Source organism: Lepidochelys olivacea (assembly GCF_965140295.1).
Source record: "Lepidochelys olivacea isolate rLepOli2 genome assembly, chromosome: 5".
In the NCBI taxonomy this organism is placed as follows: Eukaryota; Metazoa; Chordata; order Testudines; family Cheloniidae; genus Lepidochelys; species Lepidochelys olivacea.
Genome location: NC_140415.1, coordinates 44,597,541 through 44,648,586, shown reverse-complemented (window position 1 = coordinate 44,648,586; position 51,046 = coordinate 44,597,541). Strand labels below are relative to the sequence as shown.

Genomic DNA, 51,046 nt, shown 5'->3' with positions numbered 1-51,046 from the left:
GCATCTCGCTGCGCAGGGCGGGGTGCGGAGGCTGCGGGCACCACGCTACCGCCCCTAGAGCCGAGCCGGGGAGGTTGCCTGAAGCCCCAGCCGGGCAGGCTAGGCCGGATACAGTCCGACCACACCAGGCAGGTAGCAAGGGGCTGGGCCCATTCCCGCGTGAGAGGCACTGGCAGGGCCACCAAACTTTGGGAAGATGGGAGCTCGAGCCTGAATGCGAGGCAGCGCCTTAAACTCCTCCCTGACATCCACCAACGCTCGCTGCAGCTCACCCAGAACCGCTGACAGGTTGCCGCTGAGCCACAGCTGCAGCAGGCTGCTGCAAAATGCACTCCCTTCAATTTCTAGAGAGGTGAGCCCTTTGAAAAGTGCATTGCAGTGATATGGGCTGGACGCAACAAGCACGGATCACAGTGGTAAGGTCTCAGAGTAGCAGCCGTGTTAGTCTGTATTCGCAAAAAGAAAAGGAGGACTTGTGGCACCTTAGAGACTAACCAATTTATTAGAGCATAAGCTTTCGTGAGCTACAGCTCACTTCCTCAGATGCATATCGTGGAAACTGCAGCAGGCTTTATATATACACAGAGAATATGAAACAATACCTATTCCCACCCCACTGTCCTGCTGGTAATAGCTTATCTAAAGTGATTTCCAGCACAAATCCAGGTTTTCTCACCCTCCACCCCCCCACACAAATTCACTCTCCTGCTGGTGATAGCCCATCCAAAGTGACAACTCTTTACACAATGTGCATGACAATCAAGCTGGGCTATTTCCTGCATAAATCCAGGTTCTCACATCCCCCCACCCCCATACACACAGAAACTCACTCTCCTGCTGGTAATAGCTCATCCAAACTGACCACTCTTCAAGTTAAAATCCAAGTTAAACCAGAACATCTGGGGGGGGGGGGGTAGGAAAAAACAAGAGGAAACAGGCTACCTTGCATAATGACTTAGCCACTCCAAGTCTCTATTTAAGCCTAAATTAATAGTATCCAATTTGCAAATGAATTCCAATTCAGCAGTTTCTCGCTGGAGTCTGGATTTGAAGTTTTTTTGTTTTAAGATAGCGACCTTCATGTCATGAAGGTCGCTATCTTAAAACAAAAAAACTTCAAATCCAGACTCCAGCGAGAAACTGCTGAATTGGAATTCATTTGCAAATTGGATACTATTAATTTAGGCTTAAATAGAGACTTGGAGTGGCTAAGTCATTATGCAAGGTAGCCTGTTTCCTCTTGTTTTTTCCTACCCCCCCCCCCCCAGATGTTCTGGTTTAACTTGGATTTTAACTTGAAGAGTGGTCAGTTTGGATGAGCTATTACCAGCAGGAGAGTGAGTTTCTGTGTGTATGGGGGTGGGGGGATGTGAGAACCTGGATTTATGCAGGAAATAGCCCAGCTTGATTGTCATGCACATTGTGTAAAGAGTTGTCACTTTGGATGGGCTATCACCAGCAGGAGAGTGAATTTGTGTGGGGGGGTGGAGGGTGAGAAAACCTGGATTTGTGCTGGAAATCACTTTAGATAAGCTATTACCAGCAGGACAGTGGGGTGGGAATAGGTATTGTTTCATATTCTCTGTGTATATATAAAGCCTGCTGCAGTTTCCACGATATGCATCTGAGGAAGTGAGCTGTAGCTCACGAAAGCTTATGCTCTAATAAATTGGTTAGTCTCTAAGGTGCCACAAGTCCTCCTTTTCTTTTAGTGGTAAGGTCTGCATCTGACACAGTCACAATCTCTTGCTCAAGGCTAGATGGAGATAAAAGCATTCCTCAAGAGCACAGAATCAGAGAAGATTAGGGTTGGAAGAGACCTCAGGAGGTCATCTTCTCCAACCCCCTGCTCAAAGCAGGACCAATCCCCAACTAAATCATCCCAGCCAGGGCTTTGTAAAGCCAGGTCTTAAAAACCTAAGGATGGGGCTTCCACCACCTCCCTAGGTAACCCCTTCCAGTGCTTCACCTAGTGAAGTAGTGTTTCCTAATATCCAACCTAGACCTCCCCCACTGCAACTTGAAACAATTGCTCCTTGTTCTGTCATCTGCCACCACTGAGAACAGCCAAGGTCCATCCTCTTTAGAACCCCCCTTCAGGTAGTTGAAGGCTGCTATCAAATCCCCCCCTCACTCTTCTGCAGACTAAATAAGACCAGTTCCCTCAGCCTTTCTTCATAAGTCATGTGCTCCAGCCCCCTAATCATTTTTGTTGCTCTCCGTTGGACTCCCTCCAATTTGTCCACATCCTTTCTGTAGTGGGGGGGCCCAAAACTGGAAACAGTACGCCTGAAGCGGCCTCACCAGTGCCGAATAGAGGGAAATAATCACTTCCCTCGATCTGCTGGCAATGCTCCTACTAATGCAGCCCAATATGCCGTTAGCCTTCTTGGCAACTGTTGACTCATATCCAACTTCTCATCCACTGTAATCCCCAGGTCCTTTTCTGCTGAACTTCCGCTTAGTCAGTCGGTCCCCAGCCTGTAGCAGTGCATGGGATTCTTCCATCCTAAGTGCAGGACTCTGCACTTGTCGTTGTTGACCTGCATCAGATTTCTTTTGGCCCAATCTTCCAATTTGTCTAGGTCACCTGGACCCTCTCCCCCCATCTTAGTGTCATTCACAAACTTGCTGAGGGTGCAATCCAGATCATTAATGAAGATGTTGAACAAAACCAGACCTAGGACCAACCCCTGAGGCACTCTGCTTGATACCAGATGCCAACTAGGCTGACCAGTCTGTAGTTCCCCAAATTCTCCTTCTTTCCTTTTTTAATGATGGACACTATATTTGCCTTTTTCCAGTTGCTCCCCCGATCGTCCTGAGCTTTCAAAGATAATGGCCAATGGCTCTGCAGTCACATCAGCCAACTCCGTCAGCACCCTCGGATGCATTGCATCCGGCCCCATGGATAGTCCTTAACCTATTCTTTCACCACTGAGGACTGCTCACCTTCTCCCCATACTGTGCTGCCCAGTGCAGCAGTCTGGGAGCTGACCTTGTCTGTGAAGACCGAGGCAAAAAAAGAAGCATTGAGTACTTCAGCTTTTTCCACATCATCTGTCACTAGATTACCTCCCCCATTCAGTAAGGGTCCCACACTTTCCCTGACCTTTTTGTTGCTAACATACCTGTAGAAACCCTTCTTGTTACCCTTCGCATCCCTTGCTAGTTGCAACTTCAGTTGTGCTTTGGCCTTCCTGATTACATCCCTGCGTGGTTTAGCAATATTTTTTATACTCCTTCCTAGTCATCTGTCCAAGTTTCCACTTCTTGTAAACTACCTTTTTGTGTTTAAGCTCACCGAAGATTTCTGTTAAGCCAAGTCAAGCCTGCCATATCTGCTATTCTTTCTTCACATGGGGAAGGTTTGTTCCTGCACCCTCTATAAGGCTTCTTTAATATACAGCCAGCTCTCCTGGACTCCTTTCCTCCTCATATTAGCCTCCCAGGGGATCCTGCCCATCAGTTCCCTGAGGGAATCAAAGTCTACTTTTCTGAAGTCCAGGGTCCTGCTATAGGATTACCCAGCAGCAGTGGAAGTAGAGGGATAAAATTGACTTTGAATATGCAAAGTGATTTTTTTTTTTTGGCTTTATTTTCAGAACTTTGGAGGAAGATGGTGTTTTGGAAGGCAGAAGACAGGGTTTTTTTTTGTTTTTTCCCCCCTAAATCCATTCACTTCATTGTGTGCTTTTGGGCCTTCAAACTGGTTTGTAGAACAGAACTTTATGGATAATATTCCAGCTCTCAAGTGGAATAATTTTCAGGAAAATTTGGACACATTTTATAGTATACTCCTTAGACTCAGACCTGTAGTTCTCTTCTTGAGGCCAAACCCATCAGCCCCATGATGTACCTGATCCCTAAAGCTCAGGAAAGCAACAATCAGTTCAGAATGGTAGTTTTCTGTAAAACCGTAGGCAGGTGAGTTTAAGTCTGTTCCAAACACAATTTTAATTACTAAAATTAGTCCAAGAATAAGTTGATCACCTCTATCTTAATTCTGTTCCCACCCCAAGAAGCTTTTAATCTGTCAGGGCAAGCAGCCATCATGCAGCTGGATGCCAGAATCAAAGCTTGTTTTTAGATAAAATCTGTCTGAAGTTGAAAAATAAGAACATTAAGATTGCAGAGTTCCTATAATAAAAAGTAGCAATGCTCATCTTATGGGCCTGAGAGATTTTGCACTAGATCTGGACCTTTGTTTGTGGATCAACAACTAGATATTCTTGACAATTTTATTGCTTAAGTTACTTTTTAATAGTGTAGGTTTATAAAGTGGATTCAGACAATTACCGTAATCAGCCTTTAACAGAAAAACTGGCCCAGAAACATAAATTAGAAGACAAGTATCTAAAGTCTCATCTTTCTCACCCCTTTATACAGGGTCTTTATTAAAGCTATTAAACTGTTTATAACATTCATAGAGTGAGGAAGGCCTTTAATGTGAGTACAATAATTCATTCAACAGTAGTGAACAAGTATCTTCTGTAATTATTCTGGACCTCCACGCTGTAAAAGAGAAACAGACAATTACGTGTCTTCTACTAAAGGAAAGGGAAGCTGACAAGCTGGTTTGCACTTTGTTACTGAGTAGGGAAGTACTGTTTTCAATACAGGGTCATTGCACAGTTAAGAATTCTACCTTTTATTTATTACTTTCATGAAGGGACACAACATTTCTACTTGTCTTAGATGTTGTAAAAAATCTCACAAAATCTGAGGAATGTTTATGTAACTTTTTGTATAGGTCCATGTAAAAATGAACACTGCAGCATTACACTGGTAAATAAAAGCCTGCAAAAAGAAACTGACTAGTTATTTTCTTTGTCCAAGTTCAAAAGTGCAAAAAAGGCAGTAAAAAGCAAGTTACCAGTTTAAACATTCTTTGTTTTAATAATCTAAGGTGTCCAGCAGATGATGTTTCCACTGTTTCCCCACTAGATTTTTACAGTTTAATACCTCTCATTTTTGGGTAACTTTTAGGCTGAACATCAGAAAGTTTCACACCTTCTTTAATTCCATTACTCCTAGTTATATCCCCTCTTTCCACCCTATATAAAAATTCCTCTCGGTCACCAATGTTCATATCCTTTGAATACTTGTGGACTTAATCACCACCTAACCAAGCTAACAGATTTAGTTTTTAGTCTTGCCTCAAACCCATCCCCCCAGCTCTTTAATATTTTTAATATTCTCTAATCTCCCAATTTGTCACCATCTGGTGATGAAGTGCTCAAAACTAAACGAATTACAGGTACAATGCCATTTTGTAGTCAATAAAATTTTCTGCCTCCCATGCACTTGCACAATGCTGCAATATTAGTTTGCAAACACTATAAGGGAGCATTTAAACTCAGTTTGTTTTCAGTGAAATAAATCATGAATATTTGTTTCTGTAATTTTTATTTTTAAACACACAACCTATATTTTGGGCATAAACTACCTCTGAATAAACTCCTAATTGAAAGGATCAACCCTTTGTACATTGTATTTCTATTAAAATTAGTATATTTATTTATTGCACATTCTACAATTGTAAATACAATAGGCAATGACATTGAAACAACATGGTTTAATGGATTAATCGTAGTCTTGAATTTCAAAACAAATTCTAATCCTGATTGTCACTGGCTTTCTGTGTGACCTTGGGCAAGTCACAGCCTCTCTGTGTCAGTATCCCGAACTGCCAAATAGGGATACCTTATCTACCCAACTTGTGTATTGAGGAATACTTAGTTTGCATTTACTGCAAACTAAGTTGTAATGCTTGATGTAAGTGTAAAGTTAACAAGAGTTTAAAAGCAAGGATATTTATCATGTTGTCCAGAAGTTGTTTTGCAAAGTTTTCAACATAGTGAATAACTAAAGAGGACATATGTAGTAACAAATATAACAAAACTTACTTGAATGTATTCCATCTCCTCATCTGATATCAGCTTTCTCCTGTACTTTTGAGGTAATATTTTTACTAATTCTGTTGTGTCTGGTGCGCCTTGTACTCTATTAATGGATGAAATGTTTTGAAGGGCTTGTGGTCTGTCTCCTACAGACATATGTGCTGCTGAAGCATGGAGTGGTGGTACCCTTGCTTGTAGAGATTCCTGCACTGAAACCCAGATTTCAAAACCATGTATAGAAGTACAGAGAATATTTTAATACCTTAAAGAGCTTGAATATAGTTATTCATTAGTGCAGTCAGTAAAAGTTAGAAAGTACTGGTCATACAGTTGAATTTTTCACTATAAAGCTACTTGCATGAATTAAAAACCCTTCCTTCTCACCATATACCTTTATTTTCAATTTTAGGGACTAATACAGCAATGAGAACACTGATACAGTCAAATTTTGAGAGTTGGAGGAGGCACAGATTGAAAGGGATAGTTACTGATGTCGCAACGGTAGCTAAATCAGTACATAGTGTTGCAAATACTTACACGGGGAAGCTGTAACCGCAGATTAAGAATATGCAGTGCCCCACAGTGTATTTGTATTTACACAAAGCCATACGCGTGTGGGATTCTTTAAGGCTTGGTCATTATATTTCCACTCACGTAGTTTACAATACAAGTTGTCCACAGACAAAGGACAGGTCTACTGGATGAAGGTTGCAATTGTGAAATATTACAAAATGTGGTTTGTATTATACCCATTTTTTATGTTTTGTTTGTATTTTTAATTAATTCACATACTATAGTTTGTAGGTAACATCCAAAATGAAGGTCACAGGGAGGCTAAACAGGGGGTAGAGGTCAGTTGCTGAACATGGACCAAAATGGGTGAGTTTTGAGGAATTTGAGATGCACAGGATCAGGAAAGATGTTCCAGGCATAGGAGACTGAGAGAAGGCATGGAATAACTTGTGGAAAAGTAAAAAAAACAGCATCAAGTCTAAATAAGCACTTGGGTCATGAGCTGAGGAGTAGGAAACTAGGTGTCAGAAAGACCTTGAAGCTGCAAGGATGGAAGATTCTGAATGTGATATAAGTCAGCACTGCACAGCAATACAAGGACTCGATGGGGGCTAGATGGTCAAAACAGATAATGAATTATTCTACTGGCAATGTGTTTATATTTATAAAGCATTCATCCCTCTGGGCAAAAAAACAGAACTAGAAGCATAAATGATTTAGACTTGACAACACAGTAGACTACACAATTATACTATCCTATGGAAGTAAAGATTCCTAACTGAAGTCCCAAGGGAGCAGTATTTCCCATCCTACTACATCCCAGCCTCAATTTGTGGACTAGAGTAAGCGTAATGCAAAAGTCAAGGAAGCCAGAGATGAGGAGGCTGCAGTTGCCCAGGTGAGAAATGATCAGACCTAAGACCAACATTTAAGCAGCAGTGACAAGATAGTTGCAGAATAAGCAGTAACAGGATTTAGCAATCTTAAATGAGTCAAAATGTACAAGGAGTCAAATGCGACACTATGCTTGCCAACCCAGGCGACCAGATGGATGATGAAGTTGCTGATAAGGTCAGAGAAAGAAGTAGAGGAAGATGAGTTTTTCTATTTTAGCCATGTGGACTTTCATCTAATTCAAGGATATTGAGGAAGAGATGTGGGACTGAACACTGCGGGTGATAGCAGCAGAGAGATATATTTAGGAGTTGACAGTGAAGAAACTATACTTGATACCTGCAGTATAGGTAAGGCTTCCCAGAGACTGAGGAGGGAACCCGGAACAGAGCCCTAAAGGCCAACCAGTCAAGTAGACAGCCAACCACAAAAGCATCATGTCATGGTAAAATACAGGCCGTCATATTCTAAATCACTGCAGGATGAATTGATTGAAAGTGTACAGAGCAGTTTTGAGGTGACAAAGGCATGGATCAAGGTAAGAAGGTCTATATCTACACACACACGAAACAGTCACAACTAAAGCTAGTCCAAAATTTTCCAGGGAAGCTAAAGAGTCATGCTGGACCACAGACCCTGGGAATTCCAGCAGGGGCTCAATTAAACTGACATTCAGTAAATAGCATTCTGATTAGTTTCCCATATTTCATTCCACAAACACCATGTTTCAGTGTCTCCAAATTGAAATCCTGGATTTGTTTGCTGAATATTTCAGCAAATTTGGTTTTGTTGTGATGAGAACAAATCCAACTTCTGAAAAGCTGAAATTTCTGATGAATCAAAAATTGAGAGTTTCAGCCAGCTCTAATCAGAACTTGCATATCAGATTTAGAAGAATAAGAGACGAGAAATTAGTTGTTTATTCCATCATTGAAAAAGATTTTCAACAGAGTAAAGAGTGTTGAAACTGGATACAAATTAGATGGTGTGGGCAAAAACTGACCAAGACATTGCACAGAATTCTGTCAATACACGTCATTTTTTAACAAAAGTATTCAATGGGAATTCAAACTCAGGTCAAAATCAAGCCAACCAATAGATATTTTGTGGCATTAACAGGAAAACTTAAACTCTCAATTCTCAATTGTGATTTAACTGGTATTCGAACTCAAGAGAAAGGGTAGTTTATTAGCAACTATGTAGTGCAACTACTCAAGTGAAAAATGTAAATCAGTTCAAAGTAATACAGGTGACAAAAAAATGCAGCTGCATAATTAAAGTGGCTTCCAACTATATTTTGCAGGAAGGTCATAAACTGAAGATCAATCTCTCGTACAGTCATCAGATTTAAAAAAGGTTTTTATGGAGTGCTTCCAACACTAGGGTTGAAGGCATTAGATTCCAAAAATTAAAGTTCTCATTTTTCAAAATTCTATAGTATTGTAATGTTCATTATATCTACCTCTACCACCACCAGTGAAAAACCTTAAAATGAGTAGGTAAGCTCTGGGGACATCAACAGGAAGGGATCCTTTAATTTTAGGTGTGCTGAACAGGTTTGACTCCAATATTTAAGAAGTTCTCACAGGTACTGAATTAAAAGAGGAATGAACCAGGAATTATCACAGCCTCCAAACAAAAAGTGAAGCATTAGGCTAGAATTTCATAAAAACAGCTCCTATTTTTGTTTCAAATACTTTATTGAGTCGAGAGGAATGTTAGTCATAACAATACACAAAATCCCATTTCAATGGAGCAAAATGACAACTTTGATGTCTACATATGATAGATAGTGACTGGTATCCTGTAAGCATCAATGTAGTAATATACACATATTCAGTAAAGTCAGATCAAGTACTGTTTTTCAAAATATAAACTTTTTACCCTTATGCATAGTGGGAGTAAACTGCCCTCACAGGTACCACCAGGATTTAAATATTGCAGACAAAGCAAGGAAAAAAAAAGACTGTCTTTTTGCAGCAAACTTCACTGAAAACCCATGCTGCTCAAAAGTGAGTTTAGCACAGCCTCTCTTAAATGGAGATTAGTGTTTGCAAAATGAGCTCATGGTATAAGATTAAAGTAGGATAAAAATGGAGATCCTCAAAACTCTGCCTGGGCAACAGAGGAAATAAGGTAATCTCAGTTTTATGCATTAAACGTAAAATCAGGCAGCTGCCACCAAACTAGGTCAATGCTCAGAAATAACTGAGTCATATAAGCCAAAAAGAAACAATGTGTCATGGTCCTTATGTAAACATTAAGGCAAATAAGTATGATATGGTATAAGTTTTATTTACAAATGAAATACTTACTTTTAGGTTTGGGGCTATTTTTTCTGTCCGGGAACTTGATTAAGGGTGTATGTGGCTTGACTACCTAAAACAAGACATAGCAGTGGAAGGAGGCAGGGAAAAAAATATAAATTTGGGTAAATAAAATGTAAAAGTTCATGAGATTTTCATGGCAAGAATGCTACACACTAAGCAATTATTTTTACAACTGTTGCGTTGTGCTTTCATTAACACCAGATTTGGGAGATTTACAATAATTTATATTTTATTTTTAATCAAGGCAACAACTGTCCAAGTGACATTTCAGATTCAGAGTTGTACTAGACTATAAAGCAAATGCAATGCTTTTTCAGTTTCCAAACAACTAACTATAGCTTATAGAGGAGTAACTATAACTGCAGTATAAATTGGATTCTAAGGTTTTTGTGCTATGATCATGGGACCTTTGGTTCCTTTCTGCCTTTTCACATTAGCTCAGATGGAGAGACAGAGTTAATTAGTCTCAAGCCATTCATTAGCAGGTATGGAGTTCAACCCCCATCTGCATTAAGATATTTTTTCATTCAAAGTGTATTTCTTAAAAAAAAAAAGAGAAGGTTTTCCCTCATTCCCAAGAACAGCAATTTATGAGTTGCAAATAAGCATTTCTGGGAAGGTGTCATTTTGAGGCTGCATAATTCTCATGAGGTCATTTTGAGGCTGCATAATTCTCATGAGGGCTACTGCAAGTTATGCAATTTGCTGGCATCCCTATACCAGTAGGAATAATACCACAAGAGAAGCAGGCAATGGAGCACTAGGTCCAACAGACCAGGTGACTGGTCAACAGGGGTAGGGAAGAAAGGGATGTGAGGACATCAGGATTCTGTAGAGCCACTGTTTGCTTGGTCCAGGAAGCAGAAAAGAAAATTCTACTACACACAAAATGCTGTCAAAGGCACAAAGGAAACAAGACTAGAAAAAACAGAAAAGAAGAATTTTCTCAAATTCCTTTCATGTATCTTAACGGTTACTTGTACTAATAGCTGGTGCATATTTCTGACAGAGGTGTGATTTGCAAAATGGTGCCCCTTTAAGCAGAAGCTGAAGACAATCAGAGCAGGCTGTTGCCCACATGGCTAAACCAGAATGGAAAGGACTGGAATAAAAACAACAAGGAGTCCTTGTGGCACCTTAGAGACTAAAAAATGTATTTGGGAATAAGCTTTTGTGGGCTATAACCCACTTCATCAGATACATGGACTGGAAAATACAGTAAGCAGGCAAAAAGAAAAGGAGGACTTGTGGCACCGTAGAGACTAACAAATTTATTTGAGCATAAGCTTTTGTGAGCTACAGTTCACGTCATCAGATAATAAATTTGTTAGTCTCTACGGTGCCACAAGTACTCCTTTTCTTTTTGCGAATACAGACCAACACGGCTGCTGCTCTGAAACCTGTCAGTGAGCAGGCAGGTATAAATATACAGCACATGAAAAGATGTAAGTTGCCTTATCAAGTGGGGACTCAGTGCTAATGAGGCCAATTCAACTAGGGTGGATGTGGCCCATTCCCAACAATTAAACTGGCCTCAAAACCACGGGTCGTGGGAGCAGAGCCTCGGCACTTGCACCTTCATGCAGAGCCAAGCTGTGGTCACAGGACAAAGCCAGTGCGGGATGGTGGCAGCAGCTCTGAAGGGAGCCTGGTTGTAGGTACTGCATGGCAAGTGAGGATCACCCCTGGACTCCAAGATAGGCCCGACAGGGCCCCCGGGCTGCGGCAGTCCGGGCTCCGCCCCCGGACAGATGAGGCACCCACTGCTGTCACTGACCCCCAGCGCCCTCGCAATCCCGCCCCGCAGCTCAGACCCGCTCGCCCCCTCGCCGAACTCGGGCCCAGAAACACATCGGCCCGCCGCTGCCCAGAGCCCTCCCCCGGCGTCCCGGCTCCCTAACGGCACCTCCAGGTCAAGGGCATCAGCCCCGGCCGCTCCCGCTCTGCGGCCGCTCCAGCGCCGCCAGCCGCCGACAGAGGCGGGCAGATCCCACCAGCCTCCCCCTAGGCGGCCGAACGCAGAGCGCCGGGCCGGGCCCGCCCCCTTCGCGGGGAAACAACTCTCGTTACCTGAACGACCCTGCTGGCGGCCGCCATCTTGCTGCCCATAGTGACCCGCAGCCAGTTACTGCAACCTCCTGCCCGCGCGCACGGCGCCCACCGCGAGAGGCGGGGACGCGGCAGGGGGCGGGGCTGAAGCCAGGATCTCTGCGAGGGGCGGGGACACGGCAGGGGGCGTGGCCGGGCCAGAACCGCCTGGAGGGCGGGGCTGGAGTCGGGTTCTGTGGGCGGGGCTCTGCTGCCTCGTGAGTATTGGTTGCTCTCCAAGGCCAGCCTGTCCGGGCTTTCTTCGACAGTTGTGGCAGCTATGGCTGCAATAGTTCAGTTCGCAAAGTGCTACGCTGAGTACAATCCTATGCTGCACACAGAGATGCTGGAACAATTTGTACAGTGCGGGTGCCGAGAGCCATTGAACCAAACTAAACCCTGTAGATGATGGAAACCACTTCAAACCAGGGAGTGCTGCAGCACCCCCCACACCCTTAGTTCCAGCACCTTTGGCTGTACATTCACTATTAGACCCGACCTAGGTGTTTTAAATACACTGCTCCAAAGAGTTGTGAACCTTCCATCCCAGCAAGCCTGGCTTCCTTGTCAGAAGTATTATTAGAAGGTTAAGAGGGAACCTTATCATGTGCCTACTCAGGGAGAGGCTATCTGGTAGTAGAATGCTTATTAGTCTAGCAGAGTTAGGGTGACCATATTTTCCCAAAGGGAAAAAGTGAAACACCGTGGGGCAGGCCCACAGCCCCGCTCTACCCCCCGTACACAGGGCCAGCCTAAGACTCCCCCTCTCCATGTGCGACTGGAACGGCACCTGAGCCATTCACCCTAGCCCTCCCTTCTGCGCAGGGCTGGCATTGCAACTTGTCCATCATGCCTCCCCCACGCATTCCTCCACACCACACAAGGGGTTGCACCCCACTTTTTTTTAGCATTTGTCCAGTTTGTTCTTGCCGGACAGCTGGGACGGGGCTTAAAAAATGGACTGTCCCGGCCAAAACAGACATATGGTCACCCTAAACAGAGTAGTCTAGCAGCGAGAGGCTACCAAAGATCCATTATGTGGAAGTTGAAAATTCAGACTAGAAATAAGGCACTTTTTAAAAAAATGATTTAACCAACTAAGGAATGTGGTGGATTCTCCATCACTTGAGATTTTGAAATCAAGAGTGGATGCCTTTCTAAAAGATGTGTACTAGTACAATCATAAATTTTTGGCTTGATATAGGAATCACTAGATGAAGTTCTACAGCCTGTCTTAATACAGGTGGGCAGATTACATGATCATAATGGTCTCTTCTGGTTTTAAATCTACTAGGTGAGGATGATAGGAAAGAGCTCCAATGACTGGGAGTTGAAGAAAAGGGGAAGTTCTGTGGAGTTTTAAGGTAACATATGCACCAATGTTGTTCAGCTCCAAAGACTATTACATATTTTTATTACTATTTATTTATTTGGGAAATATTAACAGGTTCACAAATCCTTGCCATATAAATATCAGAAACAAAAAAATCATTGTAACAGTGAGCTTTTAAGGAGACATTATACAGGAATGTACTAATCTCTCTATTCAAAAGGATGTTACCGTATTAGAGTGGGCATAATTACAACAGGCATGGCATGTCATTTCTAGTTATTTTATTAAACTGAATGAAATCTATGATTACACATTTAACAGACTAGGCATGTCTATCAAAAATGTTAATATACAAAAATTGGACTGGTGTGCTGGTGTTTTTGCAGGTGAATGTATTTGGAATATTGAATACAAAGTAATCAAATACCTAAGTATCTATTTGTCCTCTATTTTCCTGGGTACATAATTGGCATGTTAATATTTGCATAACCACAATCTCCCATATTTTTGAACCATTCCTCTTTAGTTGGACTATTTTTATTTTTCAAATGAGATGCTATCAATAGCTGAGCAGCTATTAGCAGACAAAAGATCAATTCTTCATTTCCTTTTGTGTGATCATGTCCAGTAGGAAGCCCTAGGAAGTTTACCAAAGGATCGTTGGGTAATATATCCACCAAATTGTGATAGTTGGTTACAGATTGCATCCTATTGTTCTTTAATGACTGGACAAGTCCACCATACATGCATAAAATCTCCTCTTTCACCACAATTTCTCCAACATTTATCCCTATTCAATCTTTCTCTACATTTTAACCTGACTGGTGAGAGGTACCATTGAACAAGTATCTTAAATAAAGTGTATTTTATTGTGCTACAAACAAAGGTTGCTGGCCCTCTTTTCCATGCCTCCGGAGTAATTTATCTCTACAGGTCCTTTTCCCCGTATGTCGTACATGGACTTTTGTTAGAAAAGTTGTAAATATTATCAATTCAGTACATAAATAATTGATAAGAATGCTGTAGCTTGGCTTGAGCAGACTATACGCCAAATAAGTTATAATGCCATCACTTCTGTTAAAGTTCTCTCTCTGTAAAAAACAATTTTTTGCTAGAAAGATGAGAGACATACTGTCTGATTCAAAAGTACTGGTGCTACACAAGAGTGGGCCAGTTAATTTTGATCTCTAACTAAGTTAGAAAAGTTTCTTTACTGAAGAGCTGGACAACCATATATATTCTATGGCTCTTTGAATCTTTAAAATGCTCTCGTTTGTCACTTGGTTAAGATCTGGATTATTTGTAATAAGTGTCATTGGGAAAGAAAAAAAAAAAGAGACAAGATGTTGTATATCAAAACCATAGAGTCTTTGCTAAAAGATATGTATACATTTATGGAGGGTGGTGTTTTTTGTTTTAATTAATCCAGGGTAGTTTAGTGAGGTTTATGCTGGCAATAACTTTTTTGTTCAATAAAGACCCAGTGTTTGGCGGTGTCAGGGTGCTACCACTCCACTACTGCTTTGGGCTGGCTGATTTTCACAGTACCATAGAATATTTTGAACAGCAAGTCCATCCTGTTTAATAGGATAGTACAAAATGTCTGCACTTACTCTTGGTCTTCTCTTATTCCATATACATTCTAACAACATGCTCTGTATTGCTGCTAGGGTTTTACCTGGAATGATTACAGGAATATTTTGAAACAAGAAAGATACTAGCAAAATGTTCATTTTGACTGCAGCAATTCTTTCCGACCAAGAAATTGGCAGACTTCCCCCAACCCTACAGATCTTTTTTCATTTGCTGAAGTCATGGTTTGATATTTAAATCATAGAGCTCTTAGAGTTTGTTTGAGATTTGAATTCCCAGGTATCTTATAAAGTTGGTTACCTCTTTGTACCCAGATATTTTCTGGAAGAGTGACTTTTCAAAGTCTGGAAAACTTATAGCTAGCATTTCAGATTTGGTATAATTCATTTTAAATCCAGACATTTCCCCAAGATCCTGGATTTCTTTAAAAACTAATTTTTGGGAAAATTAGATAAACAATATTACATCATCTGCATATAAACCTATTTTCTGATGTGTTCCTGCAAGTTTTATTCTTATGACACATTAACTGTTCCTTCGCACCAGTGCAAAAAGTAAAGGAGACAGCGCGCCTAGTCCTTCTGTGTAATTCAAACAGGGGAGACTTAACCCCATTAACTCTCAGCTGCTTTTGGAGTGGTGTAAAGAGCAGTTATCCATTTAAGGAACTGAGACCAATATCCATATAGGACAGGACTTGAAACAAAGTTCCACTCCAGTCAATCAAAGGCTTTCTCTGCATCAAGTCATAACAAAAGATTTATTTTTGTTCTGGCATTATGGATGATTGCAAGTACTTTCTAAATGTTGTCTTACATTTGTTTATCCTTAATAAATCCAGTCTGATCTAGATTTATATAAGGTGAGAACACTGACTGCAATTGGCTAACTAGTAATTTTCCTAAAATCTTTGTCATGATGCAACAGTGATATGGGGTCAACAGGAGCTGCATAAAGATGTAGTTCTCCCTAAAGCTGGCAAAGACCCTCACAGTAGCTTCTTTCATAGGCTGTGGAAGTTCCTCCCCTAATAGAATGGTATTGAAGTTTCCTCTCAAGGGACCCACTAATACCTCCTAAAATTCAGCTGGAAATGGAGGTCCTGGAGCTTTACCACTTTTCACACCTGTTACTATTAAAGGGAGGTGATAATCAGTGCAATTCTCATTAGGGTAAAAAAACGCTAATTTAAATTTTAATTTTAGCCATGTACCTTAGTAACATGAACATAAATTTATCTTAAGCTTGACAGATTTAATTTAGCTAACACTTCCCTCTTATGACAAGGCCTGTGCATTTTTTTTCCCCAGAGGAGCCTATGGCCAGAGGGTTGATGGCTTCTTCTGTGAAGCAGGTGTTTCCAGAGGGCTGAGAGAAGTGAAGCTTTATTACTACGAGCATTGGGCCAGTTTCCTTTCACAGGCCCCAGCCCACAGCGGGGGTACTAAACTTTCTTTCAAAGAAGGGTGTTCTGTTGCCAAAAATGGTGACAGCTGCATTTTCTCTCTGATTTAAGGAGGCTATTACCACTGACAACAGTGTTTTCACTGAGGGGTCCTTGCTCTTGCAGGGTGAGAATATTACTGCTGTCCCTACTCTACAATAGTGCTCTTTGAAGGGGCTGAATCAGAGGAGGCAGATACCAATTTAGAGTGCACAGGTGTGGGGACAGAGAGGAGAAAGACTGGAGGTGATAGGAGAATAAAGAACCATAAGCCAGAGCCTTTTCTCTCAACAAAAACAAGGTTGGTGACTGAGGTAATATTTTTTTACTGGACCAGCTTCTGTTGGTGGAAGGTACAGGCTTTCAAGCTACACTGAGCTCTTTTTCAGGTCTGGTATCTTTCACCAGAAGACAGTGGTCTAAGAACAGACATTTCCTTAATTACCTTTTCTCTCATATTTTAGGACCAACACAACTGTAACAATGGAAGATACTGAATTTTCTGTCTGCAGTCACTTAAATACAAACTAACATGCCTGTCTGAGTCAACAGAAGGAAGTCAGTAAGCTCTAAAATAGCACCAAGTCATCCATACATATTACTTCACATGGGAACATTCAAATATACAGACCATTAACTATATTATCACCAATTCAGAAGAACTGAAAGATTCATGAAAAGACAAAGGGAAGCAGTCAGCACAAGTCATTTTATTGAGGTTATTACTAAGAAATAGACTTAAAAACTACAGTATATAGTTTAATCTATTTTTGCATTTTGAAGCTTAACAAAAACAGAAGTCACATTCTCATCTTAAGAGTTTTGTCCTCAACTCAGAAACTCAGGCACTGGCCTATATAAAAATTCCACATGCCTTCTGCACAACCGCCATTTTCTCTGTTGGCTATTGTGATTCAGGACAGACAATTTTTATTGAAGCTGGTGTTAGAGAGCTATAGTAGCAGATATAGCACAGACTAAATTGGTTTTGATCATCATTTAGAGTAATTTTGAAGTCATAAAAAATAAAATGAGCACAACTTTTTAAAGTTTTAAATCATACACAACACTTTTGGCCATAGTGCTACCTTGGTTATCAATGGTAGCCTTTGTAAATAACTACTACACAACCTTTGTATGAATACAATTTTCACAATGTGCAGTACTGGGACATGTCCTTAGGAAAGGATGCAGGGGAATAAGGGGAGTGAGGTGCCCCTTTACTCTCCTGTACAGGCTATCCCACAGTGAGAGTCACACTTCAAGGAGGAACAGCACCAGGGGGGACTGCTACTCCCACTCCCAGGCAGGAAGATGGGGGGGAAGAGAGCAGAACCTTGGTTCCACCCTTCAATGTGCCAGCCAGTAGCAGATCATTGTGCTCCTTGGTGTGGAGGGACAGTCAGGACTTAGACAGCTGCAGTCCTTTCCCTGGACAGCTCCTGGGGTTGAGCAGCTATGTACTTACCTCAGATCAGACTGTAATGTTACAATCTAAGCCCTTAAAATAATGATTCAGTTTTGCACCAACAACTATGTAATTGCATATATGAACCACCATAGCAGAGGAAATGCACTTGTAGAAAGGTCCTGTTTTCAATGTCTCTTACGTTGTCTTGCTATTGTTACCATTACTTGCGTCAGTCTAGTTGAACTCCGGTTTATTGATGCATATTATATAAAAACTATAGCTTTAAAAAAATTCTTGTGGCTTATTCAGATACAGTTCACATTTTTCTCAAGCTGTAGAACAATTGCCTTTAAAACTGGATCCTCTGCCCAGTTGACTTTACTTCCAATAATGATGCTCTGTAATAAGACAGTTATCATTAGTTTAAATGCCATAGGAAAACCAGTTAAAAAAAACCAACACCCTAAAATGTTAAAGCACTATTTTAATTGTCACTTATTAAGAAGTTACCCAAGTTATTGCTTTTTTTTAAAGTTTGAATCAGTACATAAAGATTTATCAGTTCATGTAATTTTAGTAACTCAAAACACAGAAAATGTGTTGTTTTAACACCATGCATATGATTTTGGCGCTGCTAACAGGAAGTATTAATTGCAACTCAAAGGATAGCTCCCCTCAAGAAATATTCAAGTGCTTACAAAAATGAAGGCTACTTACTTGTAACTTGTACCTAGCTCAGTATATTCACACTTAGGAGTACTGCACCATTTTGTGGTAGAACCTTCTAGCAGTGTCAGCTCGAGAACTCTCATTCCCCCCCGCCCCCTGGTGTCACTGATGTACTGAGGGCAAGGCTAGATAGGGGTCTGAGCTCCCTTCCCACCTCAGTTCCTTCCACCACAAAGCCAGAGACAGAACAAAACAAGGACTCCAGAGATGTAAGCTAGGTGGGAAGTGTGAACATGCAGAGCCATCTCAAACTCTGGTTACAAGTAAAAAATGGTTACTAATCTTTCTGTAACTGTTGTTCTTTGAGAGGTGTTCCACTGTAGGTGTTTGTGTGCTCGAGTGCACAGCTGGAGAGTTTTTACCCTTAGTGGTACCTGATGGGGAGGCCTGAGCAGCCTCTGCTGTCTCTTACACACTGCCCAGGCATAAAAGGCTGAGCTACCCCAACCCCCTCAGTTCCTTCCTACCAGACCAGCTCCATTAGAGAGGTGACAGAGGGTGGATTGTGGAATGGACACGTGCAACACAGCTCAAAGAACAAATTACAGAAAGGTTAGTAACAGTTTTTCTTCGAATGATTGCCTATGTCCCTTTCACTGTAGGTGACTCAAAAGCAGTCCCATCTGGAGATGAGTTTAGAGTCTATTTGAAGAGGGGCGGAAGGACCACTCATCCAAATTTAGCATAGTCTCTAGGTTGCTGAGAGATTACATAGTAAGAGGCAAACATGTGATGCACACTGACACGGAGGTGCTTGGTACCCGAACTGAGGTAGATGGCTCAGATGGAGGACATGGCGCCAACTCCATCAGCAGATGGAATAGGGCTTAAAGCCCTTACAGATGTCACACATGTCATTCACATGAGCCTCCCTCAAACACTTAAGAGAGCTGGGGTGAGGGTCACTATTAGGCATTGCCTTATCACAAGAGTGGCAAGGCTTGAAACCCAGAGAGTACAGCATATCTCCAGTATCTAAACTGGGTGCTGGAACTACAGAAAACAAAACAACCAACCCACCCACCCTCCACTCTAGTCAAAATCTGTAAATAGTACCTGTGTATAATTAAAAAGAAAAGGAGTACTTGTGGCACCTTAGAGACTAACCAATTTATTTGAGCATGAGCTTTCGTGAGCTACAGCTCACTTCATCAGATGCATACCGTGGAAACTGCAGCAGACTTTATATACACACAGAGAATATGAAACAATACCTCCTCCCACCCCACTGTCCTGCTGGTAATAGCTTATCTAAAGTGATCATCAGGTTGGGCCATTTCCAGCACAAATCCAGGTTTTCTCACCCTCCACCCCCCCACCGCTCACGAAAGCTCATGCTCAAATAAATTGGTTAGTCTCTAAGGTGCCACAAGTACTCCTTTTCTTTTTGCGAATACAGACTAACACGGCTGTTACTCTGAAACCTGTGTATAATTAGTGTAGATTAAAGACTTGTGTAGGCAAGGATAGGGAGCTCCAACAACTGTCATGAGTAGTAGGAAGGAATTGAGGAGGGTCAGTGGCAGCTTGGTCCTTTATGCCTGCTCAGCGTGCCTGAGACAGCAGCATGTGCTGGAGCCACCCTGACAGGTACTGCTAAGGGTAAAATCTCTCCAACAGCCATGCACTGGAGGGCACAAACACCTACAGCGGAATGGACATGTGCAATCACTTGAAGAACCTTCATTACTTCTTTGCCTAGCTCTGCACATTTCCATTTATGGGACAGACTCATAAGACTAGGCACAGAGAGTCCTAGCTGAATAGAGACCGAAGCACCACTTTGCCAAATCTGGTATCCGCCCTAGAAGCCGAATTCAAGGCACAGTGCTTAGTGAATGTGTGAACTGAAGTCGAGGTTGCAGCTTTGCAAATTTCAGCAACTGGCACCTGCATAAGACAAGCCAAGGAAGTAGTCATGACTCTAGTGGAATGCAATCAAATAGCAGCAGGTACCAGAGCTTTTGCCAGCATGTAGTATTCAGCAATAAATTGTTTAATCCATCGAGAAAGTCTGGGAAGAAACTGCATCTCTCATGTGGTTCTTGGCATAAGAATCTAGAAGAAGATTTACAAAATTTAGTCCTGTCCAGATAATAGGTGAGGGCTCATCAGGCATCCAAAGCGTGTAGGACAGATTCCCCCTTATTAGTGTGGCTTAGGGGGGAAAACAACAAATGAATGGTCTAATTGATATGGAAATCAGACACTACCTCAGGTAAAAATCTGGGATCAGGTCCAAGAATTACCTTGTCCGTATAAAAAGAAGTGAAAGGCAGATTAGCCAGAACTGCATTCAATTCACTCTCCTGGCTGATGAGATGGCAATAACGAAAGCCCTTTTGATAGATAAATGGTAGAGCAGGGGTCGGCAACCTTTCAGAAGTGGTGTGCCGAGTCTTCATTTATTCACTTTAATTTAAGGTTTCACGTGCCAGCAATACATTTTAACATTTTTTAGAAGTCTTTCTATAAGTCTATATATTATATAACTAAACTATTGTATGTAAAGTAAACAAGGTTTTCATAACGTTTAAGAAGCTTAATTTAACATTAAATTAAAATGCTGGTCTTAGGCCGCTGGCCTACTCAGCCCGCTGCCAGCCTGGGGTTCTGTTCACCTAGGCCAGCAGCAGGCTGAGTGAGGCCTGCGGCCGGGACCCCGGCTGGCAAGGGGCCAGCAGCCAGGACCCCAGACCGGCAGTGGGCTGAGTTGCTCAGCCCGCTGCTGGTCTGGGGTTCCAGCCGCCGGCTCCTGGCTGCCAGCCCCACTCAGCCCACTGCCAGTCTGGGATCCCGGCCCTGCCTACATAGAGTGGGAACCTACCTTTTCCCTCGTTCTAGCCCATTCTCTTCCTCTCTCTCTGCACTGAGCTGAGGGTGGGAGTGCACTGAGCACAGGGCTGGGGGTGAAGGAGCAGGCTGGGAGTTGGGGTGTAGGATCTGATCAGGAGCTAGAATGAGGGAGGGGGCTCAGGGTTCGGGCAGAAGGTTTTGGTGTGGAGTGCTTACCTGGCAGCTTCCATTTGGTGCGAGGGGTGCAGGTGGGAATGCGGGGGGGTGGGGGGGTGCAGGAGTCAGGGCAGGGGGTGTGGGGGGGCTGGGTATATGTGAGGGTGCTGGAATCAGGGCCGGGGTCGTGCAGGGCAGAGGGCTGGGTGTGTGTGAGGGGGGTGCAGGGGTCAGAGCAGGGGGCTGGGGTGTGTGTGGTAGGGTGTAGGGGTCAGGGGAGGGGGCTGGGGGTGCTCCCATCCCCCTGCGCAGGGCAGCTCAGGGCAGGGGGCTGGAGGGGATATGCCCTGATTTCAACCCCCTTCCCCAAGGCCCCGTCCCCACCTCTTCTCCGCCTCCTCCCCAATTCCGCTTCTCCCCCTCCCTCGCAAGGGCCATCAGCTGATTGGCGGCAGGGACGGAGAGGAGGGGCAGGAACGCAATACACTGGGGGAAGAGGTGGGGGAGGGGGAACTTGCCTACCCTGCAGCAGCAGCCGGCAGAACCAAGCTTCTTCACCCTGCCCCCGCTGGGGGTGGGGGCACGGAGAAGAGCAGGCCGGGGAGGGCAGGATTTTTAATAGCACGCTGCTGCCTGCTGGGGTCCCAGCCTGGGTTCGGCAGCAGGCTGAGCGGGGCCGGCGGCTGGGACCCGGCAGGCAGCAGCATGCCATTAAAAATCGACTCGCGTGCTGTCTTTGGCACGCGTGTCATAGGTTGCCGACCCCTGTGGTAAAGGTTCAAAGGGCAATTTTACCAGTATGGCCAACCTCAACTTGAGGTCTCAAGAAGGGGCAAGGTCTCTAACAGAGGGATACACATTTCATAAATGTTTTAACCCAACAAATGAACAAACAACAATCTACGATCAACTAGAGTGTAATACATGGAGATGGCTGGCAAATTAACTTTTAATGATGAGTTAGACAACCTCTGATTTTGTCAATAAATCTGTCCTCTGGCAGAAAAAGGTCTCCCTTCTGCAGCATGGCACCTATAAAGAGAATCCTTTGTGAAAGGCAGAGGACTGACTTTGGGCTCTCTCTCAGTTGCCCAAGGTCTGAAAACAGATTGGTCATGAAGACAATAAGGCTTAACAGATCCTTGTGCAAAGAGAACTTCAGTAGCCATTCGTCTAAATAGGGTAAACAAAAGTACCTTGACTCCTCAGATGAGCTGCCAACACAGAGAGACACTTTGTAAAAAGTCTGGGTGCTGTAAAAAGGACATCTGGGAGCACCTTATACTGGAAGTGGCAACTAGCCACCATAAATCAAAGGTACTTGCAATGATTCTGACAAAATGAAGTATGAAAATATGCATCTTTTAGATAGAGAATTGTGAACCAATCCATGACCAACAGTGATGGGACTATGGTGGCCAGAGTCAACATATGGAACCAAAACTTCCATATGTACATGTTCAAGGCCCATCAATCGAACAACAGTCAAAATCCCTCAGCCTTCTTCTGCAAATCCTGGCCTCTCAGGTATTTGAAAGCATCCTTGACTGCTTCTATCAGAAGAAATGTTTCTACTTCTGCAATAAGAATCACCTTGAGAGTGGGGATTCCTGAAGAGGGAAGGACAGGGAAAATTGCAGGGAGGCAACCTTTGGACTGTTTGGCATAGCCTGTTTCAATAATCTCTAGGACCCACTGGTCCAAGGCAATTTGCCTCCATACATTGATGAAGTAGGTTAGTCTGTTCCCAAATTAAGGAATAGATTGGTCTTAGTTGACTGGTTTTTTGACTCTTGCATATCTTGTCAGAACTGGGGCTTGAGGCTTTGTGATGAGGATGCTGATGCAGTGGCTTGTTTAGGTTTAGACCTTGGTTTGAAAGGCCTTTTTTCATATTGACTGAGAAACTGCCTGCTGCTGGTATTGCGGATGTCCAATCTGTTAAAAAAATAGGACAATGAAGACTGTGGACAGGATTACCTCTCGTACCTGAAAGGGGGAGAGGAGGGCTTCCTTCTAGGAGAGGGAATCAGACCCAGATAACGAGCCATCGATCTCATATCCTTCAGTTTTTCAGTAACTCATCTGTCTTTTCACTAAACAGACCTTCCCCTCCAGCTTAAGTCTAGTGTCCATAGTTAAGGATGAGGAATGGTGCCATGCATGCCTCCTAATGGTCACAGCAGACACCAATGCGCTTGCAACAGAGTCTGAAACATCAAAGGCAGCTCAAATGGAAAGTTTAGCTACACTCTGACCCTCTACTAGGAGGGCACTAGCCAACCTTTTTCTGTCATTCGGCAGGTCAAATAAAAATAGTCATTTCCCACCCAATAAATGGAATTGGTAATGGGCCATGGTTGCTTGATAATTCATCACCGTAATACTGAGGGACGAGGAAGAACACTTTTCTCCCCAACGACTTGATCTTTTTGCCCTCTTTATCAGCTGGTATGGAATGCTTCTGCTCAGTTCTTGATCTATTGCTGGCAGCAGCCATCACCAGGGAACAGAATATAGGATGGGCATGAAAATAAGAAAAACCTTCAGAAGGTACCTGGTACAGTTTATCTGGCTTTTTGGAGATGGGCTGATGATGCAGCAGTGGACCAAATGGATCTGGCTGGCTGTAGCAGTCCATCCAGGATGGGTAGGGATATCCTACTCTTAGCTGTAGCACCATAGACACTGAATACCAGGCAGAAAGTCTCTTCCAAAGATACCACAGGTAGATTCAAGATGGAAACCATGCTGTCCACCAGATTGTGGAACTGCATAGTATCCTCAACTGGAGAGGAGGCTGAAGCCACCCCCACATGTTTGTCAGGTGATAGATTTGGTTCATAATCCGTGTCCATCTGCTTCTGTTAAAAGAGGGGAGCTACCTCCTCCTACTCTTCTCCCTTGGACAAAACTTCAGGAATCACTGCCTGTATCATCAGTGGATCCAGAAGAGTCGGATAAAAGTACCTCTGGGCTTCTGGATCCTTCGCAGATGAGACATTACCTCTCCATCCATATGGAGAATAGCTCAGACATTCCTGAGGTGGCCCCCAGTACAATCATAGTCCCCAGGGCTGCCAGCCTCCCTAGCAACTAGGATGTGGGAATATGCTAGCCGGGGAGGACCAAAGGCAGGTCCCAATCACACTGTCAGTCTCTGCATTCTTCCTGTATCTCCCTCAGTAAAAACCTGGGTCTGGATCAGAGAGAGTGAACCAGGGACAACAGCAGATCCAGCAGGACCAATATGGGGAATTGGCTTTTTGTGGAGAACCTGCAGTGGTCCTTGGAAGAGGGAGAACAGGAGGATCTGTGAAATGGTCCCCACACACCTTCTAGTATCTTCTTCCTGATGTGGAATGTGGAAGAGGATCCGAGTTCGGGAAATGGGCCTTCTCTTAGAACACAAGCCCAGTTACGTTCACACTTGGATCTGACATGTGTAGTGATGTCAAGAAGTGAACCTGGTCTCCCATAATGATAGAATTCTCTGGAACTGACGACATGGGAACAGACAGCAGATCTGAAGATTGAGACAATATCAGATCTGGTGCTGGACTCAAGTCCATCTCCCATGATACTGACAGTGAAGGGGAACTGGTTTGTGTTTTGGGGCTGTAGCACTCTTGTATGAATTGGACAGATCCAGTAGCTCCCATGCACAGGAACCAGCACTGCTAACAGTGGTCACTTTGTCCTCATACTTCCTTTTCTTTGGTACCAGAACAGTCGACACCAAAGGCACTGATGACTCCTAATTCTGAGGCCGCAACGAAGTCTGTCTTCTTAGATCTGGAAGTGGACATCAAAGTTGATCATGGTCCTGCAGTCACAGAAGTTCTGCCAGGATTGGAAAGCTGTAAGGCGTGAGGTATGGCATTGATGAAGGTGGCCGAACTGTCTCTTGACCTCTCCTCTGGAACAAGGGCAGTAGTGTTTGGCCACATGGCCCTGTGTTTGGCCACATGTAGCCTCAGAGGTTTAAATGAGGGAGCCACAGGGAAGAGATTCAATCCCGACTGGGGATGCAGCCCCTTGAAAACCTTTAATCCTTTGCTGCTGAGGGGCCACAGGGGCCAAAATTTGCCTTTTTTGGATGACTGTTGGCTCAAAGGACTGTTTGGATCCAGAGGGCCTGGCCTCAAGGCATTCCTTCAGAAGGAGCTAAAAGGTGGGTCTCCCTATCCTTATGGGCTCTCAGAGTAAAGGTCTGGCAGATTAAACACCCAGAAGATGATGAATTACTCAGGCACTTCAGACACCGCACATGGCTGGATGCTGGAAAGATGGCTCGGCAAAAGAGCACGCCTTAAATCCCAGCTTCTTCTGTTTCTTTAGTTCCACCATGACATGGAACTGAAAAAGAATCACTAACTGACTAAATTAACAGCTCACACTAACTATTGAGAAAAGATGCTCCGGTGAGAATGAAGAGGTTCACATCAGTCTGTGGCATGCAGTTGGAAGGAACTGATGTGGGGAGAATGCTCTGCCCCTGTAAAGCCTTGACCTCAGTACATCAGTGATGCTGAGGGGAGGATCAGGACACAAAAAAAGAGTGCTCTAGCTCAGTGGTTTTCAACCTTTTTTCATTTGCAGACCCCTAAAACATTTCAAGTGGAAGTGTAGACCCCTTTGGAATTCTATTGTCTGTAAATATAATTGAATTCTGTTCAGTCAGTTTTCAGTCTAAGTGGACCCATTAGACACAGTCTGCAGACCCCAGGTTAAGAACCACGGCTCCAGCTGACACTGCTAGTAGGTGCTACTGCAAGGCACCACAAGGTGGCACAGTACCCCAAGTGGGAATACGCAAAGCCACTCAAAGAACAAGAGAAAATAGGTACTTATGGCTAATGCTACGATTTTGTCATGGATATTTTTAGTAAAAGTCAGGGACAGGTCACAGCTTCCGTGATTTTTTGTTTATTGCCCGTGACCTGTCCCTAACTTTTACTAAAAATAGCCATGACAAAACGAGGAGGGAGGTGGATCCAGCACCCTCACCCCCCTTACTGGCAGCAGCTGAGAGGGGTCCCCCCGCTGTCCTGCAGGGCTGGAGCTGGGGGTCCCCCACTGCCCTGCAGGGCTGGGAAGCTGCGGGGGGGGAAGGGGGGCTGCCAGCCTTGAGCAGCTCCAGGGTCCCTTTGCCGCCACCAGCTGGGAGCTGCGGGGTAGGGGGCGGCCTCTCATGCAGCCGGCAGTCACTGGTCAGCTGTGGGGCCCTCACTATCACGGAGGTTGCTGGAAGTCACAGATTCCATGACTTCTGCGACCTCTGTGACATAATCTTAGCCTTACTTATGGCCTGATCCAAAGCCTACTGAAGACAATGGCAATCTCCATCTTGACTTCAGTGGGTTCTAGATCAGTCCCTTAGAATGGAAGTACCTTCTCATACTTAACTATGGAGTTACTAATGCAATGCTAATATCCACACCAACCTCTGGTAAACATAGGATCACTCAACACAGTAATGTATGGGGCTCCCTTTGAAATTTTCCCCAGTGCCACTCATCTTTACAGAAGATGATACAGCCAGCAGCCCTTCTCCTCTTAATATCCAAAACCTTCAAAACATGCTTCTCCCCCTTCTTCCACTCTAGACTTTTAATCCCGTGTTCATTCCTAATTGGGATTTAATGGACATTCAACTAGAAGATCTATCATATCATTTAAGTACCTTAAAAAGGTATAACAAATGGATAAAAATCTAGTAAACATCATTTCAAAAAGAGTTTAAGACAGTTTCAGATTCTCAGTTTTTGAAGTACCATAATCATGGTATTTACATACAGGCTAGTTTGCATTTATAAAAATTACAATTTTAAAAGAGTAAGTTAATCAGAGACATTTTTAAAGATTCTATAATGTATTTCTCTCAAGTAAATAGCCATCACCAAAAAATAGTTGAATGTCTACTAAAAGTTCATAAATTGTGTTTGGTTGAGATACGATAGAAATGAGACTTACAAATTTGTCCTGTTTTCAAAGCAACAGATTAAGTTACCTGGAAGATATTTTGAATTAACGTAGTCATCTGTGTTTCTTTTTGCAAGTTTCTACATATTCTCTTTAACATTTCACCCACTTCCATACCCTCTAGTTCCTCTTTTTGTTTTTTCTTCAGAGTGTGTATCTGTAGCAGTTTGTGTTCTCCAGCTTGCTTTAGTGCTAATTCAATTCACAGAAAAAGAAAGATTAGACTAGACAGGATAAAATCCTAGCAAACATACTGTAGAGAACAATTCCTGGACTGACAGAATGATGTTCCATCTTACCTAATATATTTTGCTCTTTCTAATTTTTATGATCCGGTAAAGAGATTGTTAGAAGAAAATTTTGGGTGCCCTGGATTTCTAAACATAGACTCACGCTTTCCCTATGTTAAATTGACAGTAAAAGAACAAAGCTGATTGTTTTGTCAGTAGTTTTAACTAACTATGCCATTCAAAAGGCTGGTACAGATATCTGTAAAGATCTGCATATAATATATTAATTTAGGTTTGAAGAATGGTTTTAAAGAAGTCCAAATCCAACCCCTGGCCAAGTCATGTAGGCATGTTACAACCATTCCCTCCTCCCCTGGCCCCCCCAAAATTATTATTCTTTACGAAGAGATCTTTATGAATCACACTTTTCTTTTTCTGCCAAAACATTACACAAAGGTACAATATGATAAAATGGTATGTGAAGAGGTATTGTAAGATAGGGTTTTGTTGTACTAAAGCACTCTAAATGAGGTTTAGTAGGAAACAGTGGAATTAGACTGCATTCTTTTGAAGTTCTTCAGTCTCCTTGTTCTAAAACATAGTACTTGTCCTGTTTGCCTGCAGACATTCAACATACCAGCTCACTTTCATGTGCCCATCATACTTAATTTTTAGAAAGTTTTACATCTAGAATTTTAGTTATATAAGATAATGCAGTTGTCAGCAGACACTTTTTAAAGCCTGTCACAAAAGTTTGAGATTACAATCTGAAAGATACAGAAGGTAGCAAGACAATATATGCTTGCTAACAAGTTATATACACTTACCAAATCTCCTTTTTTTAATCTCATTCAGTTTTTCTTCCAACTCACGTGCTTGCTGTGTTAAAGAAAAAGGATTCGACAAATTGATATTAATATATTGTCCATCTGTAGTACTATGTTTAATAGGTACTAATCTTATACACAAAATAAATTAAATAGAATAAAATGAGGTAAAGTGCAGTTCTATGTAAAAAGGGACTTTACTGAGCAGACTCTCTCTTTATATATTCAGTCACCTGTTTATTTTAGTGAAAAAATCATTTTTTAAATAATTTTATTACTGTCAATGAGAACTATGTTTTTTTGGTTTGTGTATCATTAAGTTCCAAATGCAGGACTGCTTGTGAATTTCCAGTTTTCAAATTCTGCCTTACATCACATCTGTACAAGATCACTGAGGACAACAGACCTGTACAGTTGTAACTGAGGGCACAATTTGGCTTGCAGAATATTTGTTAAAGGTGATGATGCATGAACCAGGAAAAATCCAGCTTGACTTTCAGATCTCAAGATCAGTTCTGCATTTGACTTACTACTACACAATACTCTGATTAAAATAAATAGCACTACACAAAGTCAGTAAGGCACATATTTGGACAGATCTCAAAAATGTAATTCTTGAGGATTCTCCATTAATGAGAGGTTTCTAGTGAAGTTCTGGAGGATTCTTGTCCCAATGCTCTTCAGTATTTGATTAATGATCTGTAAGAATATATATCACATCACTGCTTTGCAGATGACACAAAGATTGGTGGAGTCATGAACAGGGTAAAACACAGATTTACTCAGAGCAATCTGGATCACTTGGTAAATTGAGTGCAGTCAAACAATATGCACTTTAATACAACCAATTGCAAAAGTTATATATCTAGGAATGCTGGTCACAGTTGCAGGACAAGGAATTATCCTGGAAAGCAGCAACTATGAAAAAGAATAAGGGGACATGGTAGAAAGCCAACTGAACTCCCAATGTAAAGCTGTAGCTAGAAGGGCTAGCCTGATTCTTGGATATATAAACATGGAAATCTCAAGTAAAAGTAAGCATGCATTAGCTCTATAAAAGGCATTGATGAAGCCACTACTGGAATACTACATCCAGCTTTGGTGTCCACATACTGAGAAAGAAGTTTTAAAATTTGAGGATAGAGAAAAGAGCTCCATGAATGACCTGTCTGGAAAACTTGCAGTCTTTAAACAATGACTGAATGTCTTTCTAAATGACGCTCCAGTTCAACCACAAGTTATTGGGACTATAGCAGGAATTATTGGGTGAAATTCTGTGATTGTTATGCAGGTTAGACTAGATAAATCAGTCATCCATTCTGGCCGTAAAGTCTGTGAATCCACAGACTAGCAGTCTTTTTAATTATAGACTAAATTTGATAGAGACTACATCAAAACTGTAAATATGGAACACACAATGCCTTGAAAACATAAAAAACTTCCTTTTCTAGAGTTGATTTTAATGCGTCGTGTTTCAGGCTCCTCACAGCAGTTCTGGCTAATGTCCCTTCCTCTCTATAGCTGTTGATTCAATTGCTGTAGACTAATTTCCAGCAGATAAGGCAGTCCCAAACACAAATCTACAGCATCTATTATCCCCATCATAATAGGTTCAATAGCAACATAAATCTCAAACCTAAGATGTCAACAGTCTAGACCAAGTTAGAGTTTTCTCCTAAAAGAATCAGACCACATTTCAGAACTAAATTAAAAAAAAAAAATTTTTTTTGGCAACCCACTAAAGTCTGAAAATGATTCAATAATTAGTAATACCAAAGATACTTGCCTGCTGAGATTCAAGTATTGCAGTACTAAGCATTATTATGTGTTTTATAGTTTCCAAGATCAACCTAATGAGGGAACAAATAATTAATTACCAAACCATAAGTTAACGCTATGAACATTTTAACCATAATGATTTGAATTAGGGAAAGACTGTTCCTTTAGCATCATTAAAAGCATAATGTGCTTAACACTTGAAAATGTAAACATTTATTCCCTAGGTATATTATGCTAAATACAGTTCAATAAATCAATTAAATATTCTCTTTGCACCCTCATCAGATCATCAGGCTGACAGGCTTTAATTTTCAACACTTCTAGCGCTGTGCAAAAGGTACACAACTTGCTAGGCATCAAGGTGATAGTGGCGGTAGCATCATGCAAAAGAAAATCTAGGTTAAGAAGTAACCTAGAACTTTTGCCTTCAGGCTAGCGGTGAAGGCATCATGGGAGGTGGAGCATTATTATTTCCTAGAATGGGAAGGAAGGGTGCCCAAGCCAATTGTTCAGACAGCATCCCTTAGTACCACTTTCTAGCTACCCAGCAGAACTGTGCTACAAACAGAAAGGGGAAAGCATATTAAAAGTAACATAGGTAGTTTGGCAGGCTCTCTATCCTGGAGTGTCAGGTCCACCTCCCCACCCACCCACTGCACACAAAAAAGCACCTTACTTTGAGTCGCTATCATTGTGTCTCAGTTTGGTTCTGAGGGCATCCATAAGCTGGATCCTACACATGGTGGGAAAAGAGGAAAAATTCTGGTTGATGCGAAAGCCAAAGAAAAAACAAAACCTTAGATAAATCTGAAAGAAAAGCTGAGTTCTGAGCATCTGTTCTCCTCTCATGTATTTGGTGCATATGTAAAATACATGATGATACCCAAAATGTATTGTATCTGAGGATTCTCTTATAAATGGCATTAAAAAAAACATAATATGCTCCCTCCAGGTTCTGTGTGTGTTAAAGTGAGAATGTCCCCCAACCACTCTTTAATTCTTTCAATTACTTCAGTAATCCTCCTTAATCCAAGACTATGAATGAGGGGGTAGGGGGGGAGAGAGAGAAGGTGGTGTGCAGGGACGTGGATCTCTATGAGGGAATCAAACACCAATGCAGGAGAGCTACTGCTTTCCACGCATGCTGCATTTTTATATAAAAATAATCTGTCCCTATGTTCCAATGAATTTGTTGTTAATTATTAACAGTTGTTAATTATTTGTATTAGGATAGCACCTAGGGAGCTTAACAGATCAGGGTCCCATCGTGCTAGCCCTTGTATGTAGAATAATGGACTCTAACCCAGAAGAGTTTACAGTCTAAATAGACCAGACAGACAAAGACTTTGGGGGAAGGATCTAACATACAAGCAGAGTGAACAATTTGATGGTCTGTGAGATGGCATGGAGGTCACCCCCTTTCAGTCAGGCATGGTACCACAGGTCAACCCTTCCTCACTTCCCTTCCCTGGGCCATAAACAACAGTGCCCCTCCATCTCCTTTTAAGAGTCTCATGTACTGACAGCCAAAAGCACAGGTAGAAGCTCACTCACATATACCTAGGGACATTCATTGCCTTAGGTTAAGCCCAACTAACAGTCTCTGTCTCCTTCCTTCTGGAGACTCTTCTTTCCTGTGCCTGAAAACCACGTGTGGGCCAGGAATGCTTCCCGGTTCCTTTGAGGGTTACCTCTTTTCAGTACTTCCTTAAGCAGGAATCCCCAGCTCTCCTCTTTGGAACTGGGCTGTATTAGTTAGTTCCACACTTTCTCCTTAGCCAGGTCTCCCGCAGCTCTCCTCCCTGGAGCTGGGTTCTGTTAGGAAGAACTAGACAATCTGACAATAGCAGCTCTCCTCTCTGGAGCTGAATTGTGGATTAGCCAGTTGTGGGACATTGCGAAGCATTGCAGTATTTAGGATCTGAAGAAAGCTGTCATTCAGAAACTCCCTGAGCACAGAAGCCACTGAGATCTCACTGGAGATTTGGTAGAATATTAGACAGGGGAGAGGAGGGAAGACATATCTAGTGGAAATTAGGCCTGGTTTGCAATAGAAAATTAGGTCAGTTTGAACTACGCTAGTCAGGAGTTTGAAAAATCCACACCCCTGAGTGGTGTAGTTAAGATGACATAAATCCTCATGTAGACAGTGCTAGGTCAATGGAAGAATTGCTGAACTGCTACAGCAGAACAGCTGTGCCACTGTAGCATTCTGTGTGTAGACAAGCCCTTAGACTAAGGCAACATTTTTGCCAGTGTTGCCACTTTCATCGCCCCTCCCTCCCCCAAAAGACTCTTCTCTTTCTCTCTCATAAATTTTAGTCAAATCTAGTTTCTTTCTCACAGATTAATAATGACTGTCATTTAAAATCTATAATAGAAAACCAAAGATTTTAAAAACAGATAATTAAATAACAAATGCCTTTTTATTCAGTTCTGACCTTTCAATTATATACCTAAAAAGCTGATAATGAGAGAGAGAGGAAGGAATTTGGATTTATTATTTTATTTTGTGAACCTGTACCATATTTTATTGATGTTAATTTCATTGATCTATTGTATTATGAGCTTCCTAATAAATAGCTTAAAGAAGATCAATGCCTAGGTACCCAAGCTGGAAAAAGCAAGCTTTATTTTCTTAATTCCTGCTTCCTGTTTCTCTCATTGTATTTACGGTGCAGGAAATTCAGAGATTACTTCTTCAACTGAAGTGTTAGAAATGTACAGTTTATGAGCCTATGCCTGCAAAGACTTATGCACATAAGTAACTTCTCACATTAACAGTCCTATTAGCTTTAGTAAGACTTTATTTGAATATAGATGAGAAAATGCATCTTTTCAGCATTGGGGCACTTCCATGACTTACGTTTGGAGTATTATTTGTTTTTATCCTTTTCATGTCCCTTTACAAGGTATATTTGTCTACATTCTTTTTGGTCACCCGTGACAGAGGCCCACTGGTGGTTCATTATGCTGTGTCAGCAGCTCTTGTCAAGCCTGGCATACTCACTACACCTAACACACTGTTGTCAGGATATATACCCATGATTTATATACAAGGTGGCATCTAACATATCATTGGAAAACTAGTAACTCACTGATCATTAATATTCTTGCATGATGTATGTATGAGGGTGTGTACAAAGTTATGGATATGTGCTAGAATTATGTTCTTAAAAGGTGTTTGGCAAGCAATGCCTAAGCCCAGTCTGCCTTAGACAAAGGAATATGCGTTTGTCTGACCAGCCTGGTCATCAGGCAGAGACAATGAAGTTATATTTTCATAAAAGGTAAACAAAGCCATCAGCTAGTGTGAGTGGAGACAGCCTCTTGCAGGAGCATGAACCTCAAATGATAAGCAATTGAATCGACTGACTATACACATTACTGTATTATAAAAGTATATCAAGTAAAGTCTTTTATGAAAGCTAACACTTGTGATTAATACATACATTTCACAAAGATATTAACACTATATGAGGAATTATGGATACTTAATGATATTATACTTTAAAGTCTGTGACCAACCACAGGGAGAAACAGGTTTTCCCCCAGACAGGAAGAAAAGGAACTATCTACCTGTCTCCAGTGCAATTAAGCAAGGTATGGCCAAAAACAATGGAAACCCTATTTACATACAAATCAGCAAGGGAATGGGAAGTCCACAGGAAAGGAATAATACCATGTAGTCATCCGAGTCTGGGGAAAAAACTGAGTTTGGGCAGATATAAGTAGAGAGAAGACAGGACACACAAGGGGTCAGAGTTCCTGCAGCCAAGGTAATTGAAGTCTCTGGGAACGGAATATAAGTGGAAAAACCTGCTTAGGCAAAGATCTTTCACCTAGGAAGACAAGGGAAACCAGCATCTTGTACTTCTGTGGAATGTCCTGACTGAAAGTCTGTCATGGCTAGAAAGAAAAAGATTGGTAAGAAATTTACCTTGAACCAAGGCTGGTGGAGACCAGGGTGGGGCTGTTGTGTTCTAGGTCGGCTGGTGGAGTCAGAATGCTGAACCGACATTGTATACTTGTTTGCTGACTGTTGGTGTTTGGGCTGTGAGCCACAGCAGCAGAGCATTTAAGGCACCCCAGAGTTACAGGGCAGGTACTGACACAACCTCACTAGTGTGGATTGCACCGCAAAACGTGACACCACCATTCTAACATTTTGATGTTATTTGCAACTCTAACTTCTTGCTTCAACATTAATAAAGTCTTATGTAGTTCTGTTACTATTTAAACAAAATTTCAGAATAAAACTTTAAGGAGAGCTTTACCTTTGTAACACCAGTGTTTTGTTTTGAAAGGAGACTTTCGCTTGTTCCATTTCTCTTTCCAGATCTTCTGTGGCACTAAAAACAAATGCAATAGAAGACGACTTTAGAATTCTATAGACAAACAAAAACTACACATTTTAAATAAAACATGGTTACACTGTCTTCTTTTGGAGTAAGACACTTTTCCAATATATTATTGATGAACTTCCCCTTTAAAACGCAGAGGATTCTTGATTATGGTATCATTGTGCCACTGGTATCACAGTACATGCGTTTTGCTGTGCTTTTATATCAACTTGGTTTCCAGTGCTATGGCAGAAAGAATATTTGTATAATAATTTGGAGGAACAAAAGTTAAAGAGAACCACTAAGACCCACCAACTCACAGATTGAACCCCCCCCCCCACAACTAAACATAGAGGAAGCTGATAGCAACCCCTGCTTGTCTAAACTCTCTATGATGAAGTATTCTTGTGACCTTTTCTTTAAGAACGATCATCACCTCCATTTCTGCAGCAGATCTTTAATACTCGGCAGGGAAAAATCCTCTAGTCTATAGAAGTACCTTTTATTTGTCCCATGAAATTCCATTCAGATTTAACTGCTTTTTAAAGTGTAATTAGGCTACTCAGGAAGATGTAGCCTGCAAACCCAATGAACATTCTAAAGAGCCTAGTCCCGCTGCCACCAAAGCAGCAACAGCAGCCTGTCCACTAGGAATACTTCGGAGAAGCTATACCAGAGCAGGGAGAGGGAAAGAATCTCCCCACTACTCTCCTGACCCCAGCATCCTGTCAAAGATCCTCATCCCTACTCTGGAGGCACCAGACGGAACAGAAGCTCCCTCAGCTCCCAAGTGGCAGAGGGAGTGAGTCAGACCTAGTTCCCCTCAGTCACTCCCTGGATTCAGCACATGGTGCCAGCCCTCCACTATCAGAGTTAGTCTTGTAGCCCAAATTGTAGAAGTTGGTGCTACAGTATTGAAAGCTGAGGGTTTAAATCCTCCTGATGAGACACATGTACTAAATCCTAACTGTGAAACTAACAGTTTTGTTGAGGAAATTACACATGAAACAAACCCAAATCCCCAAGTTAAAAGAACGTTATTTAGCCTACAAAAATCAAGCACTTGAAATTTAAAGGAAGTGCCAGATGTATAATTGTCCATGCAGCCTTAATTCAACCACATTGAGTATACGCATTATGATCTTAATTACACAATCACAATCTATTTTTTGCATAGGACCTCTGTCTCATTCCACACACAAACTGGATGCACAAAAGGGCTGAATTAAGATTGCATGAGCAATCATGAATCTGGCAATTCCTAACTTTGTGTCCAGTTTTGCAACCTAAATAATATTATTGACTTTTTCCTATGTAAGGATATTTACATTGCAGAACTAACTAGCATCACCACAAGAATGTGTTAGTTTTTTTCCTGTAGGCCATAATACTAGAAGCTCCTGCTGTCCCTCAGTAATTCAAAACAGCACTCAGAACTAGTGCCAAAAACTGCGATCATGATTCTCCTCTGATTATGGTTGCTTAAAAATATCTAACAGAACAAAAATCCTACTATGAACAGATTTGGGGATGGAGAAAAATCAGGAAGGGGAATGCCTTCACTTTTCTATTCATAATCAGCATTTTAAAGACCAGAAAGAAAAGTAAGAACACATTATTTAGAGAATTCTGTATCTCCCACCGTTTGAATCATTAGAAATATTTGTTTGAAAATAGCATCTGTATTTGAGTTTCTGCTTCTGATGCTTATCTATCTGAACTCTTAAAGAGAATATTAGAAATATTCTGATCACTACAACCAGTTACAAGAGTACATTCCCTTTTTTAAAGCATCTTTATTATAAAAGCATAATTAATAAGAGGAACCAGTAACTTGAAAGTCCAATGTAGTTTTGGACCCTAAATGCAACTTGCTATCTGAATGCCTAACATAGGCAAAATACTATGATTCTACATAAGATTCTATTCTCATTTAAAAGTGGAATTTAGTTTAGCACTTGGATATTTGTACCTAAATCCCAGCCAACACTCTGAAGACTAAGGGTCTGAGAGAGCAGAGTCCACATCATATGAAAAAATATTTGAGGGGCGGAATAAAATTTCTCTGCTTCCCCCTCTGCACTCCACAAGGGAAATTAAAGCTCTGATAATTAATCCAACATTCTTATTAAAAGGAGAACAGTAAGAATAGAACCTATGACAGCTTTCCCCTTACTCCTATTTTAAAAGTTAAAAACAGTTATCAGAAGACATACGCCTCAAATAGCTTTTCTTCTATGGCTTGGTCTGGAATGCTTTCTTCACCTGGAAATAAATAATATTTTTAAGTTAGCGAGACTGAAAAAAAAAAAATCTGTTTACACAGAACATGTGAGATGTCAGTTGAACAGATTTTTGGAAGTCTTTATTATAGTTTTAACTTTGTGATGATATTGAAAAGGGTCTAATTTGAAATTCCAAAACCACACCATTGTCACATGATTATAACTTTGCAAACAAAGAGGTTGGATGTTCAGTGCAAGAATAAGGTATTTAACAAAAATCTGAACAAGCATCTTGTTTGTAAAATAAGAAACACTTTAAAATGTTTACATTTATTATTGGTTTCTCATCTTTTATTACTTTACTGCAATATCAGTCAAATTAAGATAGAGCGTGCAGGTACATTATTTTCTGTTATGACAGCATGTACACTTACTTGCATTGGATAGACACGGTGAAGAATGACAGAGAGAAAAAGGTTTAAAGATGAATGAAGCCAGGAAAGTGATACAAAACAGAAAGCTGTGGAAGACTTTGGCTCCATTGTTGCTGTGGAGCTAATGGACAGGAATCAAAGAAAGACAAAGACTTACCTGAATGAACTGTTGTATTATATTCCATAAGTTGCTGTTTTATTTGTTCTCTTAGTCTATAAGAGGAAACAAGAAAAGTAAAAGTATTTTATCATTTTATTTTTTTAGATTTAAAACAATAAAGACATCTAATCTAAAGCTCTAGACACCCCCAATCATCATAAATACAACAAATAAAATCCCAGACACTTCAAAAGAAAGTCAGACACCTAAAAAAACTCCTTTCCATCCATTTGTTATTGTGAGAAGTATACCCTCAGCCCTCTCCAACAACACTATCAAAAGAGTATTTTGCAGCATACCCAGCAAAATATTTGCAAGTTCTGGGTTTTTTTGTTTTGTTTTTTAACAGTATCTGTTATTCTAAAGGCATCCTCAAACCAACAATGAATTATAATAGCACAGTCACTGTGATAACAATGACCTCAATGGACTAAGGCGACATCTTCACTGAAGGGGGAGGGAGGGAAGGAACAAAGAGTGTGTGTTTTCATCAGGATAGATATCCATGTAAAAATCCTAGTGGAGAATTAACCAAGATAGGAACCATCTCCCCAGCTACTCACTACACCTGGCTCCGGACTGCTCCAGCCCCAGCTCCACTCTACCTCAGCACTGCTGGTGCTCTGGCTCCAGCTCCCTGAGCTGCTTTTTCTGGCCCCTCTAGCTCTGGTTGCTGCAGCTCTGCTCCCAGCACAGGACTACTCTCTGGGCTGCTTCTGTGGTTCTGCTCCCAGCACTGGCCTGATCCCAGGGCTGCTTCTCTGACTAGCACAGCTCTGCTCCCCAGCTCAGCTCAGGCCCACTCTGTATGACCCAGGCAATTCCAGCTCACATGGAGCATGCCTCCCTCCCAGCCTCCTGACTTCCTCATTAGCCTGCCTGCCCTGACCTGGAGCACTGGCCTCTCCCCATTGCCCCTGGGGACCATTAGTCTCAGGCTTCTGATTTCCCAATGACCCTTCCCCTTCCTTTTGATAATGGGAACTAGCCAACAAACCCCGCCCGAATTATTTAAGGGGACAACAGTCCCTTTACTCAGACATAACCTCAGCTACACAGACCTCCATATTACAATGTCATGGCGAAGTTTTACTGAGCATAGAATTGAAGGGCTCCAGGCTTAGCCCTGGCTCTTTCGGGAGGGGGCCCCAAGGCTTTGCTAGTGCAATATCAGTCACCAGACATGGTTACTACTGGACGCTTCAGCAACCCGGAGAGGTTCAGATCTGGGCGGGCTGCATCCCTAGGTCACGTAGGCCCATGGGATGGGGGCTCGGCCCGCCCTCGGCTCCCCTCCCGTACACGCCAGGGCCCGGGACGGAGAGTGCCAGGGCAGGAGCCGGGCGTCACAGAGAAAGGGCTGGGCTGAGCCTGGCCCGGGGGTCATTTCAGTCCAGGTCCCCGCGTCCGGCTCTGAGCGAGAGGCTCGGCGGAGGGGGCCGCAGGCCCCGCCCGGCGCGGAGATCCGCGGGTTCGACCGACGCTTTGGGGCCGCTGGAGACTCCCGCAGCGCAGCGCAGCGCAGGCGCGGCCAGCTCCGGCCCCGAGCCGCAGTACTGACCGGAACAGGGTCACCAGGTCCAGCTTCTCGCCAGCCTCAGCCCCCAGCCTCGAGGCCGCCCCGGTCTCCACGGATCCACCGGCGGCAGCGCTGTGGGCCGCCAGCTTCCCCAGGGCTTTGGACGCGGCCTCCACTCGCTGTAGCGGCTCCATCCAGGCGGCGGCAACAACGCCCGACAGCGGCTCAACCGCCGCCGGGTTGCGCCTTCAAACGGCCCGCCGCCGCCGCCGCCGCACGTCACTAGCGCCATCGATGAGCGCGGCCAGCGGCTCCTCCTGGCTGGGTACCAGCAATCCTTCCGGTCGCTTCCCGGGCTCGTAATTCGGCATTCTCCTCTCAGGCCTGATGAGAGGACAGTGCCCGCGGGAAGGGGCGAGGGAGCCCGCAGGGTGGTTGCGGGGAGCGTGGCTCCAGCTGAGCCAGCCGGGAGGGGGGAGAGGGTTCATAGCTCCCCCATACCCAGCGGGGGGCGGGAGGATGGCTCCAGCAGACACAGCCCCGGGGAGGGGGGAGAGTTCATAGCTCCAGCATAGCCGGGGCGGGGGAGGGGAACGGCTCCAGCTGACACAACCGGGAGGGAGGCGGGAGAGGGTTCATGGCTCCAGCAGCATGCCCAGCCGAAAGGGAGGATGGCTCAAGCAGACGCAGCATGAGCTGGAGTTGGTGGACAAGGCAGCTGTCTAGGGGTAGATGGTGCCCGGGGCAGGGTGGGGCACTATTGTGCTCTGACCCCGCACCACACCATGGCTAATCTGAGCAATGCGTTGCATACTTCACCCGCAAGTGTTTTTGCCCCTCACACTAGACTCCAGCCAGGCACAGAGCTGCTGTGTGACCTGGCCCGCCCATGTCCTTTCCTTTATCAACTTTCATACCCAGCTCATTTCACAGTTCAGCCCCGTGCTGACATTCTGCTGCTCTAGCCAAGAGGATTTTAACAGAAATACTCCTTTGCCTTCACTTTTCAAGCACGGAGGTGTAGCACTGTTTCATGCTTGTTCCTGGTTTTTAAGTGCACTTGCAACATTACATCTAAGTGTAGTGATTTTGAACAGGCCCACCGACAGAAATTCCAGGCCTGAGGGCAGAACAGTCAGTGGGCCCCCACGCATGCACAAGCCGTGTGGACACAGTCCACCTGACATTTGGGGGGTGCTGCCCCTGCGCTGGCTGGTGCCCAGCGGGCTGAGCTGCTGGGTGCGCTCTTCCAGCACAGCCAGGGCTTCCACATGCCCGCCCCGTAGGGTTGCCAACTGCCTAATCATGATGCAAACCCAAAGACCCTTGCCCTAGCGCAGCTCCTTCTGAGACTAGGCCCCTCCCCCGAGGCCCTGCCCCTGCTCACTCCATCCCCCCACCCTCCGTTGCTTGCTCTTCCCCGCCCCACTCTCACCAGGCTGGGACAGCAGTGCGGGAGAGGGTGTGGGCTCTGGGAGGGAGTTTGGGTACAGAAGAGGATGCAGGGTTGGGCTCTCCGAGGGGTTTGGATGTGGGAGAGGTGAGGGCTCAGGGAAGGAGTTTGGGTGAGGAGTGTGGGCTCTAGGCTGGGGCAGAGGTACAGGAGGGGGTCAGCGCTTACCTCAGATGACTCCCGCAAGCAACCGGCACACCTCTCTGACAGCAGCTCCTTGGCAGGGGGCCTAGGAGGTCTCTGTGTGCTGCTGCTTACAGGCACTTGCCTTGCAGCTCCCAGCCAATGGGAGCTGCAGAGTTGGTGCTTGGGGTGGGTGGGGACACAGCACACGGAGACCCCCTCTCCAGGTCTATGCCAGTTGCTTCTGGGAGCAGTGTGGAGCAAGGGCGGGAAGGAAGCCTGCCTTAGCTCTGCTGCCAGCAGTGATGGCTGGCAGCCCCTAGGCCATTGCCCCCTTTCTCTCCTGTCAGCAGGCCTGGTTTTCTTGGAAGTTTGTGCAAGACCAGCCTGAGGTCTGAGAGTGATGTGCTTACACACACACCCCCCTTTTAAGGAAACAGTACATGTAAGTAATTCTCCCCCCACCCTGTTTTATAAGATCTCATTGAACAGGTTACTAAATTTGTTTCATATTTAATTTATATATAAAAAGAATCGGAACATTACCACTTCATAAAGTCCAATTCTGTGACACTGACAGACCAGCCAACTAGTGTATGAACCGTAAACAAGAGGTATTGCACTTATATCAAGACAATTTGTGAATTTCAGAGATGTACTAGACTAGCACTCACTCAATTACTACAAATTAATTAATAGAAATGAAGGGTAGATGCTAAGTATGTTTGTGTTTACCTATATTCTGTGAGAAGTTTAAAAGAATAACCAAATAGCTTATAGATCAGGAGTTCTCAAACTGAGAGGTTGGGACCCCTCAGGGTCACAAGCTGTCGGCCTCCACTTCAAACCCTGCTTTGCCTCCAGCATTTATAATGGTGTTATAAAGTAGAAACCACTTAAAAAAAATATATTTAAGCATGAGGGTCACAGTGAGAGGCTTGCTCTGTAAAAGGGGTCACCACAACAAAAGTTTGAGAACCACTGTTGTGGATGCTAATTTCCTTTCATGTCTTAATTATGTATGTGACTGTCCAGTTAACCAGTCCTCCATTATAACAGAGATAAACTGAAGACAATGTAGGTATTAGTTTCCTACAATATTTTACACCTTTGATCTTATGGTTAATTGCCATATGTTAATCAGGGTAACAGCTTACCTATGTATGCCTAGTAAACAGAATGTTAGCTTTAAAGTGATGGGACGGTGTGTGCTTAAAGAATCCTCAGTCATATGATGTGCTCAAAAATGCATAACAGCTGCTTCAGGTATAAAAATGAAACCTGGGGCCTGATCCTTTCATCTCTAGTCTGCTTAAACTTTGAACAGGTAAAAACTATTTGGAAGAGTTCCATCCAACATGTATTTGGAATACCCTGGAAAAAAATGCAAGGACGGACTTTAACTTTACATCTAAGCTGCCTTTTCATTCTGATCTGATGACATCATTTGAGAGATACCTTTTACAAGCCAGCAGTTGAATCTAGCACGGCTCTGATCCTGAACTATGAACACAGAATCACTTGTATGTATATTGATCTTTTAACCATGTGTAGCTCTTTCCTTTTAATGCTAAATCTAAGATTTAGTTATCAAGGATTGGCAGACAGGAGGGTATGTAGGTAATATCAGAGATTCATATTGACCTCAGGATGTGTCTAATCCTTTGGGATTGGTGAGCCAAGTGCAAGTATAGTAGTGAACTAATTGACAGTACAAGTTCGCCACAAAAGGTAGTTTACTAGTCATCATACATCCATTACAACACTGAATGGATTTATGGTAATCATGAGAGCACTTTTAATATTCTAAGATTATGCCTGCTACTCCTATGTCATCTCTTTGAGAGAGACAGACTGAGACAGGCACCTGCCAATACTGCATCTCCTCTGGAGAGATTAAACTTTTACATTGATGCAGTGTATGGGTCGCCTAGCCAGGCCATCCGTTCTCCAGGCTAAGACACCCATGGCATTTTAGGTTAGAGGGGAGATGACTAGAAAAGCTGTAGCAAGAGGTAGTAGTAAGTTATATGCTCTGTGTTCTTAAGGATGAACCTATAGCTTGATGTTAGCAAAGCTGCACTACATTTTTACAGTGCAATAAACACATTTCTGCAGCTATGATGGGAAAACTGCCCTTGCTCTGGCAAATACAGTTGGTAGATGTCAGGATGGTCTCTTGCTACTGAGATTTTCTCTGGCATTATAGGGCCCACTGATCCTGCTCTTAGTGCAAAAAAGAGTTTTGTTTTGTTTTTTTTAAGCTGAGACAACCCCTACCCCTGTGAGCACTCCAGGTAAACTTAGAGTGACAAGGTGGGTGAGAATAAGCAAGCAGCTTCCCAGGTTTTAAGGTTTCTCACTGGAAAGTGATTATAACTTAGACTTAATGATAGGAAACCAAGTAAGAAGCATAAAATGCTTTATTAAAAGCTTTAGGTCAAGGACAAGATTATATATATATACACACACACACACACAAACATACAATGGCACATGGTGCCAACTTTAGACTAAATTTTGCTAGTTTTATATAAAAAAGTTATACCACTTTTGACACAGGCTTAGCCAGATCCTGTATGACTGCAGAGTTCAGCAGTGGAAGAGTGCTAATCTTAGCATTTTTGCTGCTGGCATATTTATTCTTGACTGTCTGAAATGAGATGAAAAGGAGGTTAAGTCTTGCATATTATAATCCCAGATGTTGGGGGGGAGGGGGAGGGGTCAGTTTCCAACTAGACATTGGACAAGAGCTGAAAATTAGTCAGCTCGTCCAATGGCAGGTCTATGAATATCCAAAACCCACATTTAAGCAACCTTTTCCATGAGCTCACACCAGAGACTGTCTATACTACACAGGTAGACCAGAGTGTCTATATTTATTGGTTAAACTTCATTAGCAGTCAAGTCTAACAGTGAGCAGTTTGTTGAGTTAAGAGTTGTGCTGCACCAAGTGTTCTGTATTACTTGGTTCCCACCTTTACCATACCCATCCCGTAGAGGAAAATAAGTTCCTTACCATGTGCTTTGTAAGGCCCTGATTCACTAGGATCACATTCTTTGCCATATGTTGCATGACAGGGTGAAGAGCACTCTCAGTGTACGACATGTAGTGTTCTAAAGTTAGTGTCTAAGACAAGGAAACTAGAGTTATTCAGTAGTTTACACCAATTCTGTTAACCACCACCTAGAGGCAAAGATATGCTCCTTACTTCAAGCAGCACGACCTACATCCCATGTTCCCTTTCCAGAGTTGGAAGGATGTCATGCTTTCCACAAGCCCATCTTATTTTAGGTGGAACTTGCTTGGTACTAAGTCCAGAGTTCCCATTTTGGGAAATGGAACCATGCACCCTAGCCACTAATATAGGCTGGAGTTTAGTGTAGTTTGCTGCAGAATTCAGTGGGGTACCCCTTGTACGTTAGTTGTACCCACTTGATCAGTTTAGTCTCAAACTGGCAAGCACCAAGCTGGACTTACCCACTCGCCACCATTAAGAACCTTTAGAGCCAAGCAAAAAGCAGCTGCAGCAATCTGGGATGGAGGGAAGTGTACCATTTCATAATCCACCAGGGATAATTCCATCAGATATTTGGCTAGAGTGTGCTGTTCTAGGTCCACCTAGAACAAGAATCAAGCATTAGTTGTCCTGCAGGAAGCCCCCCCCCCCCGGGGGGGTGGGGGAAGAGAACCAAACCCATTCTACTTCTATTCTAGGGGGTGTAGAAAACAGACTGTCCCTAGCCCCACAGCTCTTGTTGCATAGCTTATGCAAGTCTTGTCCCATTATTAGTGCACCTGTTTCTGCCAATTGTGGCTTCTCCTTTTTGCCTGTACTAGGAGCAGCTTAGTCAGGTCTGCAAGCAACTCCATTCCCCTGAATATCAGCTGTCTTTGTGCATAGCTCTAAAGTGGCAGCTAGCTACCAGCCAGGACCAGAAACTTTCATTTTGGAGAAGCTGCATGGATGGAATTTTGTCCATTTATGAATACCTTCAGATCAACTTGCAGAAGTGATAAGTTCCTTTAAGAGAGGCTTCTAGAGCCTCATGAATTTTACCTCTCCAATCTTTGATGCCCTCCTTAGAAAGTGCAGTGGCAGAGGGCGGCCCAAGGCAAAGTCTAGAGCTTGTAGAATCTTCCTTTCCATTTGTTTGATCTGGTACTTGGTGTAAGTGTGGTCTGTTACAAAGGCAAAGTCCCCAATTTCAGGAGGATACATTTCCTCATACTTGCTGGCAATAAACATGGCCGTGACACCAACCAGCTGCAACATCTTCTTGGGCACACTGTTGTCCTATAGTAAGGAAGTGTTTAAGACAGGAATTTCAAAAGCCAATAAGCATATTTGTCACAGGACAGCTGGCTACATGCTGATGAAGTCAGGTTTAACACAAAAGAGTCTTTATACTACATTTAGTTTACTGCCCATCACTGTCATGACCACACTGAAGTTCCTGGCCTGTTAGGAGGTAGTGTGAGTTTTAGTGTGCTACTGCAATTTATGAAGGAGTTACAGGAAAACAATTAAGAAGCTTCTAGATTAGCTGCAAGGAGGATTGTCATTAGCACACTAAAGCCACAATGATTCACATCAAGTACAAAGTTAGGTCCACAAATGTAGTGTTTAAAACTAGTTATATTAAGTAATCCAATTAGTCATGTTTAACGATCCTGAAGTCTGAATTTTAATTTCAAAAGGATTATAGGAAAGGCTGATTGCTTTTCATAGTGACTGCATAGCAACATTAAGTAACTTTCAGCTTGGGCTGTGTTCAAATGTCACTCTTATCCACTATATGCTAGAGATCAACAGAATCATGTCAAAGGAACAGGGTTCCACGTCATGCCCTTACCTGCAGAAAGCGATCAATGATGGCAGCAGTCATGTACATAGTCTCTGAAAGTAGTCTGAATTTCATCTGAACCTGCACAAGCCAGTCAATTAGGATAGCCCGCATGTTTCCAGTAACTTCCTGGCCTGCCAGGTATTTTGGTCTGACAGCTTGTTGCTTCTGCATGGAAAAAGGAATGTTTGTTACAATAGCAATTCCTGCATGTGAGGAGCATTGGCACTACTGTAGACCCTTTAGAAAACTGTAGGGGTTGCTAGTCTTGGCCAAAAAAGTGCAGAGTCTCACTTCAAATATCTCTTGGCCAAAGAAGGCCACAGTACATGGCAATTGTTGCTACTTTGCCTTAGTAGAGTAAATGTCAGTGCTGATAGTTTTAGCAGGCTAGTTCTGCTGATCACTAATGTTTTCAGAGTCTGTTAGAGCTCTTATATGCAGTGTATTTGTAGCCATGTTGGTCACAGGATATGAGAGAGACCTAGTGGGTGAAGGAATCTTTTATTGGACCAAATTCTGTTGGTGAGAGAGCAGAGCTCTGTGTGGCTCAAAAGCTTCTCACCAACAGAAATTGGTCCAATAAAAGATATTACCTCACCCACCTTGTCTCTCTAGGTTGTTAGATTAAGAGAAATGCTTGCCGAGATTCCCGCACTTTAGGAGTACCATAAGACAAGTTAAGGAATAGATGTCCCGTTTCCCAAATCACGATTGCACCAAAGATATGGAGACATACTAGAGTCAGGGTAAAGTAAAGTAGAATGGCAGCAGATATGGTTCTTTGTACCAACCTCAAGGTCTCTTAGATAGCCATAGATGTCCTTTACATATTCACTGCAGAGATTTGGGTCAGCCCCATCGTCTGCATCTACATCTTTCACTTCAAGCAAGACGTCAGAAAAAGCCTGGCACAGCACCTCCTCTGCTGGCACACATCCAGAGGTCTCCATTGGGCTTGGGGATGGTGACTCCAACTGGGGAGAAAGTTTAAGATTGAGTCTTCAGTAGAAGCTATGGGTGCACAGGGAGGTGGCTTGCCTACACCAATGGGAGAACCCCTCACATGGTGGAGTCTACACTGAAGGGCTACAGGTGCCCCTGTAGCCTTTCAAGCGTAGGCAGGTTCTCAGGTACTGCACTAGTGGGGCCATATAGAGACCTTATTTATCTACTACTGATGGGTTAGCTAAATAATCCACTCACAGACTGCTACTTGACTTCACCACTGCTTTTATCCTTCCCCCGGGGGAGGGAACGGAGCTTGTAGGTGATGGGAGAAGCAGGCTCCACAGGCAGAGGCTCCAAGCCACGCAGGAGTCAGTGAGGTCATGGTACGTGTGGAGTGTGAAGAAGCGTGTTCCTCCTCCAGGCTCACCACGAGCCCTGCTGGTTGTGGCTAGCTCAGAGCAGGGGCTGCATGCCCAGGGGACTGGCACCGCACGGATACCTTAGCAGGCTCGGTGATTGGCTTCTGCTCCTTAGCCGGCTGGATCACCGTCTCCGCGGCTCTGATCGCTTTCCTGGCAAGGGGCTTCACCGCAGCGCTGGGGGGCTTCGCTTCCTGAGGAGAGAGAAGGGGGCCGTGAGCGGGCCAGGCTCGGGCTGCTCAGGGCTGCGTTGGGGACAGGCTCCGGGCCTTACCTTTTTGGGAAGCGCTTTGGGCGGCTGCTCGCCCACTTTGTTGCCGATGTCGCCCAGGGCGGTTCTCGGCCTGAGGCCGGGCTTGGCAGCAGCCGCTCCCCGCTTGGTGGCGGCCACATTGCTCTTCACTTGGTTCTCGGCGTTGACTCTGGTATTCTGCGGAGAAAAGCACCGGTCAGCGCGGCAGGCCTGGGCGGGGAGGGGACACTATGGGGACCTCCACGCAACCTTCTGGGCGGCAGCTTCCTCGGGCGCAGCACTGCCCCCAGGTCCTCCCAGGCGATGGGCTCGCCGCTGAGCCAAGCCATTAGCCAGGCTTACCCGAGCCTGCTCCAGGCGAGCAAACTGCGGGGGGTTGGAGTTGTTCCCTGCAGCGGGCCAGGGGAAGAAGCTGTAGCAGCACCCCGCGTGGAGGCGGATAGGTCCCCGCTTATACGATCGCTATCTGCCCCCCACCCCGGAGAAGGAAGGGCCGCAGCCACCCATTCCCCTCCACGGGGAAGCCAGGCGGGGCCCATGACCCCTTCTTCCCACCACTTACCCTGCTAATCCGCAGCGCCATGGCCCCCCGCGCCTTCTACACCACAGAGCCCCGAACCCTGGCTCCTCCGCTGCCGCTTGTTGTCCTGACAGCAGCTCAGCTCTCAAATGCACGATCCCGCAGTACCTACCGCCGCAGGTTTAAACCACGCACCGGGCTCCGTTCATTGGCTGCCCCTTCGTCTTCTCTCGATTGCCATTGGCCGCTCCTCGTTCCACCCCGAATGCGTCGCCGTGGAGACCAGGCGCTGATTCCTTTGGACGTTCGAAAAGGGGGCGGGGCAACTGGGGAGGGGGGGTACCCATAGCAGTGCCGCTGATCTGAAGGTATACATTGTCCCCACACAAAGATGGACTACAAGCCGTCAAGAACACTATCCCCGATAATGTCACGGCTAACCTGGTGGCTGAACTTTGTGACTTTGTCCTTACCCATAACTACTTCACATTTGGGGACAATGTATACCTTCAGATCAGCGGCACTGCTATGGGTACCCGCATGGCCCCACAGTATGCCAACATTTTTATGGCTGATTTAGAACAACGCTTCCTCAGCTCTCGTCCCCTAAAGCCCCTACTCTACTTGCGCTATATTGATGACATCTTCATCATCTGGACCCATGGAAAAGAAGCCCTTGAGGAATTCCACCATGATTTCAACAATTTCCATCCCACCACCAACCTCAGCCTGGTCCAGTCCACACAAGAGATCCACTTCCTGGACACTACAGTGCTAATAAACAATGGTCACATAAACACCACCCTATACCGGAAACCTACTGACCGCTATTCCTACCTGCATGCCTCCAGCTTTCACCCTGACCACACCACACGATCCATCGTCTACAGCCAAGCTCTGCGATACAACCGCATTTGCTCCAACCCCTCAGACAGAGACAAACACCTACAAGATCTCTGTCAAGCTTTCTTACAACTACAATTCCCACCTGCAGAAGTAAAGAAACAGATTGATAGAGCCAGAAGAGTTCCCAGAAGTTACCTACTACAGGACAGGCCTAACAAAGAAAATAACAGAACGCCACTAGCCGTCACCTTCAGCCCCCAACTAAAACCCCTCCAACGCATTATTAAGGATCTACAACCTATCCTAAAGGATGACCCAACACTCTCACAAATCTTGGGAGACAGGCCAGTCCTTGCCTACAGACAGCCCCGCAACCTGAAGCAAATACTCACCAACAACCACATACCACACAACAGAACCACTAACCCAGGAACTTATCCTTGCAACAAAGCCCGTTGCCAACTGTGCCCACATATCTATTCAGGGGACACCATCACAGGGCCTAATAACATCAGCCACACTATCAGAGGCTCGTTCACCTGCACATCCACCAATGTGATATATGCCATCATGTGCCAGCAATGCCCCTCTGCCATGTACATTGGTCAAACTGGACAGTCTCTACGTAAAAGAATAAATGGACACAAATCAGATGTCAAGAATTGTAACATTCATAAACCAGTCGGAGAACACTTCAATCTCTCTGGTCACGCGATCACAGACATGAAGGTCGCTATCTTAAAACAAAAAAACTTCAAATCCAGACTCCAGCGAGAAACTGCTGAATTGGAATTCATTTGCAAATTGGATACTATTAATTTAGGCTTAAATAGAGACTTGGAGTGGCTAAGTCATTATGCAAGGTAGCCTGTTTCCTCTTGTTTTTTCCTACCCCCCCCCCCCCCCCCAGATGTTCTGGTTTAACTTGGATTTTAACTTGAAGAGTGGTCAGTTTGGATGAGCTATTACCAGCAGGAGAGTGAGTTTGTGTGTGTATGGGGGTGGGGGGGATGTGAGAACCTGGATTTATGCAGGAAATAGCCCAGCTTGATTGTCATGCACATTGTGTAAAGAGTTGTCACTTTGGATGGGCTATCACCAGCAGGAGAGTGAATTTGTGTGGGGGGGTGGAGGGTGAGAAAACCTGGATTTGTGCTGGAAATCACTTTAGATAAGCTATTACCAGCAGGACAGTGGGGTGGGAATAGGTATTGTTTCATATTCTCTGTGTATATATAAAGCCTGCTGCAGTTTCCACGATATGCATCTGAGGAAGTGAGCTGTAGCTCACGAAAGCTTATGCTCTAATAAATTGGTTAGTCTCTAAGGTGCCACAAGTCCTCCTTTTCTTTTCACTATTATTGGAAATTCCAACACAGTCTGTACTTCAGGATTCAGAATTCACTGTCAGTCTAAATAAGGAATTAAAAAGTAAAATAAATATTGACCTCTTTGTGTCTGAATTAATTTTTTGAAAGATGACATCTCATTGAGATGTTGGGTGAAGCAGGTAAGCTGGGAACAGATGTATGAAGGACATGGGCATGTCTCCTGGAGCAGAAATCCAGGATTGTAGGGGGATAGGGTTATGTGGAGTGAAAGTGGGATGGGGAGTGTGCCAGTCTGTACTCCTTTTTATAGAACTACAATAAATCATGTAGGTAGTATGCCTTGTGAGGTATCATTTGAATATTTGTAAGTTACTGATCATTATTATGATCATTATTATCCTGGTAAAATATGCGTGGCAACATTGTATGTAAAGTTATAAGATTCTAGTGTATGATGTTATTGAGACATATTTCAAATTTGGGGAGCAGTCACACACTGGTTCTCCATAGACAAAAGCAGGGCTTAAATGTAGCCAGAGCCACCCAGAGCAAAGCTCTGGTAATTATTTTCAAACCCACAGGAGCCACAGTGCTTCTCGCGGGGCAGATGTCCTGAGCCCTGGTGCACCCTGCTGGACTGAAACCAGTAAGACTGGTGAGAGAGACCTTTGCTTTGAATTCACTCTATCTTGTTCAGTTAGACCAGGGGTTCTCAAACTGGGGGTCATGAACCCCCAGGGGGTCACAAGGTTATTACATGGGGGGGGTCACGAGCTGTCAGCCTCTACCCCCAAATCCTGCTTCGCCTCCAGCATTTATAATAATGTTAAATATTTTAAAAGTGTTTTTAATTTATAAAGGGGATTGCACTCAGAGGCTTGCTGTGTGAAAGGGGTCACCAGTACAAAAATTTGAGAACCACTGAGTTAGACATTAGTTTCATTTTATTTTTATTTTCTTATGACTTTTTTGCCTCATTACTTGAGTCACTTAAAATCTATCTTTCTGTAGTTAATAAACTTGTTTTACTATTTTATCTAAATCAGTGTGTTTGGACTGAATTGTTTAGGAAAATCCATTTGCGGTAATAGGATTTGTGCATATCATGTTCTATTAATAAAACGGTAGATTTTATATGAGCTTGTCTTCTCCAGGAGAGGGCTTGGCAATACAAGGCATACCTTTCTGGGAGAAAGTCTGAGAATGGGAGTGGTAACTCTCAGGACATGTCTATACTCAAACTTAAGTTGACCTATGTTAGGTCGATTTACAACCACCGCAGTAATTACTGTGTTTTTTCATGCCCACATTGCCATCTTTTGCTGGTGGTGCACATCCTCATCAGGAGTGCTGTAAGGGTATAGATATTCAGGCCTGTCTGCAAAGGCCTATACTTTAAGAATTTAGGTATATGTTTATCATTTAGCTAATTATAATAGAGGTATACAAGAGAGAATCAAAATCACTGTCTGACTGTATAAGGCCTTTTCTCACTGTGACAGTCTGAGGCCCTGTTCTTAGGCTAAGGCCTCTGGCTAAGAAGCAGAGGCAGCCATAAGCTGGGAAGCAAATGGTCACATCCTCACATTCCAAACTAGTCACATTGAAAT

The 51,046-nt window shown here is 43.6% G+C and overlaps 3 protein-coding genes across 4 annotated transcripts; all 3 read right to left on the bottom strand.

Moving 5' to 3' along the window:
* Positions 1-4,357: 4,357 nt before the first annotated feature.
* Positions 4,358-11,855, bottom strand: KGD4 (alpha-ketoglutarate dehydrogenase subunit 4). The gene is made up of 4 exons (XM_084629526.1): positions 11,711-11,855; positions 9,626-9,689; positions 5,910-6,112; positions 4,358-4,515 (listed from the first exon to the last, which is right to left on the bottom strand). The coding sequence occupies exons 1-4, from the start codon at positions 11,747-11,749 to the stop codon at positions 4,498-4,500; spliced, it is 324 nt and encodes a 107-aa protein (XP_084485652.1). The 5' UTR covers positions 11,750-11,855; the 3' UTR covers positions 4,358-4,497.
* Positions 11,856-16,798: 4,943 nt separating this feature from the next.
* CENPH (centromere protein H) lies at positions 16,799-39,119 on the bottom strand. The gene is made up of 9 exons (XM_084629528.1): positions 38,735-39,119; positions 37,171-37,226; positions 36,571-36,619; positions 34,289-34,363; positions 30,688-30,744; positions 30,019-30,082; positions 28,233-28,284; positions 27,204-27,367; positions 16,799-17,907 (listed from the first exon to the last, which is right to left on the bottom strand). Exons 1-9 carry the CDS (start codon positions 38,884-38,886, stop codon positions 17,815-17,817), a joined length of 762 nt encoding a protein of 253 aa, XP_084485654.1. The 5' UTR covers positions 38,887-39,119; the 3' UTR covers positions 16,799-17,814.
* Positions 39,120-42,673: 3,554 nt separating this feature from the next.
* Positions 42,674-47,461, bottom strand: CCNB1 (cyclin B1). Of its 2 annotated transcripts, XM_084629166.1 has the most exons (9): positions 47,302-47,461; positions 46,761-46,916; positions 46,567-46,680; positions 45,911-46,093; positions 45,126-45,284; positions 44,330-44,566; positions 43,750-43,890; positions 43,288-43,398; positions 42,674-42,921 (listed from the first exon to the last, which is right to left on the bottom strand). In XM_084629166.1, exons 1-9 carry the CDS (start codon positions 47,320-47,322, stop codon positions 42,811-42,813), a joined length of 1,233 nt encoding a protein of 410 aa, XP_084485292.1. In that variant the 5' UTR covers positions 47,323-47,461; the 3' UTR covers positions 42,674-42,810. The 2 variants fall into 2 exon arrangements, with proteins under 2 accessions (XP_084485292.1, XP_084485293.1); XM_084629167.1 differs by lacking the exon at positions 43,750-43,890.
* Between the last annotated feature and the right edge of the window lie 3,585 nt (positions 47,462-51,046).

Excerpts from the sequence above, each read along its gene's own strand:
- KGD4 (XM_084629526.1), bottom strand. The coding sequence starts at position 11,749 with ATGGGCAGCAAGATGGCGGCCGCCAGCAGGGTCGTTCAG. Across the intron at positions 9,690-11,710 it reads CCGCCAGCAGGGTCGTTCAG|GTAGTCAAGCCACATACACC; the intron begins GTAACGAGAGTT and ends GTCTTGTTTTAG. Across the intron at positions 6,113-9,625 it reads AAATAGCCCCAAACCTAAAA|TGCAGGAATCTCTACAAGCA; the intron begins GTAAGTATTTCA and ends TCTGGGTTTCAG.
- CENPH (XM_084629528.1), bottom strand. The coding sequence starts at position 38,886 with ATGGAGCCGCTACAGCGAGTGGAGGCCGCGTCCAAAGCCCTGGGGAAG. Across the intron at positions 37,227-38,734 it reads GACCTGGTGACCCTGTTCCG|ACTAAGAGAACAAATAAAAC; the intron begins GTCAGTACTGCG and ends TTCCTCTTATAG. Across the intron at positions 30,083-30,687 it reads CACAATGATAGCGACTCAAA|GTTGATCTTGGAAACTATAA; the intron begins GTAAGGTGCTTT and ends TTCCCTCATTAG.
- CCNB1 (XM_084629166.1), bottom strand. The coding sequence starts at position 47,322 with ATGGCGCTGCGGATTAGCAGG. Across the intron at positions 46,917-47,301 it reads TGGCGCTGCGGATTAGCAGG|AATACCAGAGTCAACGCCGA; the intron begins GTAAGTGGTGGG and ends TTTTCTCCGCAG. Across the intron at positions 45,285-45,910 it reads GCTATCTAAGAGACCTTGAG|AAGCAACAAGCTGTCAGACC; the intron begins GTTGGTACAAAG and ends TTTTCCATGCAG.